Source organism: Hordeum vulgare, chromosome 6H (genome assembly GCF_904849725.1).
Source record: "Hordeum vulgare subsp. vulgare chromosome 6H, MorexV3_pseudomolecules_assembly, whole genome shotgun sequence".
NCBI lineage: Eukaryota > Viridiplantae > Streptophyta > Magnoliopsida > Poales > Poaceae > Hordeum > Hordeum vulgare.
In genome coordinates this window covers 545,199,739-545,269,248 of record NC_058523.1, presented here as the reverse complement: position 1 = coordinate 545,269,248, position 69,510 = coordinate 545,199,739, and the positions used below count along the sequence as shown (strand labels likewise).

At 44.0% G+C, this 69,510-nt stretch overlaps 4 protein-coding genes, 13 non-coding genes and 2 pseudogenes across 18 annotated transcripts in view; 16 read left to right on the top strand and 3 right to left on the bottom strand.

Annotated features, from left to right (window-relative positions):
- Positions 1-4,282, top strand: part of LOC123401796 (poly [ADP-ribose] polymerase 2-like) — a 5,291-nt gene extending 1,009 nt beyond the window's left edge. The window contains exons 2-16 of the mRNA XM_045095646.1: positions 439-520; positions 884-1,113; positions 1,204-1,330; positions 1,604-1,659; positions 1,939-2,012; positions 2,184-2,230; positions 2,298-2,347; positions 2,623-2,685; positions 2,764-2,844; positions 3,038-3,148; positions 3,254-3,329; positions 3,416-3,558; positions 3,690-3,763; positions 3,962-4,054; positions 4,177-4,282. Of these exons, the coding sequence (XP_044951581.1) occupies positions 439-520; positions 884-1,113; positions 1,204-1,330; positions 1,604-1,659; positions 1,939-2,012; positions 2,184-2,230; positions 2,298-2,347; positions 2,623-2,685; positions 2,764-2,844; positions 3,038-3,148; positions 3,254-3,329; positions 3,416-3,558; positions 3,690-3,763; positions 3,962-4,054; positions 4,177-4,282 (1,413 nt within the window). The remainder of the gene's footprint in view (positions 1-438; positions 521-883; positions 1,114-1,203; positions 1,331-1,603; positions 1,660-1,938; positions 2,013-2,183; positions 2,231-2,297; positions 2,348-2,622; positions 2,686-2,763; positions 2,845-3,037; positions 3,149-3,253; positions 3,330-3,415; positions 3,559-3,689; positions 3,764-3,961; positions 4,055-4,176) is intronic.
- A 178-nt stretch (positions 4,283-4,460) lies between these two features.
- Positions 4,461-8,611, bottom strand: LOC123401797 (annotated as a pseudogene).
- Positions 8,612-10,159: 1,548 nt separating this feature from the next.
- LOC123401795 (pentatricopeptide repeat-containing protein At2g26790, mitochondrial-like) lies at positions 10,160-14,854 on the bottom strand. 2 transcript variants are annotated; one of them, XM_045095644.1, is made up of 10 exons: positions 11,991-14,854; positions 11,650-11,815; positions 11,503-11,541; positions 11,293-11,389; positions 11,104-11,200; positions 10,928-10,994; positions 10,772-10,848; positions 10,499-10,577; positions 10,342-10,423; positions 10,160-10,249 (listed from the first exon to the last, which is right to left on the bottom strand). In XM_045095644.1, the coding sequence occupies exon 1, from the start codon at positions 14,553-14,555 to the stop codon at positions 12,039-12,041; it is 2,517 nt and encodes an 838-aa protein (XP_044951579.1). In that variant the 5' UTR covers positions 14,556-14,854; the 3' UTR covers positions 10,160-10,249; positions 10,342-10,423; positions 10,499-10,577; positions 10,772-10,848; positions 10,928-10,994; positions 11,104-11,200; positions 11,293-11,389; positions 11,503-11,541; positions 11,650-11,815; positions 11,991-12,038. The 2 variants fall into 2 exon arrangements, with proteins under 2 accessions (XP_044951579.1, XP_044951580.1); XM_045095645.1 differs by lacking the exons at positions 10,499-10,577; positions 10,772-10,848; positions 10,928-10,994; ... (2 more) ...; positions 11,503-11,541; positions 11,650-11,815.
- Positions 14,855-33,042: 18,188 nt separating this feature from the next.
- Positions 33,043-35,793, bottom strand: LOC123402840 (18S rRNA (guanine-N(7))-methyltransferase RID2). The gene is made up of 9 exons (XM_045096798.1): positions 35,611-35,793; positions 35,430-35,505; positions 35,199-35,282; positions 35,045-35,100; positions 34,558-34,614; positions 34,414-34,463; positions 34,184-34,336; positions 33,947-34,088; positions 33,043-33,442 (listed from the first exon to the last, which is right to left on the bottom strand). Exons 1-9 carry the CDS (start codon positions 35,704-35,706, stop codon positions 33,275-33,277), a joined length of 882 nt encoding a protein of 293 aa, XP_044952733.1. The 5' UTR covers positions 35,707-35,793; the 3' UTR covers positions 33,043-33,274.
- Positions 35,794-35,953: 160 nt separating this feature from the next.
- LOC123401260 (40S ribosomal protein S30) lies at positions 35,954-36,498 on the top strand. The gene is made up of 2 exons (XM_045095008.1): positions 35,954-36,062; positions 36,151-36,498. Exons 1-2 carry the CDS (start codon positions 36,059-36,061, stop codon positions 36,333-36,335), a joined length of 189 nt encoding a protein of 62 aa, XP_044950943.1. The 5' UTR covers positions 35,954-36,058; the 3' UTR covers positions 36,336-36,498.
- A 206-nt stretch (positions 36,499-36,704) lies between these two features.
- On the top strand, positions 36,705-36,809 carry LOC123406656. Its single transcript, XR_006612316.1, has one exon. It is a non-coding gene; the product is annotated as a small nucleolar RNA Z107/R87 (small nucleolar RNA).
- A 115-nt stretch (positions 36,810-36,924) lies between these two features.
- On the top strand, positions 36,925-37,021 carry LOC123406647. The gene has a single exon (XR_006612308.1). It is a non-coding gene; the product is annotated as a small nucleolar RNA snoR31/Z110/Z27 (small nucleolar RNA).
- A 236-nt stretch (positions 37,022-37,257) lies between these two features.
- On the top strand, positions 37,258-37,396 carry LOC123406675. Its single transcript, XR_006612334.1, has one exon. It is a non-coding gene; the product is annotated as a small nucleolar RNA snoR2/U65 (small nucleolar RNA).
- A 488-nt stretch (positions 37,397-37,884) lies between these two features.
- On the top strand, positions 37,885-37,976 carry LOC123406492. The gene has a single exon (XR_006612182.1). It is a non-coding gene; the product is annotated as a small nucleolar RNA SNORD96 family (small nucleolar RNA).
- A 95-nt stretch (positions 37,977-38,071) lies between these two features.
- Positions 38,072-38,168, top strand: LOC123406494. The gene has a single exon (XR_006612184.1). It is a non-coding gene; the product is annotated as a small nucleolar RNA SNORD96 family (small nucleolar RNA).
- A 211-nt stretch (positions 38,169-38,379) lies between these two features.
- Positions 38,380-38,451, top strand: LOC123406558. The gene has a single exon (XR_006612231.1). It is a non-coding gene; the product is annotated as a small nucleolar RNA R66 (small nucleolar RNA).
- An 801-nt stretch (positions 38,452-39,252) lies between these two features.
- Positions 39,253-39,340, top strand: LOC123406592. Its single transcript, XR_006612262.1, has one exon. It is a non-coding gene; the product is annotated as a small nucleolar RNA R16 (small nucleolar RNA).
- A 51-nt stretch (positions 39,341-39,391) lies between these two features.
- Positions 39,392-39,474, top strand: LOC123406591. The gene has a single exon (XR_006612261.1). It is a non-coding gene; the product is annotated as a small nucleolar RNA R16 (small nucleolar RNA).
- A 75-nt stretch (positions 39,475-39,549) lies between these two features.
- LOC123406677 lies at positions 39,550-39,634 on the top strand. Its single transcript, XR_006612337.1, has one exon. It is a non-coding gene; the product is annotated as a small nucleolar RNA U36a (small nucleolar RNA).
- Positions 39,635-39,687: 53 nt separating this feature from the next.
- LOC123406509 lies at positions 39,688-39,783 on the top strand. The gene has a single exon (XR_006612198.1). It is a non-coding gene; the product is annotated as a small nucleolar RNA Z223 (small nucleolar RNA).
- A 351-nt stretch (positions 39,784-40,134) lies between these two features.
- LOC123406540 lies at positions 40,135-40,225 on the top strand (annotated as a pseudogene).
- Positions 40,226-40,275: 50 nt separating this feature from the next.
- Positions 40,276-40,420, top strand: LOC123406689. Its single transcript, XR_006612349.1, has one exon. It is a non-coding gene; the product is annotated as a small nucleolar RNA snoR137 (small nucleolar RNA).
- Positions 40,421-40,542: 122 nt separating this feature from the next.
- LOC123406526 lies at positions 40,543-40,641 on the top strand. Its single transcript, XR_006612214.1, has one exon. It is a non-coding gene; the product is annotated as a small nucleolar RNA Z103 (small nucleolar RNA).
- A 77-nt stretch (positions 40,642-40,718) lies between these two features.
- On the top strand, positions 40,719-40,816 carry LOC123406529. The gene has a single exon (XR_006612217.1). It is a non-coding gene; the product is annotated as a small nucleolar RNA Z103 (small nucleolar RNA).
- The last annotated feature ends 28,694 nt before the right edge of the window (positions 40,817-69,510 follow it).

Below are 69,510 nucleotides of genomic sequence, written 5' to 3'. Positions count from 1 at the left end.
CCGGTGGAAGATGGCGGCGACAGCACACGAGTGCATCAGATCGGTTTTGTGCCCTACACCCGGTATGTGGCAGATGGCTCGACCAGCTCTGCTGGGGCTCCCGGTTTTTTATGTTAGGATTAGGTAACTGGTCTGGGCATGTGGCCCAGCTAACACCCCTTCATCATATGGATAGAAGTAGCGACAGCTGTTGCGGAGTTGACGGGTTCAGACATATTGTTGTAATACTTTGTAAGGTCCTTGAGAATAATCAATAAAATGACCACATGCATCTTCCAGATGCAGAGGCCGGGGGTCATCCTCCTTTTCTAAGAAAAACGTCCTGCAACTGGTACGCATGCTATAGTGTTATTAGTTGGTTTCAGAGCAGAAACACGCAACGCACGTACGTAGGGTAACAAACAACGTATGTTGTTTTTGTTGCACGCACGCACGCAGGGTGATGAGATCTACGACGCCACCTTGAACCAGACCAACCTCGGAGGCAACAACAACAAGTTCTTCATCATCCAGGCCTTAGGTTTGTCCTCATATCATATTATAATTCCAAGTTCAAATATTCGAGTTAAATTAGATATTCTTTGACCGATGAGGCGGCCGGCGCGAACCCGTCCACAACACGCACATGAATTTTGAGTTCGTACGAATTTGGACACATGCATGCACCTTTTCGATGCCATGGAGTACTTCACTACTATCCTTTCTCAAACATTTATACGACATACATCGAAGCAATGTACCTTCACCGGTTAATTAAGGTTCATGTGTTCAGTTTATGAGGGCATCACTAATAGTAGCATTACATAAAAGACTAATTACATATAGTCTGAAAAGAAGACTAGTTACATAAAACACTAAATGTTGCACGCGTGTTCGTCGTAAGAGTCTGATGATGGTGCAAGCTGGATGGTCTACTGGAGATATGGGAGAGTAGGCCACCCAGGTCGGAGCGAGCTGCGCGGTCCCACAACACGGGACCAAGCGGTCAATCTATTTGCATTCAAATTTAAGGATAAAACTGGCAATGATTGGTCCTATCGCAAGCAACTCAGTTGTCGTCCAGACTACTACGCCTGGCTTGAAATGGACTCTGGTAAATGTGGCGAAGAAACGGTAGGATTTGCTTCAAGTTTTCACTAGCAGTATCTCGCAAAGTTAGCATCTTTCTATGTTTTAACGCTTCGGTCTCGTAAACAAAATCAGGGCGAGACTCAGAAGAAAGACTCCCTCGCCGATCAGATAAGAGAGACAAAGCTTGAGACTCGAACTGCGCGTTTCATATCCATGATCTGCCATATTAGCATGATGAAGCAGCAAATGATGGAAATTGGTAGGTTGTTCGATTGACGTTGCTCTTTGAATGCATTAGAGCATCATAATGTTAGCCTATTTGTGAGTATGGTAGATCCTATTATGTGTGTTTAAACTACCGGGCTTAATTTTAATTTACTAAAAACAAGGGTCTGAACATAGTTCATGGCCAGAGAGGCAAATACTGACGATCTACTCAAATACAGGAGTATTGTTTTTAAAGTAGATTTCTATTTATTTTTCATGCAGCATTTGCTTTTACTAATCCATTCATCTTTGACTAACTAATTAGGTTATAATGCTGAAAAACTTCCTCTTGGAAAGATAAGCAAATCTACAATACTTAAGGTGAGCTTTTCTTTGTTGGGGATTATCAATTCAGCGTGGACACAAGATTACATGTTGAATAACAATGTGCATAAACAACTTGGACCTAATTATCTCCCAATCTAGCCAAAAAAAAAACTTACATAAGGTTGCATTTTATCATACTTAATTTCAAGTATTGACTTAAACCTGTAAATAAAAGTAAATGACTTAAATACAATATGCAGTCTAGAAGATCTATTGGGTGCACATTCAGTCTTGCATGCAGTAAAAGTGTATCTTTCTCCAAACTTTCCACAGGGTTACGATGTTTTGAAGCGGATCTCTAATGCCCTTCCAAAGGCTGACCCGATACAGCTGGAAGAATTGACTGGGTGAGTCATAATTTCCTTTTTACTTTTGTAAATAGGGCAAAGAAGCATAGTGATAGTTGTGCAATGCATAATGGCATCCACCATCAGTGCAACACTTGCACTTTCTGACCTTTGAATATGTTGACGCTTGACGAATATTCCTGATATTCCTGTACTACCACTGGGTTTCAGGGAATTCTACACCGTGATTCCTCACGACTTTGGTTTCAAAAAGATGCGTAAGTTTCAAACTTCCTGCTTGGTTCATTCTACAGTCAGGACCTTCTAACGAAATTTATCTGGCAGGTGAATTTATCATTGACACTCCTGAGAAACTGAAAGCTAAGCTGGAAATGGTAATAGGCCACTGTCTTTCGCTTTATTATAGCTTTAATTGATCGGTTATGAAATATTGTATGCATTAAGAGCTAATGAAAACTTTCAAGGATAATTTAGAACAATGGTTCCTCTGAAGAGATTCAGAACCAGAGCCTCTTTTGGCCCTTTGTAAATATATGTACCTGCCATTCCTATCGAAGTTTGAAATGCATTGTAACTTAATATTCATATATTTTTTTCAAGAACACTCATGTTCACGTCTAATATCACCACTTGTTTTGCTCTTTCGAAGGTTGAAGCCCTTGGTGAGATTGAGATTGCAACCAGGCTTCTGGAAGACGATCAAAGCGATCGGGTAAGACATTGGTAAAGAAATATGGTGTCCACACATGAACACTCTGGATTTATAAGTTCGTTTCATTTGGCAATCTAGGACGATCCTTTGTATGCTCGATACAAGCAGCTTCATTGTGACTTTACACCTCTGGAAGTTGATTCAGAAAAATACTCCATGGTAATATTTCTACCAATAAACTATGGGTTTATAACAACTTCAGTATGGGAATGCCATTTATTTTCTTGGCTAAAGAGATGTCAAATTTCTTATGACCAAGAACTGAATTGGCATGGCAGAATGAGCTATGTTCCACTCTTCGCTTACACGATGTTCATGGCATTAACCGTGTATGAACATTCCTGCTGTTCAGATAAAAACTTATTTGACGAACACGCATGCCAAAAGACATTCGGGTTATACGGTCGACATAGAGCAGATATTTAAGGTGACAAGGCAGGGCGAAACAGAGCGGTTTCAGAAGGTAAGTGGATCTTCCTAATCAGCTATGTGGCGCCCAAAAAAAGCTGCAGCACTTACTGCAATGAAGTTAGTTGTCAAATGACTAACTCCGAAAGTGTTTTCACAGTTCATCAGCACAGGAAACAGGATGCTTCTATGGCATGGCTCTCGGTTGACCAACTGGACCGGGATATTTTCTCGGGGTACTATATACTGTAGACATCAAATTATGTCGGCTCTGACTAGATATGTCAATGCTAGTATCAGTTAACGCTGATCTTTCTCCCAGGTTTGCAAATCGCTCCTCCTGAAGCGCCTAGCACCGGCTACATGTTTGGGAAAGGGGTTTACTTTGCTGACATGTTCTCCAAGAGTGCAACCTACTGCTATCCTTCACAAGCATCTAGATCTGGAGTGCTGCTTCTATGTGAGGTCTGTTTTGCCCAGCTATCATATGCTCACCGCATACCTTTACATGAAGTGCCTTTAGCCTACGCTTAAGTGTGTTTTTTTCTCCAGTTATGGTGTCATATTGAGTTGTTTTCTGTAACTTATCATCTCAGGTTTCGCTTGGCGATATGAACGAGCTACTAAATGGTGATATAAATGCTAATAACCTGCCCGAGGGTAAAGTAAGGTCGGTTGCTGACGCGAGCCCTTTCTATAAAAGCCCTACACCCACTTACTGATTCAAAAGTAACCCTGAACCTATAATTTCTATTGAATTGTGTTGTTTTTATATGGCGTTGGTGGCAGTAATAGACTAGTAGTAGTTCTTGTTAACAACACAGAGAGTAAATATACTTATATCGCAAAACTATATATGTTGATGCAGCACGAAAGGGGTTGCGAAGACAGCGCCAGACATGGCGGAGTCCAAGATCACCGACGACGGCTTGGTTATTCCGCTCGGGAAACCTAAGAAGGTGTCCCGCGATAACGTATGCGCAGTCCAATTCAACCCTGTGTAGTTTTTCCGGGCTTTTCTGCCTATCAGTTTCCTGTTTGTGTGCTTTGCGTCATCTTGCTGTTCTCTTCTAATACAATAAGGCATGCATTGCAGGGCGTCCTTTACTACAACGAGTACATAGTGTACAACTTGGACCAGATCAGGATGCGGTACGCTCTACAAGTTTCCTTCAACTACAAGCAGTAGTGGATGGCCTCGTGCCAAGGGTGAAGAAGTGCCAAGATCCTGACATCTCCTTTGTGGAATCCAATTTTCCATGGCACATTACTAGCAGCCAATGGATGTGGAGGAAATTGCAGTTTTGATCCAGTTTGTGGAGAAAAATTGAATATCTCAATGTAGCATTAGGCAATGCAGATTCTTGTGGGGATAAAATATTATCTTGTTTCTACCTAATATTGTAATAGAAGTGATAAAGTGTTTGTGTTTCACTTCTTTTTTATGCACACACTCAGGTTACAAATTTACACACACATGAAACCAACCATGTCATCATATGGTATTACAAACATGATAGCATTGTCAAAAGCTTTAAAATGAAAAAAAATAGAGCAGATCACTCTTGTTGCTTCTGACAAGCTACAACAAAACCACAGGCAAAACAACACGTGTCAGGAGCATCAGGAGTGAGCAGCTCCAGCACTCACCTCCTACCAGAGGCTCCCTCGTCAGACTGCCTCTGCTTCGCTGGAGGAAATAGCATCTCGTTGCGGTCACCGTTAGCGTTGGCCAAAGCTTCCCTCGGTCCAGCTGCTTCTTGCATGGACAGGAAAAGCCAAAAGGATCTGGTTCAGCTTCAGGCCTAAAACTAAGATAAACTCTACTTTCGAGAAAGGGAAACAAAAGCACACCTGACACTATCTGGCGTCGTGGATGTGATTTAATCTTGGCAGAGCAAACAGAGGCGGTGGTGTTGAGTTTGGAAACACGACGTGATGACCATGGCCTGAGCCCCGGTGGCTTCAGTTGCACAACATGGTGGCTGCTGCTCCATGTAGGACTTTTAGTCCTTTTTGGAAGATTTCACGTCCTCCTAGTGCTTCCTCTTCCTCTTGCTCTTGCTCTGCAAATCGGAGAGGGAAAAAGGGTTCAGGTCCATTGAGTTGGTGTTTGCTTCTAGTTCAACAGCTACATGAAACCGCTTGTACGAAACATAAAGACGTACGTACCTCCGCCAACATGTCACTGAAGTCTTCCTTCTGGTTCCGTAGCTTCCCCTCCTCCCGGGCTGCTTCGTACCTGTTTCATAGTTTTAGAAGGAATGTGTTAATGTTTCAACTCGTGGATTGGCAGGCAGAGCTTGACAGACGCGAGGGAGAAGTGCTCTCACTTGGCTGCCAGAACATCATCCATAACTTCGAGCTCCTCAGGATGGATGGTGACATCCACTTTGTCGGACTTTTGATTCTTGAGAAGATCAAACTGCGAACGAGAACCCCGGAAATGTGTCAATGAATCATCAGAGCATGCACACTATGGGAATACTTGTAAAAGCTCACCCTTTTAACCCCAGCTTTATCTTGTGCCCCAACCACATACCTGCAAAAACAGCAAGATACAAAATGAGTTCTCCATATGATTGAAACAGGAATCCATCAGAGATTATTGATATATAAAATGAATTCTCCGTATGGTTGAAACAGAAAAATATTGTAGAGATGACTAGGTTGTATTAGAGTTGCATACATATGGCTTGACCCATAAAGGGTTCCAGGTACCATTTTCTCCTCCTGCTCAAAACCTTCAGCTGAAAAAGAACAAATTGTTGGTTATGAACTGCAATAAGCCAAACTAAAGCTCTATAACAATAGTTGGCCTGAGATGCCACAAAACTGAAGCGAAGCCCTTACCTGGTATAACTGCTTATCTGTTGGCCTTTCAGACTCTTTCCTCTGTTGCTTCCAAAGATCAATTACTTCAGGTGTTTCCACGCCAGTGGGAGTGCTATTAACAGAACAAGAAGAAGCATCATAACATAGTTCCTTAGCGAAGAACCTAAGCTAGTCATCAATAATTATTATAGAACCTTGACATGGTGTCGACAGACTGCATGCCAGCTTCCATGTCTTCATCTTCCATTAGTTCCTCTTCCTCCTATTCTTCCTCCTCTTCCTCTTCCTCTTCCTCCTCCAAGTCTCCCCAATGCTTGCTGCAGTCAATAGGTTCCTCCTGGAATACAATGCAACACAACAGTCAGCTAACTGGTAGAACTGCAGTTCAATTTCAAGGAAAATTAGGCGATCAACATACATCATACTCCCTCCATTTTTATATACAAGGCCACAAACCCATATTACAGGTATCAAGGCAAAAGTTAATGCCTTCTAAGTCAATGTTGCAAGACAACTTGTCTCCTTGCTTACCGTGTAAATTAATGCGTATTTTTCTCTGTCATGCATATCAAGCCAATGATCTCACTCCTGTATGCATGCAAGGGATAATTAATGTCCTCCTTTGTTAGTACTACGAGGCAAACACCATTAATATTGCATCGATTAGTGTTAGTGGCCTTGTATATATGGAAATTGTAATTTTGATAGTGGCCTTGTATATAAAAATGGAGGGAGTAATTAGGTTCATCCAGCTGTAGGATACCAAAAACATCTCCGTAGAGGGGGCGTCCATGCTGTTAGCCAAAACAAATAAATAGATCAGAAAAGAAATTTATTTTCATTACAAAAGCCGCATTTAACTACAGCCGAGCCGATGAAAAGCATATTTGTTGTAAATTACCTCATCCACAGGAGGCTTTCCCCATTCCCCGGGCCGGTAACCAAAAGTAGCACCAGGAGGAATTGGGGCATTCAGACCAGAAATCTTCAGTGAAGGGTAAGAGGGCGGAGGACCATATTTATGCCAAAATTATTTGATGTCAGTTGATAGCTGGCCAATAACAAGAGATCAGCCAACCAGAAAATCAGCTGCCTGGAGTTTTTTTCTTCTTAAAAAGAACAATACCTGCATGTTTATAAGCCATGGAGGCAGTGCACCTTCTGGTATACCAAGAGCTTCTTTAAGTCCTTGGGACAGCATACCTGGCTTCATTTCCGTAAGTTTGACCTGTTCAGTTCATACATGCATTATGCTCGATGAGCCAGGTTTGAGAACACAGACATATGGATGTTCCAAAAAATTATCAATCGTTTCTATTTCTGACATTAAGAAGAGAGCAAAGCAAAAGAAGTACCTCAAACTCTTCCCCTTCGTAGTAAAGGTCACCAGGATTAGTCAATTTTGGTTTTGTTTGATATTTGAAGAAGGCGTCGTGTGAAACCTGCACACAACAAAATTACGGTGAGGCTTGCTTTCCTGCACATTCAGAAGTTAACTATTGTCTAAAATTTGAACATATGGAAGAAACACATCGTACTTATCAGCTATGCTATTTTCACGTGTACATTATCAGTATTAGGGCCTAAGTAGCAGGTAATAAAACACCTGGCAAACCAGATATAGCACAAGGAGAAAACCCAGGCATGTGTTGTTCAACACCTACGTAAAATCAGCGGGAAAATAAATAGTGCTCTGTATACATCTTGCCCGTTATGGAGAAAACACAAATATATATGGCATGCACTTCTATGTGCAACTCAGATTGGCCTTGACAGGAATTAACTGACCTGATAATATATATCCATCTTGCCCATTTTTGGCTGCATACGCTCCCGCTGCTTCTGCTTCAACTTTTGGCTATCCTCTTTCTCGATATATGCCTGAAAATGCATTTGGAAAGCTACTTACAATTTGTCCATCTAAAGTGTCAATAAAACAGAACTCCCAAAGTTACCAAGTTGACAAGGGAGATACAAAGTCCATAGTGTTAGAGTACTATATATGTAGCCATGTAAACTTTCGTATTTACCCTATTGTATAAGGGGTTTTCTGCATATTACACACCTGTACATGTATATATATTGGCCTATGGCCTCCTGGGAATACAAGTTGCATATTTCCTAACATGGTATCAGAGTCTAAGGTCTTGAGTTCAAGTCCTGGCTTTCGCAGCTTATTCAAAAATTGTTGCCGCCCCCTATCTGTCCACGTGTAGGCCTCTTGAGCCATACCTCTGAGTTTGTCCACAAGTTGACTTTCCGCGTTACACGTGAGAGGGGGTGTTGAAGTGTATATTTGGATTGCCTAGCCCTTTTCATAAGTTCGGACTTTTGGTTGCGTTGGCTAGTGCATGAAGCTTAACACATAGCATTGCTACAAAGGACCAAGATATTGAGATACCTGTCTTATTTTTTCTATTCCAGTTGCAGCAATTAAGTCAGGAAGTTGGAATGGTTATTTTTTGATACCTCTCTTGCCCTGAAAGAAATAACATCTAGTATTCGACAAGACATAGATAATATGAAGCAAAGCGTAATTTCATGTTTTGAAGATATAAAAAAGTTGCAAAGACCTGAACAAATGATATACTTGTATACACAAACAAAGGAGCACCAAATGTCAATATCCTAGATGGACCTAAATGTCTTTCAAGGGAATGCCTAGCATGAATCAACTAGATCAAACACTAGCATTCATACTACAGCAATCACTCAAGTACAGTACCACCAAGACCTAGCTCCCAGGAAATTGCAGCATCCCTGCAAGAATTATATATCTGTATAAGAGGGAGGGGGAAATCCTTATCGACTTTATGTTTCCCTCCCTCCTTCGAATAACACCCACCCAGGCACTCTATTGCTAATGGAAAAATCCAGCGAACTGAGGTAGGCGACGAGTCCACCCAGACTGCCATCCACGCGTTTACTCCAGATCTGTCGCGGTAACCGGAAAGCACGATTCCTGATCCACGGATCGGGAAGGGACATGACATCATGAGGCCGGCTCTGGTTCTATTCGTCGATAGCGGACGTTTACCCGTCACGATCCTAGCCCACATCGGCGTCCATATATTAGCAATTTCCTTTTTACCAATGCACCAGAATTTAATGTAGCGGATCTCGATGCTCTACTCGGCGGTCCAGATTAAGAGCACACATGTGCTCGTGTGCAGATACACCACATCCCCATGATACTGTCTATTTGTCAGAAAGTTGACTTCAAGATGTGCTACTGCCAAAGTAGTCCCGGATAGTTTTCCTTTTCAGCGAAGGTGGTGGGTTCAGGACTGAAGAGGGGCTGCTCGTTTGAGCTCCTGGGATATTCCTAGTATCCAAGGCCTCCTCCCGGAATACCGGAAAGGATATCTTTTTCGCAGACTCAGGCATGCCGGAGAGGGGAGTGTGAGTTGGCAAGTCACTGCCAGCACTGGTGCAGGCTGCTACATCTCTTGAAGTAATCGCTCGCTCATGGATAGCCAATCTTGGGCAGTCGATGTTTGGAGCAGTTACCCTCTTACGGATGACTGTTGGGGAACTTATGTTGGTGCAGTCTATTTTCTTGGTATTCCATACACAAATCTGTTGCACAGAGCAACATGGCAGCAGCAGTTTAAAGTTTCTTACCAAACTCATGTTCTTTCCATTTGTACATTAGATGCCAACAAATACTATAGATGCCCCTTAATCATAGTGAGGTGAGTGGGTCCATTTTGTTGTACTGTTTGACAAGGCAACATCAAGCTGAAACTTGTTAACTTTTAACAAGAGTACAAGACTAACCATGGAATCATCATATGAGGATACTATCTTTCCAACCTCCAAAGCACACCTGAAACTGTGAAATTTGCATTGCAACATGAGCATTATAGTGACAGTAAGGCAACAAGTAACCATTCTTGATGGTAGATCATACCAGTCAACTGAAGTGGCTTCACCCACGTGAGCTTTCAGAACTATAGGGCCACTTTCAGGTTGATCCACCTACACAAGTGAAAAGGAATTAGCGATTTAGCATGAATACAGTGTATGAAATGTAAAAGAGAAGGTAATAAAAATGCAACAAATACCTGCCACAGGTACACGTTGTCATTGCTCAAGCCACCTAAAATATGAGTCCCATCAGGACTAATAGCAGACTGCATTGAAGCACCAAAGCAGGTGTTAATAAAACACATGAAAGAAACTAAGAATATACAGTTGGAAGAGAAGACTAAACCAGTTGGCCACTCGCCTTGTTTGACAAAAAAAAGACTCAATTTCGCTGCCAGTGTAAGTCTTTATTGGACCCTTGTCCATGTGGAGAGTAATATACAGATAGATCCTGGAAGTGGAAAGCTTATGAAGTCAGAAGCAATTCCCTCCAGTGACATCAGGTTTTTGCAGTTCTGTATAGTGGTCAAATGCTATGCTCACCTGTGATCCATGCATGACGCAGCAATATAAGCACCATATGAGTCTTGAGACAAGCAAGAGATCACATGTGTCACCCCCTTTTCTGAATGAAAGGATCAGTCAGCCGTGAAACTGAACTAAAAGAATATTCTGTTGCAATTGCAAGCTGCTTGCTTACCAAAGGTTGTCCTGTTGATTGATAGGTTTTGTTGGAGACAGGCACTTTAAGGTTCCTCGTATCCCAAAATTTCACAACGCTGGCAGACATTATTGTAAGTACAAGATGCATACATTTTAAGAGTTATAAATAAAAACAAACTACAGAAGAGGTGCACTGTGTTAAAAGAGGTACGTTCATATTGAAACACACCACTGGCTGCATAATTAGACATATAAACTATATGAACTTAGGTAGTAAGTGCAGGATATATTGGATGGGCCAATGCCTTACTTGTCTGCAGCGCCAGAAGTAGCAACAGAGATATCGTTTTTCAGATACACAACTGATCTGATGCTCGTCGAAGCTCGCTAAAGATGACCACTATCAGCAAATGAACCCAAGGGAGTGTACAGTCACCAGCAAAAGGATTCTCGGCAGATTCAATACCTTTGCTCAAGACCTTGTCCCCTTCCTTCGAGTGGGACTGTGCGCTTCTTTCAAAATAGCAGAAGATCTAACATGTAAAACAGCTGAATTCAGTGAAAGATGCTATATTGCTACGGATATTTGATGATTGCGATTAAAAGGAGCATTTAGATTGCAGTAACCATTAGATAACATACATGAGGCATGCTTCACCATGACCATTTGGGGTTTTGGGGTCACATCTTAGATCCCAAAGTGCAAAAGAACCGTATCTTGAACCAGAAACAATAAGATCTGCATAAACAATAACCTACTTGAATTCGAGTTCACGAGCTTATGCAGACATGTCCCAAGCTAAGTTAAACAAGTGCTGATATACAACTGACCAGGATTTGAAGAATGGCATGACAGTGACTTCACACTTCCAGTGTGTCCTGATAGCACACCAAGGCATTTCTTATTCTCCACGCTCCATATCTTTACCTGATGCAGTACAAGCAATTACAGTGAGATTATGCAACAAAAAAAAAAAAAAAAACTAAAGATAGTTGGTGTTATGAGAAATTTAATGAATTGATGGATCATGTTCTACTCACAGTTTGGTCGCCTGATGCAGTCAGTAATTGGGGTCCCTCCTAAATAAATGACATAAATTGATAAATATGATGATTAACTTCGCCAGAGACACAAAAATACTGAAGCAGAGAAAACAGATGTTGCATATTGCAGGTAAATATGGTTACCTTTGATCCAGCTCACAACAGACACCAATATTTTTCATCCTCTTGCTATATAGCAGAAGAAATGCAGCTAATACATTCAAGTAGCAGACCTTGGCATCAACATGTGATGACCATTGCTTCCTGTGTGCTGGATTCTGCAGCTCAAGAAGACCCACCCTACAACTGTCTGCAAAGCGTGTATAAAGATAATGCATGTTAAGAGCATTATACATCAAAACATTAAGCACTAAGCACATGAATGGGTATCATAATCATATTTTCATCACATATTCAAGTGGAAGCAAAATAAAAAATCTTAGTTCCAGGCTTCCAGTAAATTCATGACTCACAAAATATATTACCTCACTGGCGTGATTTCAGTGGATATAACTGCAGCGAAATCATACATGTCACTGATACTGCCTTTCCCTCAAGGTTTTCCGATTTAATACAGAAAAGGCCAGTACATCTGGTTTTATTCCCCTGTCTACCATTTCTTCAAAAAGATCTTGTGCCTTCTCTATTTCGCCCTGGCAGCAATATCCACTTATAAGAGCTATGTATACATATTGATCAGGAGTCAGCCCTTTCTGCAACACTTCATCAAATTCTCCCCGGGCTTTCTCAAAATCACCGGCTTTGCAGTGCCCATCTATCAATACGGTGTAAAAGGGTACATCAGGTTCGATTTCCATTCTTTTCATAGAGCTGAGCAACCTGTTCTGCTTTGTTCTAAGAAGATAGATCCTTCTCTCCTTACTAACACCCTGCCAGCACCGCTGCAGGTACTCTTTTAGGTGACCATCCAGTAGCGCAGTATATGCAATTACGTCAGGCTTAATACCTAAACTTGTCATCTGATCAAACAATTTGCAAGCTTCTTCCATCTGGCCAACCTTGCAGTAACCATTCATTAGTACAGTGTATACAATAACATCAACAGAAAGTCCTCGTTGAACCATATCATGAAACCAGAACCGAGCATTGTGCATATGTCCTGTCTGACAATAGGCTGATATGAGTTTGGTATATGAAATTACATCAGGAATAACATTATTTTCTAGCATCATGCTGCAAACCGTTGAAGCTCCCTGGGCATTTCCATCCTTACAAAGGTCATTCGTCAACTTTGAACATGAGAAACGATCCACAAATTTTCCTTGCTTAGCAACCCTAAGAAAAAGCATGTAAGCATGATCAGTCCAGCCTGAATGCAAATAGCCACAAACCATTGAACTGTACAAAATATCAATGCGATCGATTCCTTTCTCCTCTACTATATTAAATAACACCTCTGCTTCACTAAGGTTGCCACTTCTGCAAAACCCATCAATTATTATACCATAAGTGAGTGAATTAGGCTCTAACCCTTGATCTGCCATATGGTCTAGAAGGTCAAACACCTCCGTAACAAGACTATTCTTGCAAAATCCACTGGCCAGTATGTTATATGTAACCACATCTGGCTTTACATTGGCCTTCAGCATCACTTCAAATGCTTGACGTGCATTTGGTACATCTCCCTTCAAACAATAACCCTTGATCACGCATGTATAGTGAATTCTGTCAGGTGTCAGACCCTCGACCTTCATTTCTCTCAGTAGCTTAACCGCCTCATCCACGTTCCCATCCTTGCAATAAGCATCCATAGCAATGTTATACAAAACGCCATCCAGATGGAGTCCCGAATCTCTGAGTTTCTGGAAATGCTCTGTAACTTGAGATGTCATGCCTAACTTCATAAAGCATTGTAGAAGATAACCCGCAATGTGGCAATTTGTTTCGAAACCATGGGATACCATGGCTTGATAATGGTCCAACAGCTTGAGTAGGTTGCCCGCTTTGCCATAACTCCGAATGAGATAGCTATAACCATATATATCTGGTGTGAACCCTTGTCTGGTCTTGTTCTCCAAGAGCATTTCAGCCTCCTGCGGTCTCATTTCCTTGCATAGCCCATCCATTACCATGTTATAAGCCATGGCCTCAACTTGAATCCCCTCCCTGTTGATCTCTTGCAGAATCGCATAAGCCAAATCAACCTTTCCGCAATCACACAGACCAGTTATAAATGATGAGTATGCACTTACATCTGGTTTCACCCCCATTTCAATCATCTCCACCCACACTTGGAATGCTTTGTCTGCCTTCTTTTCTTGAAAGAGAGGCCTAGTGATAAGGCCTAACGCGTGAGCATCCAAGGTCAATCCAAATTCCTTAAGTTGATCGTAAGCTGATACAACAATCTCCGAGTCACCGCTCTCAGCTGCAAATTTGAGAAGTATGTTGCAAGTACAGACTGCAGGGACGATTCCAAGCCTACAGAGGTCACCAAACAGCCCTACTGTATCCGGTGCGCTTCGACAAGTGGTGCACGTTGTGATCAAGCAGTCTGTTGCAAACAAGAGAGCATCCGAAGTAGTGCACGTCCTTCTGAGCTGATCCATGAGCGGCACGATCTCAGGGCCGCCGCCGCGGCCATCTGCCGGCGAGAGGATCTCACCGAACAAGGAGAACAGCATCCTCCCCCGGCCCTTATGTGACAGAACGCGGATGATCTCCGCGTAGGTGGCGAGGTCATGGCGAAAGCCGATGCCCTCGGTGTCCTTGAAGTAGGCGAACGCGACGGCGGGCTTCCCCTCGAGGCGCTGGAGAGCCCTGATGACGCCGGCGGAGCTCAGGCTCGGAACAGAGCTCCTCCTCCGGGCAATCTCACCCGGAGCGCAGCCCCTTCTCCAGAAAGCCTCGCCGGGGGGAGCGCAGCTGGGCCTCTCCTCGCCGCTCGAGGTGGCGTCGTCGTCCGGCTGGTGCGCCCAGGCGGCGAGCACGGAGAAGCGGCGGCGAGGGGGCGGGGATGGCTGCGCCGCGGGCGGGGCTCGGGCGTGCCTGCGGCACTCGGCGACGCATTTGCGGCGCCACAGGAGCATGTGGATCTAGACGCCGCGCATCCGGGCGTGGGATTTGAGCCGGAGGACCGCCGGTCGGACACGGCCTAGCTCGCACCCCGAGGCTCGGCGGCGGGGTGGGGACGGCAGGAGCGCGCCACGCGATGCCCCGGGGGGGAGGAGGAGGGGGTGGCGGCGGCGGCGACGCGGCGGGGAGGGTCGGAACGGCGGGGGGTGGAGGGGATTGGGTCGTCGGCGGCGACGACAATGAACGGAACGGCACGGCACGGCACGGCGGCTGGTCTTGGGGGGCTAGGGCTTTGGGGAGATTTTAGCCGGTCTTTTTTCACCACCGGTTCATCCATTCAGCGATGACACGAGGGCTTCACTATGGACGTGTTTGGTTGCGTGGCTAGTACCTGGCTCGCACCCGTCATGCAAAATTAAGTGTGTTTGGTGCCCTGTGTGGCCTGTGTTTGGTGCCCTGTGTGGCCTTCTCAGCCTGGGCCAACTGATGCAAAAAAAGCCCTTCCAGCCAGGCTAAGGGGCACGTAGGAATCGGGCGTAGCTACGAGCCTGGCTCGCACTTGCAACCGCAAATCTCGTTGTCTCCTTTTCCTCCTCCTATCTCTCACGCATCAGGGGTAGTGGCAGCCGGAGCCCCAGCCGCCGCTTGCCGCCGTCCCCGCCGGCCAGTGAGCCACCATCGGCCGCCTCGCCACCGGTTGCCGCACCGCCGTGCCCTCCCGCCTCCCGTTGGTCTCCGGCCGCCAGCCCCGCCGTCGACGGCCTCCGCTCCCGTCGCCCCGATCTGGATCGGGGAGGGAGATTGCCTCGCCTCGCCTCTGGTCGGGAAGGGAGATCGCCTTACCTCGCCTCGCCACTGGTTGCCGCACCGCCATGCCCCCCCCCCCGCCTCCCGTCGGTCTTCGGCCGCCAGCCCCGCCGCCGAGTGCCTCCGCTCCCGTCGCCCCGATCTGGATTGGGGAGGGAGATTGCCTCGCCTCGCCTCTGGTCGGGGAGGGAGATCGCCTCACCTCGCCTCGCCTCTGGTCGGGGACGAGCAGCTGGCCGGTTGAACTAAAATATTGTTCCAGTTCACAGACTTGAGCTCAAATGCAGTCTACCAAACATCATCTGTTGTATATAGCATCTCTCATGCAGTAATATCATACAGTCCACCAAACACACATCTCAACCAATCTCTGCATCAACTCAACCAGGCCACACTCACCCAGGATCCCCCATGCGATGCAGGCTAGAGCCACCCAGGCAACCAAACACGCCCATATGCGTGCTCACTTTAGGATGTGTTTGGTTCGAGAGACATGCTAGAGTGCCTGGTTAGGGATAGCCCTTTTTTTGTTTGATTGGACGGGTGAGGTTAGCTTTTTTTTGTTTGTTTTGAAGGATGAAACATGATTGAGGATAGTCATTGGAGTGTTTGGTTTGAGGGATGAATAAGGGATAGATCAGCTCCATGCACGAAGATACAACACACACGATGTGCATGCATGAGCAGAAAATATAGCAGCAGGAAGATCGATCCAGCTCCATGCATGAAGTCGCCACCCCGACCTCAGTCACCAGCCGCGTGCGACTATTCAAGCCCCCAGCCGCCATCCTCCTTGAGATACAGCCGCATCACCCCCTCCCTGAGATCTGGGGTGCACGTCGCCGCCGCCGCCGTCGCCATCATCACGCATGGAGGAGAGAAGAGAGTAACCAGGAAAGATCTCGGGGTGAGCGCGAGCGAAAAAAACTATTCGCATGCGAGAGTGTCGCGACGCGTGCAGAGTGGTTGCCGCCGTTCGCCCCTTTTTTGTGGTTGACCACGTCCCTTTTTTTGGCGAATATTCCCAGCATCTGGCTGCCTCTATCCCTCCTCGCCCCAGATCCAAACGCATGGCAACCACAGAAAAAAATGGTTATCCCTATCCGTTGGAGGATATCCCTGCAACCAAACACGCCCTTAGTTCATGACTTGTAAAATTGAATATTACAGTATATGATGTTATAATTTTGTCCTATATGTATACTTCGATCCAAATCGTTTGGAAACAAGGCCACGACGGACGGATTTTGCCGCCACCCCCAATGACACAACTCGTAGATCCTGCGGGAGGGGGAGTGCCTCGGACCGCACAATAGTGGTACGACAAGGAGAAGGAGGAGAAGTTAAGTTGTCCCTCCACAAGAATGATTTCAAGATGATCATTACATCGATTGAGTTTCTGTGTGCACTTTAACTCACGCGATGGACTCCGCCGGACAAAATTCGTCCCACTCGGTGATCCTCTTCCAAATTATTTGCACGGGCCGACTCCTCTCACTACCACATAGCTCCTGGACATCATTAACAGGTCTGTGGATGTCGTTCAGGGCGAGAGGTTTTCGTGTTGGCATACGATCGACAAGCAATGTCGGGGCAGCTTCGTGGAGGTTACCTGAGCAACGACTTGGCGAGGTGTAGGCGTGCAAGGGTTAGATCCATTTGGATTTGATTGTGATGGCTCGTTGGTAGGCTTGCGAACGTGTGGTATATGGGGCTTGGAAGGTGGATCCATGCCAAAGTCTTGTCTCTGTTACCAGAGCCAATGATGGTGACCCTTTCGAGTGTCATTTCCTTTTTGTTGGCATCATCAAGGTGATACTTCTAGCCACAACGTTTGCAGCTTCAAGGGAAACTCTGGATACGTGTGATCGGATGTTGATGGCTCTATGTTGTCGTTTCCCTCATGGTGATGTAAGTGGGGCTGTTGAAGTAAGTGGGGGCTAGTGAAAGACGATGATGCTCGCGTAAGGGATCCTATGGCAACAACCACATGTGTGAGTGGTGGTCCGTGTCGCGGCAATGTTTGCAGCTGTTTGGTTTTCTCCCGCGACCGCTGGATTTCCCCAGGTTGTTTGTTGTTGTAAAGTTGGAGATGTAAAGTCGGAGCAAGAACTAAGAAGAACTCCAAGCTAGTTGAATTTGTGGTGAGGTGATTCCAAGTGTGTATTTATTATTTCTCTTTCCCTTCTTATATATAGGGTAGTACAAAATACTCCATCCTTTCCGGTTTAAAGGGCTCATCTCAAAAAATTCAGATTTTCACTATGTTAGGCTCTCTTTGAGTCAAATTAAGTTAAATTGCCGGTCAGAAAAAATTAAGTTAAATTGCTTTGAGTCTCACACCATATTTAATTCACAGAGATGAGAGAGAGAATGTTATTACTTCATGAGACGAACATGTGGAAACTATTTTATTGAATAGTTTTGTATCAACAAAAGTCGTGACATCTAGTCATCATCTACCTTAATTGATGAGATTTCGGATTTTAGCCCTCTAAACGGGAAGGAAGAGAGTGATTCTTGTACTTATTTGGTGCATAGCTTGGTTGTAGTTTTTTTCCCAAGTATTTTCTGAAGGGACTTTTTTAGGGATTTGAACACACGACCCCTCCTCCCTTATTGGCAATTTTTACTAAGAAGCACAACCCCATTGTTGCCCGTGTGGCCCAGTTATTGACCAACCACCCCCCCCCCAACCCCAAAACCCGGGGGTCACGTCTTCGAGCATAGCACCCCTTACTCCCATTGTTTAGCCCTCCCACCGGACACACCTCTCCCCTATACCCCGTCCCGGCTATCCTATCGTGCATACCTCCCCCATATCCCAGTAGGCCCAAGTTGTTTGTTGTTGTAAAGTCAGAGATGTAAAGTCGGAGCAAGAACCAAGAAGAACGAGAAGCTAGTTGAATTTGTGGTGAGGGGATTCCAAGTGGGTATTTATTATTTCTCTTTCCCTTCTTATATATGGGGAAGTACAAAATGCTCCCTCCTTTCCATTTTAAAGGGCTCGTCTAAAAAAAATCACTATATTAGCCTCACTTTGAGTCAAATTAAGTTAAATTGTTTTGATTCTCGCACCATATTTAATTCAGAGAGACGAGAGGGGGGGGAATCAGTGGTCATTAAGGACAGTATAACCGCACCTAATCCCTGTCCTCACAACGATTAGCGTTTTCGGCCGTCCATTTTTGTGATCTGGAAGTGTTTGGCCGTTGGATTTAGTGTTTAGGTCGATGTGATCCGCAGTTCGTTTAAACTGGTCCAACTGTCCCGTGGGCTGCTGCTCCAGGAGCCGAAACGGAGGCCACTAATGCATTGGGCCTTCTGCAGCCCATTCAAATGTGGCCCACGGAGGAGAGGGATCCATCCACCCTCACCTTTCGTCCCTCTCGTTAGATTCACAACCCCATCTCTCCTCCCTCTCTCGCCCACGACATAGGCGGAGCCGCCACCATACTCATGGCTGGATCAGGAGAATGAGGCGCCATGAGGGTATCTAGCAGTCGCGCTCCAGCCAAGACGCCACGAGGTGATTGGCGAGGGGATCCAGCGCGAGCTGGCCCATCTATCCCGGGAAGTCCTACCGAGTTCAACCTTGGGCAGATTCTAGGTCCGCCGCCACCGCCGGATTGTAGGCCCTCCACCCCGAGGTTTCTCCCAACCCCGTACCTTTTCTCCACACCAATGGAAATCCTATCCCAATCTCTGTCTGTTGTTCGAATCGCCAACGGGGAAGAAAGGCAGTCGTTACTCGCACATGTTGGTCGAGTGTCAGATTAGGGGAGGACCGAAGGAGACCAACTACAGGCAGTCATGTGATTGTTCTCCAGTTCATAGAATTATATCAATTATTTGCACTGCACATTCTCCAACTCCTTGTTATTTGTGCAGATCGAGTTCTTGTTCATGACTTGGAACAAGCGGTAAACTCTTAGACTCTACTCAGTTATTTTCTACAATAATGAGAGGATGATGATGAGTTCTACATGAAACACAACTAACTGGTGTTCAACACGGTCCTGGTCAATTGATTCAAGCGAATATTGTGGGTGGTTCTAATATTTTAGTTCAGGGAATTTTTCAATCTACAACGGCTGCTAGCCAGGTAATTACTTTCCTTTACCTACCATACCACACATCTTCATGTTTACATATGGTGCTAACTGGTCAAGAGCCTAATTACGAGGTTATGCAATTGTTATCTCCCCTGAAATTATATTTATTTACCCATTTTCCGCCTGTTCACCTGTTACAAGGTAAAATTTGGGATCCATGTACAGGATCGGAGCTTTTTTTGAAGTACTGGTACAAGATGGAAGACACCTCCGCTTTATCTATCTTGTCGCAAGCACTCTGATGAAACCCTAGCCATGGTCTAGCGGTGTTGCCTCCCTTGCAATGCGCGTCTGCACCAATGAAGTAGCCGTATCCGGACAACCCAAGATTAACAAGTACTAGCATGCCTTTAGCATTCCTACAATCATTATATTTTCGTAAGGGACTAACAACCTCTCTTTCTTATTTACATTCAGTGGTTGAAAGATTGTCTACTAATATGTGTAATGAATGATTATCTTCATTCAATGGTTCAAAGGTTGTCTTACCAATGATTAGAAATTGCAAGGTAGAAATCGGCCGTCGAGTGAGGTTTTGACCGAGAGATGACAACTGCTTGATCCCATGAAGCATTGCCGGATGCACACCAGTTAACTGAAGATCAACACTTCTTCACGTTCAGATGGCTGGAGCATTGACACTCTCAGCCCTCAAGAACCACTTCGGCGCTCCTGCGGCCGGTAGCAACAACTTTGCTAGCCTCTTCTCCACCGACACCGCCGACCAGCTTACCCTCGAGTTCCCCACCTTCAACGACGTGTGTGAGCCTCCCCCACCCCCTCCCTCGACCCCATTTCCTCACGCCATGATCCGCCGGCCTCTGATCCATTTGTGCGCCCAGTTGTTGTTTCACGGTGAGAGTGTGATGGGTTCTATAAGAGCATGGTTAATAGTATAGCCAACTGCTGGCTATAAGCAGTCTTATAGCCCATCTTATAGCTAGCTTGTACAATAGTTAACTATAAAAGTGTACTACTATTATCATATATGGCCCACCTTTCATTCTCACAAAGCACCTAGAAGCACGTGCTAGAGCTGGCTCTTCACGAAGAGCCCGCTTCCTTTCTCTCTCCTCTTCTCTCTCATCCAACTCAGCAAAAATATAATATTTTAATCCTTACAACCTGCTGACTGTACCTTATTGTACTTGCTCTAAGGTGACCAAGAACATGGTGAACAACAAGCAGTGGACGACCACGATGTCCTTCATCTTTGGCAAAGGCGTCATCTTCGCCGTTGATTCTTGGGCTAGCAATGGGCAGGTACATGTGTAATCGTGCATCTCTTTCTCCATGGCATCATACAAGTCTCTTGTATTATAGTATTTGTATTATACTCATCCTGTATAAACTGTTTAGTGGAATGCTTTCTTCAAATTCTCTGGCAAGGTGCTTCACATATAGATATAGTGCTTATTATTAGGTGGTAGTTCAGTTAGTTTAAAGTTGAATGGTGTATAAGAAGCTCACTTGCTGGTTGGTACATGGTAATTTTATTTTTTCCATTAAGATATCTTTGACAACTCTGAAATTTTGTTCGGTACTTACACATGTAAGAGGCAGCAATATTTCTTATATTGTAGTATTTGCACCCGTTTTAGTGGGAATGCTTACTTCAAATTATCTCGCAAGCTCCTTCACATGTATACATCATGCTTCTTACTCCCCCAGTTCCATAATATATGATTTTATTAGATCTTATATTATGTGCTAGAGGGAGTATTAGTTTGTGCTTCAGTTAGTTGAAATTCAAATGTTGTATAAGAAGGCCGGTTTCTTCAAGTAGCACGTACGTGACATCCCCAAGTAGTACTACAATTTCAGGGATCCATAAATGACAGCAAGCCTAAGCAGAAAAAATGAATACCAAAAAACCTGTCCATGCCCAACTCTTGGATATGTAATAAAAATTAGTACCAAAAACGATGATTTACGATTTTATTTTCGGAAAGGCAAGATCCAGAGCAGCTGACAAAGACTAAATCATTTATCTTATCTTGGTGCAGACGATCTGCCTAGAGAAGACGGAACCATCGATTGCTTCGTGACCTGTAGTACAACGCTGATTTTGGGCTGGACAGGGACAACCACCCACACCTTTCGGCTTCCTTGCGGTTCCAAAAAACAAATAGTCATTACATAATAACTTTAAAAGAAGTTTTTTACTCATTAGTTACAAATACGTAATCAAGAATGAATACTGAAAAAGCACTTTATATTGGCCGCCCATTAATAAGCATATAATATTCATTAACTTGCCGTGAAAGTGAACGGCGAGCTCACTTCTGCCGTGGTGCCGTCTAGGGGGCTCCGCCAAGGAGACCCCATCAGCCAATGCCTGTTCTTCTTGTGTACGGAAGGTTTGTGTGGATTACTACAAAGGGGGGAGAGCCTTGGCGAGCTACAAGGGACTCGTAATGGTATGCAAGCTCCCCCTATATCTCACTTGTTTTTTGCAGATGACAACATCTTCTTTGCACGCATCGATAACAGAAGTGTGGAGGCTCTGAATTCTGCTCTCCAACAATATTGCGAGGCCTCCGGGCAAAGGATCAACTTGCTAAAGTCTTCCATTTTCTTTGGTAATGCCACGCCCAAGATGCGACCCTATCCTCAATTTGGCACGAAGGCCTCGTCAGGGATAAAAGCGCATCTCGTCGTGTCGCAAGAATGGATATCGTTACAAGTACATGTACTGAAAAGATGAGATATATATATTAAATTGGCTTACACTCGCCACAAGCTACATCAGAGTCACATCAGTACATTACATAGTCATCAAGAGTAAGAGCAGGGTCCGACTACGGACGAAAACAAACGACAAAAGAAGAACGACGTCCATCCTTGCTATCCCAGGCTGCCGCCCTGGAACCCATCCTAGATCGATGATGAAGAAGAAGAAGAATCAACTCCGAATGTACAATCAACGCGCTCGCGTCAAGTAACCTTTACTTGTACCTGCAACTGGTGTTGTAGTAATCTGTGAGCCACAGGGGACTCAACAATCTCATTTCCAAAGGTATCAAGACTACCAAAGCTTAATGGGTGAGGTATGGTTAAGTAGTGAGGTTGCAGCAACGACTAAGCATGTATTTGGTGGCTAAACTTACGAGTACAAGAAATAAGAGGGGGAAGATCTACACATAACAGACGTGAACTACTGTTGATCAAATGAATGATCCTGAACACCTACCTGCGTCAGACATAACCCCACCGTGTCCTCGATCGGAGTAAGAACTCGCGAAAGAGACAGTCACGGTTATGCACACAGTTGGCATATTTTAATTGAGTTAACTTCAAGTTATCTAGAACGAGTGTTAAACAAAGTTTCCACGTTGCCACATAACCGCGGGCACGGTTTTCCGAAAAGATTTAACCCTGCAGGGGTGCTCCAACTAGTCCATCACAAATTACCACAAGCCGCATACAAATCCTCAATCACGAAGCTCACGATCTCGTCGGATTCCCTAGTGGAAAACCTCAACTCTGAGATTACCCAAAGCATCACCGGAATCCCGATGCACAAGATATCTCGTCAAAGGTAAAACTAATCCAGCAAGGCCGCCCGACGTGTCGACGAACCCGATAGGAGCCGTGTATCTCGTTCTCAGGACACGACGGATGGAAAAGCCTACAGGTGCCAAACCTCGAGTTGCCCCGTGGTGGCCCCGCAGTCTGTCCAGTTTGGACCAACACTCATGAGGAGCACTGGCCCGAGGGTTGATTAAATTATCCTCGGGGTCCGGAAAGTCCCTATGCAATTTTATTAGGTGATTAGGCAAATGTAGTACCAAAGTTGGGCCTTGCCAGACCAGCTTTAATCTAAAACGAATTATCAAGGGGGTCCCCATAACAACCCCGATCGTGTTAGGAGCGCTCAATTATGGAACATAACACCGGTAGCCGAAACTAAGGGGGCAAAGGTGGAACAAAACACCAGGCTAGAAAGGCCGAGCCTTCCACCTTTTACCAAGTATATAGGTCCATTATATTAAATAGCATTAATATGGTGATATAACAAGGAACCCATGCTTTCACATGGAGGCAAAGCACCTACAACTAGCAACGCTAACACATGATTAAGCAAGCAGTAACATAGCCAATCAGTGGTTTGCTAGGTTGAACAGGTTGAAGGTTTCATGGCATTGTTGAGAGGCTGATATTAAACATGTGGTAGGCAACGAGGCATAAGCGAGAGAAGCGATAAAACTAGCATGGCAATGATAGTAATGGTATCTGGGGAAATGGTCATCTTGCCTGAGATCCCGCTTGAAAGAAGAATGCCTCCATGAAGCAGACGAACCGACGTAGCCGAACGGGTCCTCACATCCGACACGCTTGCGGAGCTCTATCGAGACGGGGGAAACCGTAAACAAGCATCACCACGCGAAATTCACCACACGGTGCACAACACAAATGATGCATGAGCAGCTGAATACATGCAAGTCACGGCATGACAATTCACACAATCAAACACTACACATTAAGTGAAGTTCAATATGCAACGAGTTGCATATCGACGAAACTACACGTTTATTTATTTAGTTCTATCCCGATTAGGTACACGGCAATATTAAATGTGGTTAAATATGGCAAGAGGTGAAGCGTAATTAAACTACCTATCTAGGCATTTTAAATGAGGTTGGAAATGACATATATCACCTCCGAAACGACCTCACATGTTAATTTACAATTCTATCCAGATCTGAACTAACACATTTAATTAGTTGTTAAACAGAAAAACAAATAGGTTCACGTGATTCCACGCGTCATTTCAAGCAAACTACACATAAAGAACATCTCCAACGGAGCTACGGATCAAAAGATACGGACACCGCAAGATATGATGGCATGAATGCAATATGTGTGCAACGACGGTCACTAGCACTTCAAAACATACAACCAGCAAGATAAATTGAAACTACACGAGATTCTAAGCAAGTTTCATGTAGGACGCGACCAAATCGGAGCTACGGATCAACAACTACGAGCAAAACAAGAAATCACTACAATCTGCCAAAATCAGCCACATGACATTTTCTACGCCCCACAACTATGAGCTACTCAACTCCAATATACTCAACCAAGGCATGTCACGACAGAGGGCAAGACGCACTACCACAAACAACTAACAACAACTAGCATGACATCATGGATCACTAGGGAAAGAAGACATAAAATGGCATCTCACACACTATTTCAGACTTAGTGAAAATTACACCTCATGAAAGTGCAGTTTTCGATCTGAAGCAATATTGACAGCAGCAAAATCATAAGCTACAGGACTCCAAATGGCATGAAAATTCACAGCATGCTAGAGAAACACAAGGGCTACAACTAACTCCACTGGACCAACCTCAAAAGAGCTACAGATCAAAAAATAGAAGCAAGACAAGACAACAACAAAATATAACAGATTCCAGACTTAGAAATATTTCAGCTCCTCCAAAACAGCACTATTTCTAGCAACTTGAGAGCAAGCAAACCACACCTAAACATGCATTTCTATTGCAACCAAAAATACCAGGGGCTAGAGTAAACACCCAAGAACAACTCCCTAGTAGACAACTTCTTCAAACGAAGCACGGATTAAATCCTACAAATTAAACAAAAGGGCATCACGGCAAATATCGCGCGAACTAACTTACTCGAAAGCTAAAACTAATTGCACAGAAAAATTCAATGAATTTTTCTACCCCGAAAACATATAAAATATATGGGGTTGCACAACAAAATTAAAGCCACACATAAATGCGAGATAATAACCTATACACGGGAAAATAAACTAGCGGCAATCCCTAGACGCAAAAATACGAGTGACCGCTCTAAAATACATGGAAAAATGGTTCCTAAAACATGCGCATTTCTAATACGGCATTCGGGCTATACGGTCTTGCGCGAAAAATAAATACGGCGTCTATCCTATCTAGACAGCACGTAAACCTAGGCATTCGACACGTCAAACAACGTCAAACAATTATGCAAGTTTTATAAACGGATTCTACGCGTAAAACTACATGAAAAACATATCTAATACATCGCGATCCGACTAACGGATTAAAAGATACGCGCGTTTAAATATACAGTTATTTTCCTGAAATTAATTAACTCCGGAGAAGATAGCTAAATTCCTACTCGGCCGAACAGGGGGCGCAGCTTAGCTACATGTCGCCTAGGCGAGGAATAGGAGGGCAGGGGGAAAGGGGAGGCTCACCTTGGGGGAGGCCACTGGGCCGGTTGGAGGAGAGCTCGACGTGGTCGGTGGAGGCACCTGGGCCGAGGGAGGCCTCGAGTGGAGCTGGGCCCATGCTGGCGCGGGGTGGGCTGCCTGGCGTTGGGGAGGAGGCCCAGTCAGGGGAACGCTGCCCCCGTCCTTGTTTGTCGTCCTCCTCCCGACGGGAGCTTGGAGGAGGTCGCGGGAATGGCGGCGGTGGCCACTGGAACCGGCGGCGGGGCGCATGGAAGAGTGGATCCGATAGGGATCCACCGAATCCGGGCAGACGAGGCGGTGGTAGCAGGCTCCCATGGCGGCGCGACGAACGGTGGCGGCGCGAGCTGCTGCTTGCTGCGGCTGGCGACGGAGCTCCGGCAAGGGCGGCGCATATCCCGCGGCGGAGCGGTCGAGGCGGCGTCCCGATCTGGCGGCGGCGGCGCTCGAGAGCGGGCTGGCAGCGAGGCTGCTGCCTCGGGAGGAGGGGCTCGGGTTGCGAGGGGCACGGGAGCACGGGAGGCAGCGGTTTCGGGCCCGGCGGGCCATCCGTGGGCCTGGCGGGCCCTGTCGGTGGGGAGGAGAGAGGCAGATCACTGGGGGCGGCTGGGGCACGGATCCCGAGGTGGTCTAGGGTTAGGGTTAGATTAGGAAGGGGAGTGTGTCTATTTATAGACACGGGGCTAGGGTTGTCCGAATCCGGCCCCGTTTTCGCCCACACGATCGGAATCGTACGAACTCGAACGCGGGGTCGACTAAGTGCCCGTGTAGAGCGGTTATCCGGAGACGAGAGGGAAAACGGGAGGCGCGGCAACGGATTTTAAAACATCGACGAACGTCCGACGAATAACCGAAGACGGTGCCGCTACGGTCGACCGTTCGGGTACCAGACGGACTCCGATCGCGATGAAATTCGACAGGCGGCCTAGCTATATCTAATCACGACCGCATGCCAAGTTTCACCTCGATCAGAGAAAGTTTTACGCACACTTTTAAAACAGGGTTTGACGATGTCGCGGGCGCGTGCGCGTGTGGTCGGACTCGGAACGAACAACGACGAGAACCGGCAACTAACAACTGATGCAAGTTTTGAAAACGGACGACAACGGGATTCTGATGCAATGCTGATGATGCGCATGATGCGATGATGATGCGACAAATGAAATTCCCACACGACAAAAACGGAATAAAGGGGAATCTTCTGGAACGTCGGCATCGGGCTGTCACAACTCTCCTACACTACAAGAGGATCTCGCCCCGAGATCCAAGAATGAAAGGGGGGAAGAGGATGAGAAAGAACAAGAGGTAAAAACTTAATCACTTCTTTGACAAACGAGTGAAACCAACGATCCTTGAAGGTTGCAAAGAGATGAGGAATGATATGAGAAAGAAGCAAGAATTCACGGAAAATTTCGGCAGCACTTCGGTAGGAAAATGGGACAAAAAATTCGATAAGAAGAGAGAATTACACAATATGCACGACAAACAACTAAGTAGAGCAAGGGAACACCATGATCTTGGTAGAACAACAAAATAGACCCAAAAGAGCAATATCACAATGCCTCTGGAACAATAAAATAGGAACTAGCTCAAGCGGAAGAAGAGAATGAAGCAAAAGAATGACAACTATCATCACAATAGAATTGAAGAGCCTCCGGACAGAGAATTGACTTAGTAGTTGGAAAACCAACAACGAAAAGAACAAGATAGTAGTGGGCTTGTGAAAATCATCTCAACAAATATGAGGTGACAACCAACCACTAAAAGAAACAAGGATTGATTAGGAGAAACAAGATATGAACAATTCTTACACCAAGAGGATACATTGAGAACTTGGATTAATGACAAGCACCATGATAGCAACAGTCCATAGGAAAAGCTTTAGGTGAAATCCCAACCAAGATAGCTCAATGAAGAAATCATGGGTTGAAAATATCTCATGATGAAAGAATTGGTGGGTTTAATTATCTCATTCTTGAAATAAAATCTCTTCGAGACTCCTACACTAACAAGAATGGTATAATACCACTTCAAAGGCTAAAGGAAGAACAAATGCACTTGGAAATGCAAGAGAAGAAAAACTTGAGGTTCTCCAACAAGAATCTTGAAGAAAACTTGAGAATGAATTGATATCATGACGAACCACCATGAAGGACCTCCGTATACAAATGAACGATGCAAAGATATGAAGGTAGAAAAGAATAAGATTATGACCTTGCCAAAATTTAGATGAAGCCTCACAAAGAGATACTTAAAAGAACTTGGAACTCCGGAAAGAAAGATTTGCACAAGAGAAACGAATAGATATCATGAGCCACTCCGGAAGAAGAATTGAAATCTCTTGGAAGAAGAAGAACAAGAATAAGAATTATGTTATGCTCATCCTTCATCAAATTAAATTGATGACAAGCAACGGATTTAACATACCCCTTAATCTTCTAGAAATGAATCTTGAAGAGTCAGAGAGAAAAGCACCACTTGAAGCATAATTGAATGAAGCACCGGTAAGAATTCACAATTGAATGGAAATACCACGAATTAATGAAGATACATGAAAATGAAGAGCTCATGAGCCACATGAGAGAAAAACTTGAACAAAGCGTCGGAATAACCGAGAGACGAACGAAGAGACAACAATTGAGAAGAATTAGAGAACAAAAGTTGAAAGCTGAGGACGAAGAAGACTTCTGAAATGATGGCCTTCGGAGGAACGAGAAATAAAAACAACTCAGAAATGCATCGGATAGGAAGAAAATAATTACTCATGATTGGGAATAATTCAAGACGATAGCACAAGATGAAAAGATAAATCTTCAAGAGAATGAACCAAGATTCGAGAGAAACACTCCTTCGGATAGCAAGCTGAGAATGATGACGAGAAACAACACCAACAACTACTGAGACACTCCGGAATAAAGAAGAATGCAAGGTTGAGCCAAAGACGAGAAATAATTCAAATAGATCTTGAAGAAGTAATATGACTGATGGAAATCATACTTACGTCATAGTTGAAAATAATTAATGATCTCCGAGAAAAGATTAAAAGAGTCAGGAAAGATCCTGGGAAAACCCGTGGGTTATGGGCCCACTCAAAGAAACCACCGTTAGAAGAGATTGCTAGAAAGATTGATAATGCACCGGTATGAAGAGAACTAGATGAGGTTAGCACCTCGAAATAATTGAAAAGATTGGAAACAAAAACTTCTAAGATAGCTTCAATGCTCCGAATCGAAAAGAGAGGAATAAATAACAAGATAGACTCATAAGAATTCCCAACATAGGAAAGAATAACAAGGATGAATAAGATATAATGAACACGGATAGCTGAATTAAATTCACCGGAAAAATAACAAGACTGAATAAGGATGAAAAATGAAGCTCATGAGAATCTTCACAATGAATCACCGGATAGGACACGGAATAAAAGATAGCTGAAGCATCACTGAATATAAAGGCACTTGGATGATGACTGAAACATTGAATAAAAGGGGTGGGAGGGCGGGGAAAAACAAAGACAACTTGGTACAGATGAGATGAACTCCGGAATAACATGAGAGAACGATCTTGCAAAATTGGAAATGATTGAATTCCCTTGAAGAGAAGCACACTGGTTGAATGGAATTGATACGATGACTCCGGTTGAAAAGGAAATGACATGACAACTCCGTTGACAAGAATTGACATGACAATTGAACGAACAAAAGAATTTGCATTCTCACATAAAAATATATGAGAACACCTCTTAGGAAAGATCTGAAATCACCACTTGACATCGAAGCAACTTAAATTACCATATTCAACAAAACAAAGGGATGAGGCTTATGAAACTATCCAGAACAAACTCATGAGAAAGATTTCGTCCGATATTTTCGTGGACAGGAATCCACTAGATGTCGAACCCCAACCTAACATCATGTATTTGTTGGAAAATTATCCTATAAGTAACTACTTGAATTCCCACCTATGAATTCTCGAAATATCTGGTCATGCAATCTGGTACACGGATACAAGGAGTAATATCACACAACTCCTATACTAACCCGTCACCTGTATCACATTCGTCAACACACAACCAGAACCTCAGACCTTCATCTACAACAGACCCTCGTGATCACAGCGATACAAAGTATGGCAGTACTTCCGAACAATCTGCACCAGTACTGGGGACATCGGGGTTATCTCGCCAGTGCTAGTATTGAAGCAATTACGAACATCCTTCGTCCTGAGATATTAAGAAATCTGAATGATAACGATGTGCTCGAGAATCCCCTGGAGCTCAACTCCCCTGAAACTCAAAGCAGATAGGAGGCACCAAGACAGAACTCCGTCACATCGGCATCATATAGATCTCAAAAATATCCGCGTGATCCTAAAAAAAATTTGAGTGAGAAGAGGAGTAGAATTAAATTATTACGTCAAGATTTCTCACTAGAGCATAGAAGAGGAGAAAAAAGAATCCTACCCTCCGATATATAACTAGACTCAAAGCAGTTTTTCACTAGACTCGACTCGGCCAAGTTCGATCAATCAAGGGGGCTCCTAGGTCGGTACTGCTCTGATACCAACTTGTCACGCCCAAGATGCGAGCCTATCCTCAATTTGGCATGAAGGCCTCGTCAGGGATAGAAGCGCATCTCGTCGTGTCGCAAGAATGGATATCGTTATAAGTACATGTACTGAAAAGATGAGATATATATATTGAATTGGCTTACACTCGCCACAAGCTGCTGCCTCGGAAGGAGGGGCTCGGGCTGCGGGGGGCACGGGAGCACGGGAGACGGGGGCGGTTTTGGGCCCGGCGGGCCAGCCGTGGGCCTGGCGGGCCCTGTCGGTGGGGAGGAGAGAGACAGATCGCTGGGGCGGCTGGGGCGCGGATCCCGAGGTGGTCTAGGGTTAGGGTTAGATTAGGAAGGGGAGTGTGTCTATTTATAGACACGGGGCTAGGGTTGTCCGAATCTGGCCCCGTTTTCGTCCATGCGATCGGAATCGTACGAACTCGAACGCGGGGTCGACTAAGTGCCCGTGTAGAGCGGTTATCCGGAGACGAGAGGGAAAACGGGCGGCACGGCAACGGATTTTAAAACACCGACGAACGTCCGACGAAATAACCGAAGACGGTGCCGCTACGGTCGACCGTTCGGGTACCAGACGGACTCTGATCGCAACGAAATTCGACAGGCGGCCTAGCTATATCTAACCACGACCGCATGCCAATTTTCACCTCGATCAGAGAAATTTTTACGCACACTTTTAAAACAGGGTTTGACGATGCCGCGGGCGCGTGCATGCGCGGTCGGACTCGGAACGAACAACGACGAGAACCGACAACTAACAACGGATGCAAGTTTTGAAAACGGGCGGCAACGGGATGTCGATGCAATGCTGATGATGCGCATGATACGATGATGATGCGACAAATGTAATTCCCAAACGACGAAAACGGAATAAAGGGGAATCTTCTGGAACGTCGGCATCGGGCTGTGACAGGTAAGCACTGCCCTGATAGTGTCAAGAGAACTGTAAAAAGAGTGCCTCGGAGTAGACAACGAAATTCTCCATGACTCCTATCTCGGTATGCCCACCGAGATTGGTTGAGCTGCCACCGACTCCTTCAGGTTCTTACGAGGCCGGGTTTGGAAGAGGATCAATGGCTGCAATGATAGGCCAATGTCGCGGGCTGGGAAGGAAATCTTTCTGAAATCTGTGTCACAGGACATCCCCAACTACGTGATGAGTTGCTTCCAGCTTCCTGTCTCCATTTGTGAGCAAATGAAGACCAACATTGCCAACCACTAGTGGGGTGTGTCGAAGATGTCCGTCCAAAATTGCATTGGCGCTCTTGGGAATGTCTCTCTACCCCCAAAGTTCCTCGGAGGTATAGGGTTCCATGATTTGGTGCTCTTCAACCGGGCAATGCTTGCGCGTAAGTGTTGGCGTCTCCTGACCGAACCCGACTCCCTGTGTTCACGGGTCTTAAACGGACGCTACTTCCCCGATGGGTTTTTTTTGGAATGCCACCAAGCCAAGATCATCCTCCTTCACGTGGCGCACTTTGCTTTTTGGACGCGAACTGATTCAGAAGGGGGCTCGTTGGTGTTTGACTTCCAACCTTCAGAGGCAAGAAATGGAGTGGAAGGCCCTTTGGTCAGTCATCTGTCCAAACAAAATGAAGATTGTTCTGTGGCGTTTCGTGCACGACTGCTTACCCACAGGTTTCCAGCTGGTGCGGCGTCAGGTTCCTGCTGACGGTGGTTGCTTCTTCTGCAACCGGACGGAGCGCGTGGAGCATCTCTTCCTGCTGTGCCCCTTTGCCCGTTCAGTCTAGAAAGGGGTTAAAGAAGAGTTCTATGTCAGACTGTGCAGAGAAGACATGGTTAATGGCCGTCAATGGATGTTCAACTTCCTGGCCCATGCTTCGAAGCTCCAAGCCACTGTCTTGGCTATCACCTTTTGGCATATCTGGGATGCTAGAAACAAGGTACGTAGCAATGGTACTGAGGTGCATCCTGCTGGAGCCGCTTCAAAAATCCGTGTCTATATCCATATGGTGACGCAACACTGTTCTAAGCCCGAACCTTTATTTGGACTCCGCCACCTGCCGGGTTTGTGGCTGTGAACGTCAACGGCTTTGTGCTCTTCTTCAACATCTATCCGGCAGATGGGGATGGGTTTCGTGGCGAGGAATCACCTTGGGGAGTGCCTTTTGGCTGGCAACGAGCAGCTTCAGGGCTTCTCTGAACCTGAGCTGGCTGAGGCGCTCGCAATTCGGCGTGCTCTTGAGGTATGCCGATCTGAAGGCTGTACGTCAATTCTGTTGGCGTCCGATTGCCTCACAAAATCAAGTCCAAGGCTCAAGATCGATTGACAGTGGGCACCGTCGTCTCGGACATCAAGTCTCTTGCATCTTGGTTTACCCATTGTTCTTTCTTACATGTCAGGCGTGGTATGAACGTAGCCGTCACACAAGCTATTAATCACTTTTATCTTGGTGTAGTTTCGGATTGTATCAGGAACGATCTATGCTGTGATGTTCAGTAATCTATGAAGTACTGTTACTCTAAAAAAAAGACATAAAACCAGAAAATTTATGTTGTGTTTGTTTTTGTGCCTTGTGCGCAGCCTAAAAAAATAATCTCCAAACCATTTTCAGTATCTACACCACATGCTTACAAATAACACAAAGGGTTTATCATCGCGATTACTGCCAAATACTCCCTCCGTTCCTAAATATAAGTCTTTTAAACGATTTCACTAGGAGTCTACATACGAAGCAAAATGAGTGAATCTACACTCTAAAGTATGTCTATATACATCCGTATATAGTCTACTAGTGGAATCTCTAGAAAGACTTATACTTAGGAATGGAGGGAGTACAAAATTGCGCATACTTTGATAAATCCATGCAAACATGAAACAACCAACCATGTCATCATTACATATATCCTCACAAACATGACACTAACAGCATTTGCCAAAACTGCTGCATATCTTAAGAATAGCTCTCGGTGGTATTACAACAGAAGCGCGATACAGCCAAACTCTTCAGACACGAACACTCTTGCTGCTTCTCACAAGCTAAACTAAATGACTGCCAACCACCGATTCAGAAGCGGGTTTTCCGCTTCCGCCCCGTGTACTTTGTGTCCGCGGGGACTTCGCGTCCTCTTTTCCTCATCTGCTCTTTTTTCCTCAGCAGCCAATCCTTGCCCCTGCCGTTCTTCTTGTTCACCTTCTGCCTCTTGTTCGACCTGTTCCGGCCATATGTGCCGACCTGCAAGGACAAAAAACACATTATTATCATGTACGTACTGCCAGTAGAGCACCAAGGCTTCATCATATGGGAGGACAATCAGCAATGGACTATAAGTGAGAGAAGAGAATAAGAGAAGTATAATGCAAGTCGATTCTTGATCAAGCACAGACAGGTAGCTCACTGCGTCCAAGATAGCAACAGCTTTCAGATCAAGTAAACATCTGGAAATTATTGGGCAGAACTGAAGATGCTAGCAGTTGACAGAGGGAATATTACATAGACAGGTAGAAATATCACCACAAAAATAGCCATCATCTCCATCCCACAATAAGAGACTAATGGCCTATTTGGTCATGCCATTAACAATATTTCGTATGCAACTGGTTTGTGTACACATGAACTGGGTCACATATTGTTCCATTGATCAAGGCGGAACGAAGCAGTAGACAAGACACATAGATTAAAAGCAGGAAAGCTCAAAATGTATAAAAAGCAAACGTGTCTTGTTAAGGGTGATCTTACTGTTTGGTCATCGTTGCTCTCATCATCATCATCGTCATCATCACTGCTGCACATCTCACCATTTTCACCTTTCCCCTTTGGAAGAGATGTGACAGAAGATGTACCACAGGTGAGGACAAGGTAGGACTTCTTTGCTTTCGAACTGTCAGAGGAAAGCCATCCACATAAGTCTACAGTTGACAAGAAATCCATAAGACAGTTCATACAACCATGGCTCCGAGGCAATGAAATCCTTACCTATGAGGCCAGTCAATAACCACTCCACCAGCAAATCCGGCTTTCATGGCAAAAGACACGAGCATTTCGGTTTGCTTCACATTGTCAGCATAAAACTGTAGAACGGCCCTTGCTCCCCTGGCTAAGCATCTATATAGTGATCCAAAGAAAGCCCTGGAAATTATGCACATGAAGGTTAAGAATTGGTTGCAGATAATCCAAGGGACACATTACAGAATAGCTTCACGTACTTTAACCGCAATCTTGGTTCATGAGAAGACTTGTCAGCATTGCATAACCACTGGACAACATTGTCAACAAAGGGCATATTTATGAACAGATCACTAAACACGACAAGTTAGCTGCAGAAACAAAACAAAAACTTGAAGAATCACCTGGACTGCCGAAATGCTAATTGCACCATCCATAACTCCTGGGCGCAAGCCTAAGCCCTGGAAGATGCGTTATTATAAACATATTAGCTCAAGTATCAGCAAACTGTGGCTACACAGCTGCGAGAAGGTCGATGCGGTCGTATGAAGCGAAGACTGGAAACCATGGTAATTTTCATAATCTTAATAGGAAGTCAGGTTCAGCATGTGCAATAGAAGACACCACTCGGCAACCATACGATTATAGAGAAAAGGCAGTACTGAAATGTTCAGGTTCTTTGGATTCACACTCCTATTTTCCCACTAGACATAGGTTCGAAGGCCCATTATTCACTTTTACAGTGTCAATCAGGTTTGAGTTCGAGATCATGTTTGAACACAAGTCATAAAACTCAAACTGTAACATGAAGAATTGCATAAGACAAGCTTATGAGGTGCGACACAAACATATCATCTTGGACTAAAATTCTCAAGACTAATCCATTTTTACCTCGCCCATGTCTGCGAGCAAGAGGTCTCCCTCCGTTTCCCGCTCCAGTGCAACATCTGCGAGGGGGGAAAACAAAACTGAAGCTCTCAAACAGGAACCTGAGCGACACACACCACCATGCCCATAAGAGCGAGAAACGAGGTGAGCTCCTCACCAAGCATGGACTGCGAGATGTCACACCCGATCCAGTGGTGGCCGTGCTCCGTCAGCGTCTCGCCGCTAAGCCCGGAACCACACCCTGCAATTCACGCACTAGAATTCAGCACAAGACAAGGATTCTCCAAAGGGAGCTTAGCAATCCTGAACAAAGCAACGCATGATTCGGCCTTGTGCACCACAGACAGCGTTATAATGAACGTGGAGCTGGATGGAAGCAGAGGCTGACCGATGTCGAGCAGCATCTTGGGGACGCCGTCGTCGGGGAGGGCCAGCAGCTCCAGCGCCCTCTCGGAGATCCTCGCCTGCGAAGGAGAAGAAGGAGATAGCAAACCCGGGTCAGCCTGACCGCGGACCGCCGGAGCTCACGCGGCTAACGCAACGAAAAGGGCCTCGCTTTGCCTGCTTGCCTGGATTTCGATGATGCGGGAGGAGGTGGTGTACTTGCGCGCCTCCGACTCGTTGTAGAATATCTCCGGCGGCGCCTGCACCTCCGGCCGCGGCATCTCGCCCCCTCTCCCCTCCTCCTCCGCCGGTGAGCTCGCTCCTCTGCTCGCGCCGCCGCCGCCGCCGCCGCTTCTCCGAGGGTTCAGTTCTCTCGGGGGTGGAGGAGGAGAGAGAGAGGTTTCCACTCCCCACGCCTTTTACGGGCCTCTAACGGGCCCTGGGCTCTAAGCCCAACACCGGCCCATTTCCCACAAACCCCTCAGCCCACGGCCCGCATAACAACGGAGCCCTCCCCCCTATAAATTCTCCTACCCTTCATCTAGGGCTCCATCTCCAACCCGCCGCCGCCGCCAGAGCGCCCTCCGTTCACCTCGCCGACCGAAGCGCCTCCGCTCCACCGCCGCAGCAGCCATGGGTAAGCTCCCCATCTTGGCCCCCCTCGATCCCTACCTACTGTCGTCGTGGTTGTCGGTCCTGACGCGGCGGTGCCTGGCTGCCTTCAGGTAAGGTGCACGGATCGCTGGCGCGTGCCGGGAAGGTGCGGGGCCAGACGCCCAAGGTGGCGAAGCAGGACAAGAAGAAGCAGCCGCGCGGCCGCGCCCACAAGCGCATCCAGTACAACCGCCGCTTCGTCACCGCCGTCGTCGGCTTCGGCAAGAAGCGCGGCCCCAACTCGTCGGAGAAGTAGTAGATCCAGCCGGTCTCGCGCCACCCCTCCTTTTTTGTTTGTTTGTTTGTTCACCAGTAGCTTTCGATCCGTTCGCGTATGCATGCTAAGAAGAAGACCTAATCAAGTGTCTGTAATTGACTGTTGTGTTGGTAATGGAAATCTCACTGCTTTGTCCAGTTAATATGTTTTTACCTGCTTCTACTTGCTATTATATCGTCTCTAGGCTACGATAGATGTGTGCTGCGGTTCTGATCGGAACGAATCCTTTGCTGAACGGTGTAGCAATAGCGTGCCCGCCAGTTGTTTTGCTCTTGCTGCTGATGATTTGTATCGATTTGAAATTATTTTTGAGCTTAATTTGGATTTGCTTCTTTTGCGGTTTATGCTGATGGCAGTGACGATTTGCAAATATTCAAGCTCAACAGACCAAATCACAGGTCGTCTCTTTTGGGATTGATTTGTATGCCGATTATCCCGCTGAACCGAGCCATCACTTTGAAGTTCCATGTTTTTCTTTTCAAAATAGTTGGATTTCTTTCAAAAAAATGGCAACTATTGGTCCTCTGCCGGTTTGTGGCAACAACTCCTTTTTTTATTGATCTTTTCCAGTATCAGGTGATGAGACCTTGAAACAATCTTAGGACACCTTCTGACACAGTGCTTTTATCCTGTGAATGAGAAGTAATTTATTTTCTGATGATACACAACTGGCCAACATTGTTCTCATTGCATATATTTATCCCTCTCTAATTTTCTAGTTTTGTGCTATCTGTGGAGTACATCAATTGACACTTCCTGCAACTTTCTGAGGTTTTTATTAGTTTAAAACATTTTTCTGTTGGCTGCGGTATCCCATTTTACTCTTGGAAACCCCTTTTTTTTGCCGAGTGATTTTATGTTTGTCATTGTGGAGCAGCTGTTTGTACTGTAATCTAACTTGGGCCTAATGGTCCTTCTCTGGTAGTTACCAGCATTGACCAGGGGATCTATATTTGGGCCAACAATTACTTTTCACTCATTGATAGGAACCTGGAACTTGATTCTGTTAGTCTGTGGATCCTATTATTGTGATTAAATGGCCAATATAATATAATTGAGTTGATATGCTGCTTGAGTATAAGGTGATGATGATAAATTTAAGACTTGTTTCTCAAAACATTTGCAGTTGCTGCCTAGGAGCTTTCGCCTTGCCAGGCGGAGCTGATGCAGCTAATTCCTTTGATGTCTCAGCCTTTTTAATTTTCCAGCTCAATATAACTATGTATATCGAAAATGCTGCTGCATTGCAAATGATTATAAAATCAAGATCCTTCGCCCTGCCAGGCTTGAGAGCTAGTGCCGTTTCATCCTTCCTTGGATGTCTTATGCAATGCTGCTAATATATTTCCTTTAGTTGTTTGGTGTTAATGCTAGCTAGGTGATGTTTGGTTTAAGGCTTGTTTCTCAACCAATCGCAGTTGCTGCCTAGATCCCTCCTTGGTTGTCTGACGGGGTAATGTCGGATTTTGTTTTCTGTAGTAATGCAGGTTTTGTGTTGTAGATTTGTTTATTTGTGTTTGTTTCTGTTTGGCCGGTGATGAAAAACCAGTTAATCATACCATCTTTCGGGACTGATTGGTCGCTGTGCGCCCATGCTGTCTTTCTGCAATTCTGAGGCCAAATTGAACTTCATCTTCTCTTCTTGAGTATGTAATTTTTCTGAATACTCTAGAACCTTTTTTTTCTTCTGTTGTTTACTATGTATAGAATTGGCTGGACAATGATGAAAACCATGAACAAAACACACCATCTTTCGGGACTGATTAGCACACTCTGTGTGCCATGCTGTGAAAATCTGCAATTCTGATGTCCCCATGGCATATTCTGTAAATTTAGAAAATGAATTTCTGGTGGAATGTTAATTGCGCTTGAATTTTTCAAATGTTCTTCCCTTTATGTGGATCTTGAGTTGCTTGCTGAGGTGTGGCAAATAACATTCTCCAAAAGTTGCTCCTGCTGTTCTTATCATAATTTTTTATGGCTTTTTTAGTTTGTTGTGTTCTCTGCAGTGCCGTTCTGTGAGTCCTGTGATGGCACATCTTTGAGACCTGAGATTTCTTCCTTGATGAAAATCATAAGCATAATCCCTGAGGGCTACTGATATTATGTTGTTCCTGGTCTTCCTGTTTGGTATTCTACTGTTTGTTGATTTTCTTCCTTCACTTTTGCTCTTTTATTGTCTGATTCCATGGATGAAGCTATGCACTGGGCTCTGAGCAGTATGATGGACATGCATTATAAAGCATTGTTTGATGGCTCAACTATTTGTTATGGAACTCTTAACAAACTCTTACCTGAACTGAAGATTCTGTATATGTTTGGTGATTGTTGTTTATGGATCCTGGTGATGTCTTGTGATGTTAAAAAGTAGTGGCCTGATTCATACATTGATGATATATATATATTATCACTCTGAGGGATCAGTTTAGACATTTTAAATTGGTTTTTTGGCAGTCAATTGTTTTGGGCTCCTGATGGCTGGACAAATATGTTAATGTTTTTAATTGCTTTGAGCTGTGTTGATATTTTTTTGGCCTTATATCTTTCTCTATGAAGAGAGTACAAGCAGACGGGCGGTCTGAACTGATGTCGTGTTGATATGTCTGCATCATATGTTCTACCCTTGTGGTTGGCATCTGAGAGAAAAATGTTAATCTTTTTCTTATTGGATGTGTCAATTTCTTAAAATTTCCGACTTTTTGTCATGTTTGCGCTTAGCTTCTTGTATCCCTCTTAGTTGCACTTTGATCTGAGGGATGGAGCTTGTGCGGATAGAGAAATGGTTTACTTACCAACCCTTTGCATTGTTTGCCATTGCTCTTGGGTCAAATGGTCTAACCAAGATTTTCTTCTTTGATATTGTTCCCAATTTTTTTGAACTATTTATATTTTTTGAGCTGGCAAGTGATGATCAGATATCCTACACTCTCAAAGGAAAATTCTATGTGTGGACAAATATTCTCATCTTATTATCTGATGCCTTTGCACAAAATGCGCTTTTTCTTGTTTTGCCAGAAAAGATAATCAAATCCAGGGTTGCAAATGATGTTAAATATTATATGCTAAACACTGAATCTTTCTTATGTTTACAAAACTCCGCTTATTATCTGATGGCACCCATAAACTTGAAACGACTTTTATCTTGTCTTGTCTGCATGAATACCCATCCCTTATGTGGGTATCTTTGGTTTTGTGGCAGTGATTTGAATCTTACCCGCGCTTCTGATTAATTCATGAAGGACAAGGGAAAACATGGTTGAATTTCTTAATATGAGCCAAAAAGACCTATTTTCATTATTGTCATTCTTTTTTATTTATGTGTTCTGGTTTACCATGGCTGTGATGATAAACATTTTCAGTAAACATGCCAGTTCTGCTTTTGAAAAACCATGACTGAAAAACTTGTTATCGCATTTCTTAGCCTTTTTGTCTTCTTTTGGTTTTTTATGTGTTATTCATTAATTTATGAAGGACAAGGGAAACCATGGTTGAATTTATTAATATATATTTGAGCCAAAAGATCAATTCTCATTATTGTCATTCTTTTCGTTTTATGTGTTCTGGTTTACCATGGCTGTGATGCCAGTTATGCTTCTGAAAAATCATGACTGAAAAACCGGTTATACCATATCTGAGCCTTTGCATCTTCTTTTGGATTTTTATGTGTTACTGTTTGACCATATCTGAGCTGTGGTCTGCATCTTTCGTTATTCATGTGGTGTTTTTTGCTTGTAGTTTGCAATGAGAATGATTTGTACCTTTTTATCTGGTGTTGAAGCTGTCTGATGATGATCGAACTAAATACTTTCGTTCTTCTGATGCGCTAAGGTGCTATGCGGAAGCAATTTGGAGACCTGAACTGAGGATACATTTGATCATATTGTTCATTACATAAAACTAGATTTTTATTCTTGTGTTTGTTGCTTCACAACTGGAAGGATGCCTATTGTTGACAGTTTGGCCATCCTGTAGACGGAAGCATAGATGAGTGGAAACACAGGCCAGCATTAAACAGCACGACGCGTTACTTCACAGTGTCGTGTTACCTGTCTTCTGGCACATTTTGTAACGTTGAAAAATGTGCATATTTCTCCGTATTGAATGTAGGTAATATGTTGATTGATTGTGGTCCTGTGATGACCAAACTGAACAAATTTGTGTTGTCAGAGGTTGCTTTCTCGTTTATGTGGAAGTGAGGATCCTTTCCCCAAATGATCGACTATGATTATACTGTGCGCAAATGAAATCCTTTATCAGAGGATTCCAAGCCAGAAATCTGATCCATAGTGCCCAGCAATCTCTATCCCCTCTCTTCTTTGTCTGCTGTCCTGTTTGTTTTCTTGCTCTTGATTTGTAAGTTGAATGGAAGTGAGGATCCTTTCCCCATATGATAGACTATGATTATACTGTGCACACATGTAATCCTTATCAGTGGGTTCCAAGCCAGAAATCTGATGCATTGATTTGTGCTTCCTTTGTTCTCTTTGAGCATTTTCTTTTTTGTGTTTTTCATTTAGTTATAAATCTTTTTTATTCAAGTGTTCATGGCAGTTTTTATTTTGAAAATTGTGTTGTAGACAGTTCTGAGTTGATCTTACATGGTTGAAACGTATAAGTTTTGTGGCAAGTGGGCGCCTTCTTTTGCAAATAGATGGTTACACCCTCTGGGGTTGTTAGACGTTGCTTGCCATAATGTACTTTGGCACTGTACCAGGTGACTAGCGCAGCCTCGCAGAGGTTGTTACCATATATTCAAATGAAAAGCAATATATCATAATTGAACATTTGGGCTTAACATGACCAATAATTGGTATGTCAAATTCCAAAGTGTTATTTTTGAATTGATGTTTGGGAATTACGGGTAGTGTGCAGATCAGATTGTCTACCTTTACGTTTGAGCCTATATTATTTTGGCTTTATAATTTCCAAAGTGCTCTCTCAAATTATCATGATATTATACTAGGGAAAATCTAACGAGAGGCTGCACGGGCATCGTCCCGTGAGGCGGTTGTTTTGAGACCTGAATGCTCCCACTGGACAAATTGCGTAGTGATGGACCTGCAGGTGGACGGTTGATACCCTTTTTTTTTTTTTTTTTTTGAGAAGGAGCTGGGTTTGCTTCATTTGCATTTACCCATCACGCGAAGCTTGCTCCTCGTCAGAGACCGTACTACTATTGGCACCTCCCCTCTTTTATGCTTGTTTCTATCCGTATTTAAGGATTTTGTAACACCTTTCAGAGCAGTAAATGAATTTTGCAGATTATTTGCAAGATGTTGCAAATTAGTGGTCTTCCGAACTTGAAGTTCGGTCTCATGGGAACGTGTATCAGAGGATGAAATTGCATGAGCAGTCCACTCAGTTTCCGAGCATTATTTCTGGTACTACCATGAGACCGTGTATCAGAGGATGAAATTGCATGAGCAGTCCACTCAGTTCCCGAGCATTATTTCTGGTACTACCATGAGACCGTGTATCAGAGGATGAAATTGCATGAGCAGTCCACTCATTTTCCGAGCATTATTTCTGGTACTACCATGAGACCGTGTATCAGAGGATGAAATTGCATGAGCAGTCCACTCAGTTTCCGAGCATTATTTCTGGTACTACCATGAGACCGTGTATCAGAGGATGAAATTGCATGAGCAGTCCACTCAGTTTCCGAGCATTATTTCTGGTACTACCATGAGACCGTGTATCAGAGGATGAAATTGCATGAGCAGTCCACTCAGTTCCCGAGCATTATTTCTGGTACTACCATGAGACCGTGTATCAGAGGATGAAATTGCATGAGCAGTCCACTCATTTTCCGAGCATTATTTCTGGTACTACCATGAGACCGTGTATCAGAGGATGAAATTGCATGAGCAGTCCACTCAGTTTCCGAGCATTATTTCTGGTACTACCATGAGACCGTGTATCAGAGGATGAAATTGCATGAGCAGTCCACTCAGTTTCCGAGCATTATTTCTGGTACTACCATGAGACCGTGTATCAGAGGATGAAATTGCATGAGCAGTCCACTCAGTTCCCGAGCATTATTTCTGGTACTACCATGAGACCGTGTATCAGAGGATGAAATTGCATGAGCAGTCCACTCATTTTCCGAGCATTATTTCTGGTACTACCATGAGACCGTGTATCAGAGGATGAAATTGCATGAGCAGTCCACTCAGTTTCCGAGCATTATTTCTGGTACTACCATGAGACCGTGTTTCAGAGGATGAAATTGCATGAGCAGTCCACTCAGTTCCCGAGCATTATTTCTGGTACTACCTCTGTCCAAGTGTATAGTATATATTATATGCGATAAAATTACATATTTCAAAACTACATCCTGTATGAATCTAAGTAGTTAAATTAACAACCTAGAACTACGTGCATGCTGTATACACGAGGGAGTACTTGAAATCTTCCCTTGTGTTGAAAAATGTTTTTCATTGAATATGCAATCAGTGTGACAGGCTTTGAGATCCTCAGTAAGGGGTTCCAGGTACTTAATAATCGATGACGATATTATCCCACATCGATTCCCTATTTTATATTTTATGTGTGTGCACATAGATGTCCGTTGTGGTGGTGAGATCGGATGCATGCAACACATCTGAATTAGGAGTATTTCTACATACCAATTTCAGAGGGAAAGAACTGTGATATGCAATTGACCTTAATTGTATCCTCAATTGTATCAAGTGGAAAACATCGTGACCCCAACTGGAGGTTGGCAAGTTACAATTCATGTGTTAGAATTAATTAATCGTGTCATCGCGTTCCCTCAACTTGTATATAAACATCTCTATCAATGAAAGAGGGAGATAGTTCCATCATTTACTTTTACGCTAGTAAAGTCCATCGAGAAGACCAGCGATGACTATAGCTACCCGCCGCAGCTACGCCATGCTCCCGGAAGCGCCTTCGTTGGCTTTGTCCTCCTCATGCCGGCAGGCGGAGCACCAACGATAGTGGTTCGCAATGGTGCAGCCCTCGCGGCAACTCCCCCACTATCGCGGCAACCACTTTCCTACCACTCCCCCACCCCCGCCGTGTCGATACTTGTTCCCTGGTCGATGTCGACCAATGGTGCAGCCCTCGCGGCAACTCCCCCACTATCGCGGCAACCACTTTCCTACCACTCCCCCACCCCTGCCGTGTCGATACTTGTTCCCTGGTCGATGTCGACCTCTTCATTGCTGTGTCGCTCGGAGCATTCATTTGTCCCCGGGGAAGCCACTCCCTGGTGTGGTTGCCGATGGCGATGGATGCGGTGCGCGGCTCCCTCCCATACGATGCATCGGCCTTAGGGCTTGATGCGGCCTTCGCCCTTGGCCCGACGAGAAGAGCCTCATTGCTCTTGAATGATTTTCTTATTTGGACTTCGTTGGCCAACCGTGGGGGTCTTCGTTGTGGATTTGGGATCGAAGTAAATCTAGTCGCTCTCACTTATCTGTTGGTTTGACCGGGTCGGGACTGCCTTACGTGGCCATGTGCATGTGCTGGGGATTTAGTCGAACAACAGAGCTTGCCACATTTTTCTTATTTGGACATTTGTTTTAGCAAATATCAATTCATCCTGTTGAGTGATGAGGATATTAATACCGTGTTTTAGCAACGGACAGTATGTATTTCCATGTTACACACACGTCGAGTGATGAGGATATCAATACCATTGTTACACCCACAACTCCAACTGCTATACATACTGGACCAATTGAATTACGAGGTACTTTTGTTTCTTGGAAATCCTTCTAATGTTCATGAATATATGATGCTGCCTAAGTTAGATATACTTTTGTTGTACTTATGAATGAAGGACCTAGCATGGACAAGAAGAATATCCGTTGTAGCGTGATCAAGCATGGTGAAAAAGGTGCACGCGCGGGAAAGAACAATGGAGCTTCTAGTGATGATTTTTGCACTTTGAAGCCACCATAAGGAGGGCATGAAGGCTTGGACGAAATATTCAAGTCGTCACTTTATAGATTTCGTCCATAGGCTATTATATGTGTCGCGTCAACTTATTTTTGGGATAGGCCCATGTAATTTTGAAATACCATATTATAGGCTATTTTTGAAGTCCGTATGTGTGGGAAAACTGAGTTAGGGTCGGTTTCGGACCCCTCCTTCAAGGGGTCACAGAATTGCTGCTATAATCTCTCATATATATAGCCCTTAGGGTGCCGTTTAGACTCGGGTTTTCTTTAGATACAAGTTCGCCATAGATGCAACTTCCTGTTCTTCATTTGTGTTCCACGACTAGACAAAGGCGTGAGAAAATCCCACTTTCATCAATAAAGCTTTCCTCCTATATTCACAATATCCAGATCATGGTCAGGTTGATCATGCTCTGGTCAGGTTGCGTGGAGGAAACAAACCCTCGTGGTCAGGTTGATCATGCTCTGGCGTGGTCAATAACCTCTCGGAGCTGGTTTAGCAATTAACCTCTCGGAGTTGATTTAGCGATTGCTAAGTGGCGACGTCCTCACACGTTGGTAGTCGAATCATCAAAGTCTACTCCACTAAAAACGATAACCACCATCTCATCAAAAGACAAGGACAACTTTGCCTGTATCAAGTGGTATCAGATTTCCAGGTTGCTCGATGAGATTTTACCTGTTTTTGGTAGTTAGATCGCATATGTTCTTCGTATCTATAGTCCATGGAAAAGCCACCAAAAATTAGGGTTAGATCATCACATCCAAACCAATTTGAGACTTTGCATAGTCTTTCAGTATTTTGCTTTGTTGAATTTACGGTTACATCATCGTGTCGAGTTGCTCGTCTTAGTGTCTAGTCCTTTAGAATTTTGATCTGTGTTCACAGGTTGTCGCGCCGCCACCACGCCATCTTTCATCGCTGCCATATACCACCACCATGCTACCATCATCGATGTTGCCATATACCACCACCACGCCATCATCATCCTTGCTGCCCTATATCACCACCACATATCCACCACCAATCCTAGTACGAGTCCTTTACATATTTGGTTAATTTCGAGATCCTCTTATTTTCGGTTTCACGTTTCCTAACCTGAGTAGGTTTCAGAAAAAAAGAGTGCAAAAAAAAGAAAAAAAGGGGGAAAAGAAAGAAAGAAAACCATAGTGGATCTTCCCTTGATTACGTGTAGCGTCGTGATTTTGTTGGTGTTCTAGGATCGTCTCTCTAGTACGGTCTAGCCTAGGACCAACACGGTACAGTCGCTGAGCGTCCTTTCAGCTTTGCATCTCTGAACTAATTATTGCCAACCCTTTTTGCTACCATATTATAAGCCTTCTCAGCTCCACATACATCTACATCGTGTCTTTGACACCACCTGGAAATCGTTCTATCCAAGCTTTGAAAGTCTTGACTACACGGTTGCCGATCACCGCTTGCTGCTCGGTAAGAACTAGTAATAATTTGAGATTTGCTTGACGGATTTGTGACAAACCACCACTTCCTAGTAGTTTCTAGGATCATATTCTTCTACGTTCCCATTGCTATTAACCATGCCAGGATCACAAGACGACGAGATCGAATGGGAGAGCCTGACCAACTCGGAGCTCCATGATATATTTCAGGAAGTGATGGCTGACCAGGTACAAGACTTCGTGACCAGCCTTGAAGAGGCCACAGAGAAGCTAGATGGTTTGCGGAAGACATTCGACACCAAGATGGACACCAAGTTCATTGAGGTGCTTGCCCATCTACCACCACCAGCTGCAGCTTCCGTCCCTCTCCAACAACAACAACGACAACAACGAGACCCGAATTTTGTGGGACGAGCGCGACATGTGCCTTCCGACCAAGCACATAATTCTGGTGTTGTTGCTCCTGCTGCTACTATTGAGGTTTCTGTGGCTAAGCAGAATGAGGATTTTGATGCTGATGATGATGATGAGGGAGAGGTTACTCCAAATCAGTACCAGGGACAACAACCACCACCACAAGCACCAGGTCGTCCACATGGATACAATCGCAATGGTAGGTCTGCACCACCCCTCAGGTACGGGATCATGACCATCTCCCTAAACTTAAATTGAATATTCCTACGTTTAATGGTCGGTATGTTATTGATATATATCTTACTTGGGAGTTAGAAACAGAGCAACGTTTTACATGCTTACAATTTCCTGAGGATAGACGTGTTGCTACTGCTGTTTGTTCATTCACTAGTTTTGCTTATGTTTGGTGGTCTGAACATTGTCGAATACATCATGCTAATATTCCAACTACTTGAGCTGCTTTGAAAACTGCTATGCGTACTCATTGGGTTCCACCATATTATCAGCGTGAATTACTTAAAAAATTACAACATTTAAGACAAGGAAAAAATTCTGTAGAAGAATATTACCAGGAATTACAAACTGACATGATTAGATGTGGTATTGTTGAGGACAATGAAGCTATGCCTGCAAGTTTTATGGGTGGAATAAATAGAGATATTCAGACAATTCTAGAATATAAGGATTATAACACTATCACTTGTTTATTCCATCTTGCTTGCAAAGCTGAACGTGAAGTGCAGGATCGAGAGGCATTGGCTAGAACTAACTTTTGTGCAGGTCACACTTCCTCATGGACGCCATGGACCTCATCTACTTCCACATGTCCTACTGCATCAGCACCGCCTACTTTAGCCACCAACTCCAATAGAGATATGAGGAAACAGCCCCCTGCCCCACCTTCCGCCAAGAGCACACCTTCCGGGCCAGCACAGAGCTCTTCTTCATCCATGGCATCCACAGGGCAAACACATGAGGTTATCTGTCGTCGTTGCAAGGGTGGAGATCATTATGCGAGAGAGTGCCCATCCAAGCGTGTGATGACTGTTACTAAGGATGGTGGATATGACTCCGCTAGTGATTATGACGAGGAGACTCTGGCTCTTATTGCAAGTGAAGCACATGATGTAGATGGTACTGAATAAGAGACACAATACATGGCTGCTGACTACGCTGACAGGTATGCAATCTTAGTTGCTCATCGTGTTTCAAGTGTGCAGGTAACACATGCTGAGCAAAATCAGAGGCACAACTTGTTCCATACAAAGGGAGTTGTGAAGGAACATTCTGTTCGCGTAATCATCGATGGAGGGAGTTGCAACAACTTAGCTAGCATGGAGATGGTGGAGAAGCTGTCTCTCACCACCGGACCACATCCTTATCCTTATTACATCGAGTGGTTCAACAACAGTGGAAAGGTTAAGGTAATGCGTATTGTTCGTGTGTATCTTAGCATTGCTACATATTCTAATTTTGTTGATTGTGATGTGGTACCCATGCAAGCATGCTCCGTTTTACTTGGTAGACCTTGGCAATTTGATAAAAATTCTGTACACCATGGTAGGACAAATCAGTATACTCTTGTTCATAAGGATCAAAATATAACTTTGCTTCCTATGTCTCGTGAACATATTATGAAAGATGACATTACTAGAGCTAGTAAAGCAAAACAGGACCTACATAAGAGTGAAAATCAGATTGTGGCAAAGGAATTTGCGCGATACAATAAGCCTAATAAACCATCATCTAGTGTTGCATCTAAAATAAAACTGAAGAGTGGTTGTTTACTTACCACTAAATTTGATATTACTGATTTGGATATTACTACATCTGTTTGCTATGCTTTCGTATGCAAATAGGTATTGTTTTCATTCAAGGACATGCCTCCCTCTTTGCCTCCTGCTGTCATTAACATTTTGCATGAGTTCACTGACGTCATTCCACAAGACGTGCCATCGGGATAACCACCTATTAGAGGGATTGAGCATGAGATTGACTTAATTACTACTGCATCGCTACCCAACCGTGCACCATACCGCACCAATCCACACGAGACGAAGGAGATTATTTGTCAAGTACATGAGCTGCTCGACAAAGGTTATATACGCGAATCTCTTAGTCCTTGTGTTGTTCCTATTATTCTGGTGCCAAAAAAGGATGGTACATTGCGTATGTGTGTTGATTGTAGAGTCATTAATAATATTACTATTCCTTATCGACATCCTACTCCTAGGCTAGATGATATGCTTGATGAATTAAGTGGCTCTACAATTTTCTCCGAAGTTGATTTCGTAGTGGATACCATCAAATTCGCATGGAATTTGGAGATGAATGGAAAATAACATTTAAAACTAAGTTTGGATTATATGAGTGGTTAGTTATGCCTTTTGGGTTAACTAATGCACCTATCACTTTCATGAGATTGATGAATGAGGTTTTACGCGCTTTCATTGGACGATTTGTGGTAGTCTACTTTGATGATATACTGATTTATAGTAGATCTTTGGAGGAACACTTGGATCATTTGCGTGTTGTTTTTATTGCTCTACGTGATGCATGTTTGTTTGGTAACCTTGGGAAGTGCACCTTTTGCAGCGGCCGAGTATCTTTTCTTGACTATGTTGTCACTCCACAGGGAATTGAAGTTGATAATGCCAAGATTGAAGGTATTGAGAGTTTGATGCAGCCCAAAACGGTCACACAAGTGAGGAGTTTTCTTGGCCTCGCTGGTTTCTATAGGCGTTTTGTGAGAGATTTCAGCACCATTGCTGCACCTCTCAATGAGCTTACAAAGAAGGATGTCCCTTTTGCTTGGGGTATCACATAGGAAGAAGCCTTCACGGTATTGAAAGATAAGTTAACACTTGCTCCTTTACTCCAACTTCATGATTTTAATAAGACGTTCGAGCTTGAATGTGATGCTAGTGGAATTGGATTAGGAGGTGTGTTATTACAAGATGGTAAACCTGTTGCATACTTTTCTGAAAAATTGAGTGGGCCTAATCTGAATTATTCTACTTATGATAAGGAATAATATGCTCTTGTTCGGACTCTGGAAACATGTAGTGCCCCAGATGTAAACCTTGCCTTATTTGGAACCTGTTGCATGTGGGTCCACCTTGTCAGTGTATTGATGATAGCAATTGTGCCATGACCTCATGTGGTGTCCCTTGTTTCTTTTCCCTTCCTTCCCATGCATGCATGCATAGCATATCATTGCATGCCCTTGTCTTATGTTGTTGCCATATGATCTTAGCATTTCATGTGATGTGGTGGTCTTGGAAATAGTTACTTTGTGATGTTGTGTGCTGTTGAGGTGTTCTATGATGCCATGTGATGATGGTCCTAAATGTAGTGAGTTTGTCTTGTTGCAACCTCTCTCTCTCTCTTTTAATTCCCCAATTCAAAATTCACTTGTCCCAACCTTGTTTCAAAAATGCCTAGGATTTAGTGTATTTTGTGGAGGATGCCAAGATGTGTTTTGCTGTTTTGTTTCTTGTTTTTAAAGGGTGCCAATAAATCCAAAACAGTAAGTAAATTGCTGTGTTTATTTAAAGGAACAAAACCCTTCTCAGGCCCCCTCCTCTATCTGTCGCCAGTGGCAAAGCCACCAGCGCGGCCCAGCCCAACTCCTCCCCAGCTCACGCGCGCGGTGCGTCGTCGTCCTCCCTTTCCAGCGAGGCACGCGGCCCCACATGTCATCCTCTCTATCCCTCCCCTCTGCTGCACCGAGAGGAACGACAACACATGGCCGACGGCACGCGCTCGCGTCCTCCTCTCCAGCTATTTAACCCCCCTTGGCGTCCGTGCAGTCGTGTTAGGGTTCCGCCCCGCCGCCGCAACGCCCAGATCCCGATCCCCCCCTCTCTCTCTCTCGCCGCAGCAAGGTAAGGAGGGCACGGGATCGCCATGGCCGACGGGTAGAAGCTCGTCGTCGCCGTCGATCTACTTGCCCTACCTCCTCTACGACGACTCCAGCAGCTCGAGGTCGTCTCCATGAGCCTGTTCCCAGCGCGAGATCAACCTCCCCCGCGCTGCGTCCACTGCTTCCCGGCGGCGCATCCCCTCCGACGAGTAGCTTCCCCGACGGCTTTCCTCCATTACTTCCTCTACGAGCCGTTCCTCTCCTCGACTCGTACACGAGGTAGCGCCCCTCCTTCTTCCTCCCTGTCCTAGAACGGGGGCAGTAGTAGTAGGGTCGACGTGTGCTTCCTCTCTGTCGCCGGCGCCGCCGCTCGCCGTCACTGCGCCGTAGTAGAGCCTCTCGGGTGCAGCTAGCACATGAAATGAGCCCGTGCGTGTGTGGGCTTACTCCCCTCCACGAGCCGTTGATTGATTTGACCCATATCGCCGGCGAGGGCCTTCCCCTGTTCCGGTCTGTCGCCGGCAGTAGATCAGCCGAGGGAACCTCCTTCAGTTCGTTTGTTGCGCATGTTAGACCAGACTCCGTAGCGTAGCCCAGTGGTATGTGTCCTGTTGTGCCTGATGCAGGTGCTGGGTTCGATCCCCCCCGCGGCACCTTTTTGTTTCTTTGATTTTTTCGGCACAATATACTGCAGGGGTTGCCTTACCTTGCCTGAACCCTCTGTGCTGTCGATAAGTTGACAGTAGCAGAGTGGTAGGGGGTAGTTTGTTGCACCAGTGGGTGTTGGGTTCGAATCCCAGGAAGCCCCCCTTTTGTTTTTCTCTTTTGCTGCAATTTCCCTTCTTCTTTGCTGTTGCTGTGCTTGTGACAAAGGCATAGGTGGCCATGACATTGTGTTTTATTTTTCCTTTGTAGTTATGTGGTGCTAGGTGGTATAGTGTGTGTGGATGTGCTGGTAAGAAGTGCATGTGTGTGTGTGGGCATACACACGAGTGTAGTTGCACTAGATTGTGTGTATGTGGTGCTGCTTATAGTTGTTCCTAGGGATATGATAGCATGTAGTTGAAGCATGTGTAGGTTCTTCATTGTTGTAGGTGCTAGCACATGATGTAGCACTAGGTTGTGTGTTTATATATGGAGTTGACCTTGTTCTAGTTGGTTGCTAAGATAACATGTGTAAGTGTGTGGTGATGATCTTGAGCATGTTGTGCTTGTGGGTGATGTGGACTAGGTGTGTGTGTGAGTAGCATCCCACCTTGGCAAGCAAGCCTTGCACCTCCACATGACCATATGTGAGAGGGCATGGTATGTTGTTTGCGTGGGAGGCTTAATAGTAGGGGTTGAGAAGTCGATGTGCATGACACAAACATGGGGTTCAAACCCCCATGTCACTTTGTCATTGTGCACATGAGCTCAACCTTTGTAGTTGTTGTTATAATGGAACTACTTGAAATGATGCCCAATCTCTAATCATGATTTGGGGTAGTTTCCTCTCCCTTAATTTGTGGTCACTTGCTCCAAGTAGGTGCCCACATTTTATATATGATTTTGGGGTAGAAACTCCCAAGGAATCCAGTGGTGAAGTTAGTTTTTCCATTGGGATACTTTATGGAGTTGACATATTCAGATTTGTTGCAAGTTTGCTCTTTGTTTCCATGGAATAGGTGGAGCCCAAGGGCATGAGTTTTTGTGTGATAGTAGTAGGGGTTTTGCTCTACACCATAGTGGTGTCATTTATCACTTGGTGTTATTTGTGTCCAAACTATGCCTAGACAAAGTGGGCATGTGGCTGAAAAAGTCCAGCTTAGTGAAATCTGGAATTTCACTAAGTCTGAGAATCCGGAAACATTTTCTTCTCCTATAGGTGAGGTTGTGCTGGTCATTGTGTTGTGATCTAGCCCATCTACCACCACCAGCTGCAGCTTCCGCCCCTCTCCAAAAACAACAACGAGACCCGAATTTTGTGGGACGAGCGCGACATGTGCCTTTCGACCAAGCACATAATTCTGGTGTTGTTGCTCCTGCTGCTACTATTGAGGTTTCTGTGGCTAAGCAGAATGAGGATTTTGATGCTGATGATGATGATGAGGGAGAGGTTACTCCAAATCAGTACCAGGGACAACAACCACCACCACAAGCACCAGGTCGTCCACATGGATACAATCGCTACAGTCACATATATTATTTGTCATATTTGGAGGGCTGTGATTCTTGCTGGTGCTTGTAGTTTCTTGGTTGGCTACAGTCACATATATTATTTGTCATATTTGGAGGGCTGTAGCTATGTTGCATGTAGCTCACAAAGAGCTAAGATGCAGATTATGGCAGATTGAGTAGTTTAGTCTTTTTGATCATTGTGTGTGCTTAGTTGATGTTGTGGTGTTCTCCCTTGCTCCAATCCATTCATGTTGGGTTTTTATATGTCTTGGCAACCTGGGAATACCAGATTTGTGCCAATTATGGGTGTGGTGTTGATTCTTTCACGTAGAGCTTCATATCTTGTTTCGTTGATTCCCGTCGATCCGTGGCTCCGTTGGCAATGTTCTTTATATGGTTTTGCATTGTTTTCACGAGCCGCATCTGTTCATGGCATCCTCATGCATGTCAAAATAGCTTAGTGTACAGTTCTGTCCAGAAACTTGAAGAAGTTTCTTTTTCTTGTGCTAGTGATAGAAATAGCGATGCATGCTCATTTTTCATCTCATGCATCATGTGATTGTTGCATATTGTGGTGCTGCTGTTCATTGGTTGTTATTCTTATGTTGGGTAGCACCCGGATCGGAGAACGAATACGTGGAGTCAGGAGAGTACGTGCAGGACGAACCAGAACCATTCCAAGCTGAGGACATCACAGGCAAGATGATATGACCTTGATTCCATCTGTAGACTTGTTATGCTAGTCTCGTGTCCATGTGTTATTGCTCGCTGCCTACCACTGAATTAAATTGCCTCATGATATGCCATGATCCCAAACGTCGTTCCCCTTCCTAGCAAAACTTGTGTGGCTAAGTAGGCTTTACTCAGCTACTAATGATAGCGTTGCTAGATGCAGGTGCTTTGACTCATGTGATAACATGAGCTTGATATCATTATCTTAAATTCTGTTATTTAATTAATGCACCTATATACTTGGTAAACGACGGGAGGCCTAGCCTTTTGCCGGGTGCTTTGTTCCGTTATTGCCGCCTTAGTTACCGGTTACCGGTGTTTGATTCCATATTGATCGCTCCTAACACGTTCGGGGTTGTTATGGGGACCCCCTTGATAAATCGCGTAGTGCTAAGGCTTGTCCGGCAGGACCCAACATTGGTGTTAATTTGCTAATCACTTAATAATAAACTGCATAGGGAATAGCTACCCCGAGGATTTTAATCAACAGCCCGGGCCAGTGCTCCGCATGAGTGTTGGTCCAAAATGGACAGACTGCGGGGGCCACCACAGGGAAACTTGAGGTTTGGCTCCTGTAGGCTTTTCCATCCGTCGTGTCCTGAGACTGAGATACGCGGCTCTTATCGGGGTCGTCGACACGACGGGAGGTCCTGCTAGCCTTGTCTTACCTTAGCGGTATATCTTGCGTATAGGAATCCCAGTGAAGCTTTGGTTTCCCCCAGAGTTGAGGTTTTCCTCTAAGGAATCCGACGAGATCACGAGATTCATGATAGAGGATGCCTTTGCGGCCTGTGTTCGTTTGTGATGGACTAGTTGGAACACCCCTGCAGGGTTTAATCTTTCGGGAAGCCGTGCCCGCGGTTATGTGGCAACTTGGAATATTTTGTTAACATCCGGTATTAGAGAACTTAAACGTAATCTAATAAAATTGCCAACTTTGTGCGTAACGGTGACTGTCCCCCTCGAAGATCTCTCTTCGATCGGGAACACGGTGGGGTTATGAATTCCGTAGGTAGGTGTTCAGGATCACTTAGTGATCAAGTAATCCCGACCGCTAGTGTAGACCACCTTCACAATTACTTTGCGTAAGTTAGCCACTTAATCAAGCTTAGGATGCTGCAGCCTTATACACTTCACCCTTACCCTACCTAATAACATGACTAGTTCCCCAACAGGTCTTAGATTGCTGAGTCCCCGTGGCTCACGGATTCCTCCGAAACTCCCAACAGGTACAGGTACCCCAGAGACAGATGATCCCGACGGCACCCAGCTGGCGTGGCAGTACGACGAGGAGACAGACCGCCTCTACGTGAACTATCCGGAGGACTGAGGCTTGGTCGTGATCGTGGGCCTGCAGGCAGGGTAGCATAGCATTTTCATGTTTTGTAGTCCGTAGCGGAACTACCTTGATTGTATCTGTGATGTACTCTGAGTTATTAATGAGAAGACAGTTGAATCCCGAATTGTCTACTTTTATTATTATTTGTGCTATGTTACTTGCTTGCGAAATGCTTAGATGCACTTCTTTCCTATTCGGGGGCCTCGACCCCCAGATCGGAAAGGACCGCATCTTGGTCGTTACAAAACATGTCAACATTATTTATGGCCCAAAGAATTTGTCATACATTCTCATCATGAATCTTTGAAACATATTAAAAGTCAAGCAAAACTGAACCGTAGACATGCTAAATGGGTTGAATTCATTGAGACTTTCTCGTACGTCATTAAACACAAGAAGGGTAAAGAAAATGTTATTGATGATGCATTGTCTCGTCGTTATACTATACTTTCATAACTTGACTTTAAAATATTTGGTTTGGAGATCATCAAAGATCAATATGTGCATGATGCTGATTTTAAAGATGTGTTGGAGAATTGTAAAGAAGGGAGAACATGGAATAAGTTCATCATTAATGATGTATTTGTGTTCCATGCTAACAAGCTATGCATTCCAGCTAGCTCCATTCATCCTTTATTGTTACATGAGGCGCAAGGAGGAGGATTGATGGGACACTTTGGCATAAAGAAGACGGAGGACGTACTTGCTACACATTTCTTTTTGCCAAAGATGCGACAGGATGTTGAGTGTTTTGTTGCTCGCTGCACGACATGTCAAAAATCTAAATCACGGCTCAATCCTCATGGTTTATATATGCATTTGCCTGTACCTAGTGTTCCTTGGGAGGATATATCTATGGACTTTGTTTTAGGTTTACCTCGAACAAAGAAGGGGAGGGATAACATATTTGTTGTCGTGGACAGATTTTCAAAAATGGCACGCTTAATACCATGTCATAAAAGTGATGATTCTTCTAATGTGGCTGATTTGTTCTTTCGTGAAATTATTCACTTGCATGGTGTGACAAATACGATTGTTTCACATCATGATGCTAAATTTCTTGGCCACTTTTGGAGATGTTTATGGGCTAAGTTGGGGACAAAACTGCTTTTTAGTACTACATGTCACCCTCAAACTGATGGACAAACTGAAGTAGTCAATAGATCATTGTCTAGTATGCTTAGGGCTGTTTTGAAGAAAAACCTGAAATTGTGGGAAGAATTCTTGCCTCATATTGAATTTTCTTATAATTCTTCGCTGCATTCTACTACTAAGATGTGCCCTTTTGAAGTTGTGTATGGTTTTTTTACCTCGTGCACCTATTGATTTGTTACCTCTTCCATCTTCGAAGAAGGTTAATTTTGATGCTAAAGAACATGCTGATTTGATATTAAAGATGCATGAGTTAACTAAGGAAAACATTGAGCGTATGAATGCTAAATATAAACTTGCTGGAGATAAGGGTAGAAAACATGTTGTCTTTGTACCTGGAGATCTTGTTTAGTTGCATTTGTGTAAGGATAGGTTTTCCTGATTTGCGCAAGTCAAAGCTAATGCCACGTGATGATGGTCCTTTCAAGGTTTTAGAGAAAATAAATGATTATGCATATAGACTTGAGCTGCATGCAGATTTTGGGGTTAGTCCCATGCTACTACAACAAAAGACCTTCCAACGGCGCCAGAAACGTGCTGACGGGAGACTGTTCTTGTCTTGATACTCCTCAGCAACGACACCAGGAATCCTTCTGCTACGGCTACGACTTAAGGGACTTCGTAGGAAAATATGCAAAGGATTTCCCCCGTGGCCTTGGAGCCTTGCGTTCGTGTTCCCTCGAATCAGAAAGGGTGATGTAGCGCAGCGGTGGTAAGTATTTCCCTCAGTTTGAGAACCAAGGTATCGATCCAGTGAAGGAGTATCTCAAGTGCCTGCACAAACACAAAAAGCTTGCTCCCAGCGCTATGAAGGGGTTGTCAATCCCTTATAGATTTTTCGCCAAGTGAGAACTGAAAGCAACAAAGTAACAAAGCAAAGTAAAAGCGAAAGTGGAAACGATAGGTGTGAATAGACCCGGGGGCCGTAGTGTTCACTAGTGGCTTCTCTCATGAAAGCAAGTAGATGGTGGGTGAACAAATTACTGTCGAGCAATTGATAGAACCGCGCAAAGTCGTGACGTCATCTATGGCAATGATTATATCTATATGCATCACGTCCAAAACAAGTAGACCGATACTTTCTGCATCTACTACTATTACTCCACACGTCGACTGCTATCCAGCATGCATCTAGTATATTAAGTCCAAAAGAACAGAGTAACGCCTTCAGCAAGATGACATGATGTAGATGGACAATCTCATATCTACGACAAAGCCCACCTTGTTACCCTTTATGGCAACTACACGATGTGTGCCTTGCTGCCCCTATTGTCACCGGGAAAGGTCACCACACGGTAAGAACCCAAAACCAAGCACTTCTCCCATTGCAAGAATCATCGATCTAGTTGGCCAAACAAAATCCAAGACTCAGAGAGACTTACAAGGATATCAAATCATGCATATAAGAAATCAGCAAAGACTCAAATATATATCATAGATAATCTGATCACAAATCTACAATTCATCGGATCTCGACAAACACATCGCCAAAGAGGATTACATCGGATAGATCTCCATGAAGATCATGGAGAACTTTGTATTGAAGATCCAAGAGAGAGAAGAAGCCATCTAGCTACTAACTACGGACCCGTAGGTCTGAAGTGAACTACTCACGAGTCATTGGAGGGGCGATGATGTTGATGTAGAAGCCCTCCAACTCCAAAGTCCCCTCCGGCAGGGCACCGGGAAGGGTCTCTAGATGAGATCTCGCAGAAACGGAAGCTTGCGGCGGCGGAAAAGTGTTTTCATGGATTCCCTGATTTTTTCTGTATTTTAGGGAATATATAGGCGAAGGAGCTAGGTCAGGGGGGTGCGAGGGAGGCCACAAGCCTGCTAGCCGCCGCCCGCCTGGTGGCGGCTACACGGCTTGTGGGCTCCCTGTAGCTCTCGTGGCTTGGCCCACAAGCCCCCTGATCTTCTTCCGTTCGGGAAAAATTTATTTCGGGGATTTTATTCCGTTTGGACTCCGTTCCAAGATCAGATCTGAAAAGAGCCAAAAACACAGAAAAAACAGGAACTGGCACTTGGCACTGAATTAATAAGTTAGTCCCAAAAAAGATATAAAAGGTACATAAAACATACAAAGATGACAAGATAACAACATGAAACCATAAAAAATTATAGATACGTTTGAGACGTATCATCCCACTTTTAACATTGGAAATTTGAAGCCATATTTGGGTGAGCAAGATGAGCATCCATCGAGGACGACTTCAGTTCACGAAGGGGAGGATGATGAGGACATCAATACCATTATTACACTCACAACCCCAGCAACTATACATACTGGACGAGTTACTAGAGCTCGCGCACGCCAATTGAATTACAGGTACTTTCGTTTCTTGGAAATCCTTCTAATGTTCATGAACATATGATGCTCCCTAAGTTAGATGCTTTTGTTGTACTTATGAATGAAGGACCTAGCATGCACAATAAGGATATCCGTTGGAGCAGGATCAAGCATGGAGAAGAAGGTGCACGCGCGGGAAAGAACAATGGAGCTTCCACTGGTGATTTTCGCACTTTGAAGCCACCATAAGGAGAGCATGAAGGCTTGGACGAAATAATCAAAACGTCACTTTATAAATTTCGTCCATAGGCTATTATAGGTGCCGCGCTACCTTATTTTTGGGCGAGGCCCATGTAATTTCGAAATACCATATTATAGGCTATTTTTAGAGTCCGTATGTGTGGGGAAACTGAGTTAGGGTCGGTTTAGGAACCAGGGCGCGTTAGGCCCCTGGCGTGGCTTGGTGTCTAGTGGGACCCACAAGGCTCCACTGACCCTAATTCGAGTGCTATAAAATCCTATTTTCGGAGAGAAAAGAAGAGAGGAAGTTTCATCGTGTTTCACGATACGGATCCGCCATCACCTCCCATTCTTCATCGGGAGGCCTAATCTGGAGTCCGTTTGGGGCTCCGGAGAGGGGAATCTTTGGTCTTTGTCGTCACCAACCCTCCTTCATCGCCAATTCCATTATGCTCTCCACCGGGAGTGAGTAATCCCTTTATAGGTTTGTTGGTCGGTGAAGAGCTGGATGAGATTCATCATGTAATAGAGTTAGTTTCGTTAGGGCTTGATCCCTAGTATCCACTATGTTCGAAGATTGATGTTGCTATGACTTTGTCATGCTTAATGCTTGTCACTAGGGCCCGAGTGCCATGATTTCAGATCTGAACTGTTTATGTTTTCAGCATTATAGCTATGTTCTTGATCCGATCTTGCAAGTTATATGCACCTGCTACGTGTTAAGATCCGCATACCTCAAAGTGACAATAATTGGGATTCTTTCTGGTGATTATCGTAGTATGATGAGTTCATGTATTCACTATGTGTTAATGCTTTGTTTTGGTTCTCTATTAAAAGGAGGCCTTAATATCCCTTAGTTTCCTTATGGACCCTGCTGCCACGGGAGGGTAGGACAAAATATGTCATGCATGTTCTTTTCCATAAGCACGTATGACTATTTACGGAATACATGCCTACATTATATCGATGAACGGGAGCTAGTTCTGTGTCACCCTATGTTATGATTGTTACATGATGAATATTATCCAGCAATATCACCGATCCACTGCCTACTCGTTTTCCACATATTGTGCCTGCTATGTTACCACTGTTGCTACTCCTGTTACAACTGCAATTGCTGTTACCGTCACTACTTCTCTATTACCATTGCTATCAAAACTAATATATTCTTGTGCTACTGATCACTGTGCTGTAGATACTAAATCTCCAAGTGTGGTTGAATTGACAACTCAGCTCCTAATACATGCCAATATTCTTTGGCTCCCCTTGTCGAATCTATAAATTTGGGTTGGATACTCTACACTCAAAAACTAATATGATCCCATGTACTTGTGGGTTATCAAGAACGTTTTCTGGCACCGTTGCCGGGGAGCATAGCTATATTTGCGGAGTCACTTGGGATATCTATTTATTGATCACTATGAAAAATCTGAGAGATACAAGAACCAAGATCGTTCCCTCTAATACGAGGGGGGTAAGGAACTGCCATCTAGCTCTGCACTTGACTCACCCTCTGTTTTGAATAGACTTGGAACACCACCATCACGTGCTATTAATCCTGATACGCCGAAAGTTATTGATGATGCTACCTCTACTATGAACGATGCTAATGATGATGCTAGTACCTTGCTTGATGATACTATGCCACTGGGTGAATTTCTTGATGTACAACTTGCTAGAGCTAAACAAATTGAGCATGCTGAAACTCATGAAGTCTTTGCAACTGAAAATATTGAAATACCTTGTAGACACGACTATCCTAGAACTAAAATGCGTGAAATACCTGAAGGTTATGTTATGGATGAAGAAATAGCTAAAGACTTTCTTTCTTGTGGGGATAGAGAAGATCTTAATAAACTACTATGCAAGTTGAAAGAAAAATCCTTGAATGCTAGAATGAAATATGATCCTAAGTTTGCTACTTCACCTATCTTTGTTACAGATAAGCATTATGAATTCTTTGTCGATCCAGAGATAATTACTTTGGTTGAACCTGATCCTTTCATGGTTATGAAAATGAAACTGTTGTGGCACATCTCACTATGTTAACTGATATAGCCACCCTATTTACTCATGATGAGAAAATTTTCTACTACTATATTCTCAAATTAATCATGTTATCATTAAAGGGTGATGCTAAGATTTCGTACAATACTTAATAAGAAACAAGCTGCCTTACAGGAAATAATTAACTTTGTGCAAATTGAATAAGAGAGTCTCCCACAAATTTGGGGGAGGCTTCTCCAATTACTTAATGCTTTGCCTGATCATCCTCTTAAGAAAAAATGAAATACTTGTTATATTTTATAATGGACTAACCGATGCCTCTAGGGACCACCTCAATAGTTGTGCTGGTTGTGTTTTCACAGAACGAACTGTCAAACAAGCTGAGGAATTATTGACAATGTATTGAAAAATTATGATGGATGGACACTTCCTGAACCACCGCCTAAACCCACTCCATAGAAGTGGGGTATCTTATTCCTTAGTCCTGAAACTACGCAAGAGGCAAAGAAATGTATGAAGGAAAAAGGCATTAAAGCTGAAGATGTTAAGAATTTACCACCTATCGAAGAAATACATGGTCTCCACACACCACGAGAGGTGCTGAAGGTAAATTCTCTTCTAAAGTTTGATGAAGCTGACATTCTTTAGAATAAACATCCTAGTCAATGCTTATATGAGTTTGATAATTATATTAGAAAGCAAGATCATTTCAACTCCTTGTTATGAAATAAGGAGTACAAAACTGTGATATGATTGCTCACTCAAGTGACTTATTATTTAGAATCACCAATGATGTAAGAGGTGTAGGAAAACATTCTTCTATGGTTCAAACTCAACTAGCACAAGTTGCTAAATCTCAAAAGTGAGTTATTTCATGAAATGAATAATAATATGAATGATCATGTTGTTAGAGTAATGACTAGAGGAGGAACAAATAGATCAAGATCCATTATATCGAGAAGGTCATCCTAAAAGAACTGGACAAGATTCACAAAGAATTAATGTTGATGCACCTAGTCCTTCTAGGAAGAAAAAGAAAAAGAAAAATGATAGGACCTTGCATACTTCTAGAGAACCTGAAGTAGGAAAACCTTCTCCTATTGCTAATGATATGTCTATCTATGATGCTGAAACTCAATCTGGTAGTGAGCATTCACCTAGTGATAATGAAAGTGATAATGATGATTCTCATGTAGATGCTCAACGTGTAAATGATAAAGAACCAGATAATGATGATGAGATAGAACCTGTTGTTGATCTTGATAACCCACAACCTAAGAATAAACGTTATGATAGAAGATATTTTGTTGCTAGAAAGCATGGCAAAGAAAGTGAGTCATGGGTTAAAAAACCCATGCCTTATCCTCCCAAACCAACTAAGAAAAAAGATGATGAATAATTTGAACGCTTTGCTGAAATGCTTAGGCCAGTCTTTTTGAGTACTTGTTTAACTGATCTTTTAAAGATGCCCCCTTATGCTAAATACATGAAGGACATCATCAATAATAAAAGAAAAATTCGAGAAGCTGAAATGTCTACCATGCTTGCTAATTATAATTTTAAGGACAGAGTACCTAAAAACTAGGAGATCTTGGAATACCAACTATACCATGTTCCACCAAAAGTAACTATGTGAAAACTGCTTTATGTGATCTAGGAGCTGGTGTTAGTGTTATGCCTTTCTGTTTATACAAAAGACTTGACTTGAACAAACTGACACCTACTGAAATTTCATTGCAAATGGTTGACAAATCAACTGCCATACCTATCGGTATTTGTGAGGATGTACTCGTTGTTGTTGCAAATGCTACTATCTTGACACACTTTGTTGTACTTGATATGCCCGAGGACGACAACAATTTCAAGTGAATGGTGTTAATGTTATTGAAATATCTCCGACTATCACCAATGGAAGTTTTCAACTACCTCTACCTACCAAAATAAATAAATATGAGATACTTATTGTTGGGGATATGCACATTCCCGTTGAGGTAACTTAGTGTTTCACAAAAATTCTTTGGACTCATGCTAATTGGAAGTGGTTGTTAATAAGACTTGATCAACCTTGTTAATGAATCATTTTCAAAAGGCATGAGGTCAATGAATTCAGTAGGCACAACTCTGTGTACCCACTTTATTTTTCTGTTATTTTTATTTAAATTTAGATACAATAAAGGTCATGATTATCCTGTTTTCTGAATCCTCCGTGCAATAAAAAAGTTCCCAAAAATAGAAGTTCTTAAAATGACCTGAAATTTTCACGCGATTTTTTCTGAATATTTGAGAGTATATGATAGTGAAAACATCACAGGGGGTGTCCCACGTGCCCACTAGGTACCAAGGCGCGCCACCTCCACCAGGAGCGACCTGGTGTCTAGTGGCCCACTCGGGGGTCCCTTCACTTATTCCTTTAGCTCACTTCCTCTCTTACCTCCAGGAAAAATCTCCGTAGTTCTATCTCTCGTGTCTTTGCTCTCAAACCCACATATTTCGATCTCTTTGCTCGAAACTTCGTTTCTGAAACTGTTTTGGGAATTGCTGGTTGGTATGTAACTCCCCCACTAGCTTTTGCTTTAGTGGTTTATCTTAGAAGTAATAAGCTACTCTAGGTGCCGCAAAGCTTGCATGTTGAATTCTTGAATTTCCAAGTAGTTTGAATGCTTGTTTTATGCTCTAGGCACCCTTATGAGTAGTTGCTATCATTCTTGTGAAGTTCTATTAACTTTATTTTGTGACCCAAATTTTTTTCCAGAAATTTGTACGTATGAACAATGAGCTGGTTCAAGAGGAGTTCTTCGAGGAGGAATTCCTTGGAGGCATCATCGAGTGAGATCCTGATACGACGGTCTTATGCTAAGCCAAGTGAAAGTTCGGTACGAGAAGCCCACACCAAATCGTGCCTTTGGCCAAGTGATGACTTCATGTTGGGTGCAGGCATTAAGAAAGAATTTGAGCAATACATTCATAATATTGAGCTCGCACCCTTCATCGCAGGTAAGTGCACGCAACATTATCATCTTACTGGAACTTTCACTAAAGGGTTGAAACTTTATCCTCGAGAATTCAAAGTCTCCTTTAACCTCTATGAGAATGCCTTCACCATGTCTCTAGATGATTTCTTTGTTGCAAGTAAAATCCCATGTTGGGGTTTGCTAGACGAACCACCAAAATCTGAATATGAGGCATTTTTAACTAGTCTTTGCTTTGGTGAAGATAGGGAGTGACTCAAGGTAAAATAAATAGTATACATTTTCCTTCAATTCGTTACCTAGCACTCTTTAATGGAAAATGCATAGTGGGCAAGCAAGATTGTAGTACCTAATGTGTCCCAGACTTGAGTCTCCTGCATACTGCGTTAACTAGAATTGAATGCTATAATCTTGGAGCACTCGTAGCATGCAGGTTGTGAAATAACTGTGATGGTGGCCATTTTTATGGCGGGATTTATGCTTCCCGTTTAGCTAAGAAGTGTGGGATGTCACCGCGGTTTAGTGATCCTATTCTTCCTACTTAGTACTTAGATTTTGATTCCATGAAGCACCACAAGTTCATAAAGGCCACCTCTACTGATTATAACTACAAACTAATGTTTAATAAGAAATCTATTGTATCAGGGATAAGGAAGATATTATGTCTATGAGAGGGAGGCGCATGAGTACAACGTGACAGTGACGGCTCCCGTCAGGCCGCGGAGGCTGCACCAAGGGCTTCCATGAGTTACCATACTGACTATTACCCAGGCCACTAGGAGCGGTGATTACCAAGCTAGGACAAAAGCCTAAGCTTGGGGGAGTACATGTTTCCACCGAGTTTACATTCATGCTTACATATTGTAGTTGTCGGTGTTCACACTCTTGCATTGTATTATCCATGTTAGATTTATTTTCTTGCCTTCTTCTTGTGTGTTTGAAAAACTTACAGAAAATCCAAAAATATTTCTCACTTCTTTTCAGTTTTTCTTTCTATTGTAATTTAGTTGTAGTATGAAAAGAAAACCCCAAAAGATTTCTCTTTTCTTCTTTTACTTGTTTGGAGCTTTCCCACGTAAATAGTATTTCTCGTTTTAGTTTTCCCTTCTTTAATTTACTTTCTACTAGACAAACTAAAAACTCTAAAAATATTTTAGTGTGTTTCTATGAATTTATTTTCCCTTTATTGAAGTTGTACCCAAGGGGAAGATCACGATGAAAATGTTGAGTGGCTCTCATATGCATTGTCATGGATCTAATAAAGAGCCCATATTACTTTGTCTTCTCCTTTTGAATAAAATGTTGCAGATTCCAGCTCAGTCCACGACACTCTTGCGCTATTACTATTTTCATATCGTTCGGTAGTGCAAGTTAAAGGCAATAATCACGATATTTCATATAGTGACTGTGGCGGAGAAAAGCGGGTACGAACTCAACTTGTTTTTGTTTTTATAAATATGTTTACATAGTATCCATGGTTCATCGTATTATGACCAAACATGTTCACAATGAAAATTAGAGATTTTAGTTCTTCATGCCATGCTTAAGTAGGTAGGTGTGGATAATGATTTATCTTGGATGTCAACATGCATTAAAATGGTTGTGATGTAGTATGATGATATGGTATCTTCCTGTGAATGTTCGAGTGGCTAGACTTGACGCATGTTCATGCATGTAGTTGAATCAAAACCAATATAGACTCCACGATATTTATGTTCATGGTGTTTATATACTACTCATGCTAGTATGCAACAATAATTATTCATAAAGCATGTTCATGACCGTCTTCGCTCTCTAGCTGGTCGCTTCCCAACCTATTTGCTAGCCTTCGCCTGTACTAAGCGGGAATACTGCTTTGCATCGAAATCCATGAAACAGAGTTATTCTAGATGAGTCCACTATACCTACCTATACGCGGTATTACCCTGACGTTCCAAGTAAATTTGTAAGTCCCACCTCTAAAACTTCAAATGAACTTCTATTTTGTGAGCCTGGACCACTCATGGAGCGATAGGGGTGGTTTGTATCTTCCATGCTAAGCGGATTATTCTCATGATGAGTGTTTATTCATTCGTCCTTGCACGAGAGGGGCTAGTAAAAATGTACTCCCAATCTTGAAATCATAAATCACAAATAATTAAACAAAACTCCCCTAGATTGTTGTTGGTATGGACGAAACACGTGTATTCGGCTAGCCGTGGAGTGTGTTTGTTGGTGGAGGGGGGTAAACCTTTACTTTTACTGCTTGGGAACCGTCGCTAATTTTTTTAGCATGGAAGATACCGATAACTCTTGGTTGTAACGTTGATAGGAAGGGTGTACCTCCCAAAATGATTTATCTCTAATTTTCTATTTTGAGCTCTGGCACCACTGCAAATCCCTACTTCCCTATGTGAAGGGACTTTCCGTTTACTTCCATGTTATTTTTTTACTTTGAGTCATCACCTTCTCAAATAAGCACCAGACCTGAGAGCACTGCTGTCATCCTGATGCTTTGTGTCTAGTTAGTCGTTCTTTGCCGCATGACTCGATCTCTTCTACCATGAATTACAATGTCTAGTCACTGCTTGAACTTTGGAGGTGCTCTGCATTTATGTTTTGCGGTCTCAGAAAGGGCTAGCAAGATACCATGCATTGTCGTCATATTATATCATGATTGTTTTGACCAAGTGGTGGCATTTGAGTTATCTTATTATTGCTTGCTAGCTGATTATGACATTGATATGAGCTAATATAGTTTCTAAGGGTTATTGCCGATACGATTAGTCATGATTTATGCTGAAAACCTAGGGCTCTCTAAGCATGTATATGTAAACAAGAACGAAAGAGTTCACTAGTGGAAAACGGGCCTTTGGCCGGGACCCTTTAGTTCCGGCCTGCCTCTGGGCCGGGACTAAAGGCCCGGCCACGTCGCCCCAAATCGCAATGCCTCCCTTGAGGCTTTAGTCCCGGCCCGTAAGGAGCCTTTAGTCCCGGTTGGTGTCCCAAACCGGGACTAAAGGGCTACGCGGTGTGCAGCCCGCATGTGCGCCACCTTTAGTCCCGGTTTGTGTCTCAAACCGGGACTAAAGTCCTCTACCTATATATAGCACAACCCCCCTCTCCCCTCTTCCTTGCATTTTTCTTGGATGGAGGATTGTGGGTGTGTGCTAGCTCTCCACTTTTTTTTTGATGCACTAGAGGTGTTTGTTGAAATGTGTGTTAGAGCGATGCTGCTTCAGTTCACCGAACACAACTACGATATGAGATGCCTGAGCCACGCTTAAACCTCTTCCTCTTTATTTCTACTTATTCTAAAAGGTTAGCAACTATATTTCCTCGTTTAGACCGTGCGGTACTAATTTTCAGGATCGTGATTGTATTTGATATACTGTCATATAACACAGATGAGCCATCCATGGATGTACGGTGATCGACGCACAGCCGCTTACAGAGAAGGCGTGCATTCTTTTCGAGATGCAGCCGATGCAAACAAGCATGGTGGTGGCTATATGTTTTTTCCATGTGTTGAATGTCGGAATGAGAAGGATTACACTTCCTCAAGAGTCATTCAGAGCCACCTGCTTCGGTCCGGTTTTATGTCGGGCTATAATGTTTGGACCAAGCATGGAGAAAGAGGGGTTATGATGGAAGACGACGATGAGGAAGAAGAGAACGATGATGCCAACTACCGATCTATGTTCCCTAAGTATGCTGATACCGCAATGGAAGACAATGAAGAAGAAGATCAGGATGAAGAACGGGAACCAGATGAGCCCGCTGATGATCTTGGCCGGGTCATATCTGATGCACGACGAGGTTGCGACACAGAAAAGGAGAGGTTGCAGTTCGAGCAGATGTTACAGGACCACAACAAATTATTGTACCCAACTTGTGAAGATGGCCAGAAGAAGCTGGGTAGCACACTGGAATTGCTGAAGTGGAAGGCAGAGACCGGTGTGACTGACTCGTCATTTGAAAAGTTGCTGGTACTGATGAAGAAGATGCTTCCAAGAAAGAACGAATTGCCCGCCAGCACGTACGAAGCAAAGAAGCTTGTCTGCCCTCTAGGATTAGACGTGCAGAAGATACATGCATGCCGTAATGACTGTATCCTCTACCGCGGTGAGAAGTACGAGAATATGGATAAATGCCCGGTATGCACTGCATTGCGGTATAAGATCAGAAAAGATGACCCTGGTGATATTGAGGGCGAGCCACCCAGGAAGAGGGTTCCTGCCAAGGTGATGTGGTATGCTCCTATAATACCACGACTGAAACGTCTGTTCAGAAATAAAGATCAGGTGAAGTTGTTGCGATGACACATGGAAGATCGTATGAAAGACGATAAGTTGAGGCACACCGCTGATGGTTGGCAGTGGAGAAAAATCGAGAGAGAGTTCCCGAGATTTGCAGCTGACGCAAGGAACTTATGGTTAGGTCTGAGTACAGATGGCATGAATCCTTTTGGGGAGCAGAGTTGTAGTCACAACACCTGGCCCGTTACTCTATGTATCTACAACCTTCCTCCTTGGTTGTGCATGAAGCGGAAGTTCATTATGATGCCAGTGCTTATCCAAGGTCCAAAGCAACCTGACAACGATATTGATGTGTACCTAAGGCCATTAGTTGATGAAATTTTACAGCTGTGGGCCGAACCAGGTGTACGTGTGTGGGACGAGCACAAACAAGAGGAATTTGACCTTCGAGCGTTGCTTTTCGTAACCATCAATGATTGGCCTGCTCTTAGTAACATTTCAGGACAGTCAAACAAGGGATACAATGCATGCACGCACTGTTTGGATCAGACAGAAAGTATATATCTGGACAAATGTAGGAAGAATGTGTACCCGTACAATCGTCGTTTTCTTCCGCCCAAGCATCCCTTAAAGAAAAAAGGCAAGCATTTCAATGGCAAGGCAGAACCCCGGGGGAGGCCTGTCATCTGTACTGGTGCTGAAGTATTTGATATGGTCAAAGATTTAAAAGTAATCTTTGGAAAGGGTCCTGGCAGCCAACATGTTCCTAATGGCCCTGATAAGCGCGTACCCATGTGGAAGAAGAAATCTATATTTTGGGAGCTACCCTACTGGGAAGTCCATGAGGTCCGCTCGGCAATCGACGTGATGCACCTGATGAAGAATCTCTGCGTGAATATTCTAGGCTTCCTGGGCTTGTATGGGAAGTCAAAAGATACACCGGAAGCACGGGAGGACCAGGAAAGTCATAAAGGAAGAGATGGCATGCATCCAGGGCAGTTTCAAGGGCGTGCCAGCTACGCTCTTACTAAGGAAGAGAAGGAAATCTTCTTTGAAGTCCTTTTCAGTATCAAGGTCCCGACTGGCTTCTCGTCGAATATAAAGGGAATCGTAAATATGAAAGACAAAAAATTCCAAAACCTAAAGTCTCATGACTGCCACGTGCTTATGACGCAATTGCTTCCGGTTGCATTGAGGGGAGTTCTACCGGAAAATGTTCGCCTGGAAATTGTGAAGGTATGTGCATTCCTCAATGCAATTTCTCAGAAGGTAATCGATCGAGAAAGTCTATCAGGGTTACAAATTGATGTGGTCCAATGTCTGGTCAGCTTTGAGTTGTTGTTCCCGCCATCCTTCTTCAATATAATGACACACCTCATAGTTCACCTAGTCGAAGAGATTAGAATTCTCGGTCCTGTGTTTCTACACAATATGTTCCCCTTCGAGAGGTTCATGGGAGTCTTAAAGAAATATGTTCGTAACCGTGCTAGGCCAGAAGGAAGCATCTCCAAGGGCTATGGAACAGAGGAGGTCATTGAGTTTTCTGTGGACTTTCTTCCTGACCTTAAGCCGATTGGTGTTCCTGAATCTCGGTATGAGGGTAGGCTGACAGGAAAAGGCACACTAGCAAGGAAAGCAAAAGTATGTATGGACGAGCATTCTTTCTCTCAAGCACACTACACAGTTCTACACAATTCCACCGTGGTGGCTCCGTATATCGTGAGACACAAGAATATTCTACGCTCCGAAAACCCGGGGAAGGCTGACTCTTGGATTAAAGGGGAACACGAGAAGACTTTCGGCAGTTGGTTGCAGACACATCTCATGAATGACGACACCGTTGGAGATCAGCTGTACTGTTTGGCCAGGCCACCATCTTCGACTATATGTACTTTCCAAGGGTATGAGATAAATGGGAATACATTTTACACGGTTGCCCAAGATAAAAAGAGCACCAACCAAAATAGTGGTGTCCGCTTTGATGCAACAGACGAGAATGGGCACTGTTTGGAAACATATTATGGGTACATAGAGGAGATATGGGAACTTGACTATGGACCTACTTTTAAGATCCCTTTGTTTCGGTGCAAATGGATGAAGCTGACAGGAGGCGGGGTAGTTGTAGACCAAAAGTACGGCATGACAACAGTGGATCTCAACAATCTTGCGTACATGGACGAACCATTTGTCCTAGCCAATGATGTCGCTCAGGTTTTCTATGTGAAGGACATGTCTACAAAAACGAGAAAAAGAAATCAACAAAAGAAGATATCGTCCGATGAGCCAAAACGCCACATAGTTCTTTCAAGGAAAAGAAATATCGTGGGAGTAGATGACAAGACACACATGTCAGAAGATTATAATAAGTTTCATGAAATTCCGCCCTTCAAAGTGAAAACTG

Excerpts from the sequence above, each read along its gene's own strand:
- LOC123401795 (XM_045095644.1), bottom strand. The coding sequence starts at position 14,555 with ATGCTCCTGTGGCGCCGCAAATGCGTCGCCGAGTGCCGCAGGCACGCC.
- LOC123402840 (XM_045096798.1), bottom strand. The coding sequence starts at position 35,706 with ATGCCGCGGCCGGAGGTGCAGGCGCCGCCGGAGATATTCTACAACGAG. Across the intron at positions 34,464-34,557 it reads TTAGCATTTCGGCAGTCCAG|TGGTTATGCAATGCTGACAA; the intron begins GTGATTCTTCAA and ends AATGTTGTCCAG. Across the intron at positions 34,089-34,183 it reads GTTATTGACTGGCCTCATAG|TTCGAAAGCAAAGAAGTCCT; the intron begins GTAAGGATTTCA and ends TTCCTCTGACAG.